General features: G+C 37.9%; 2 protein-coding genes across 3 annotated transcripts in view; one reads left to right on the forward strand and one right to left on the reverse strand.

Annotated features, from left to right (window-relative positions):
* Positions 1-1,876: 1,876 nt before the first annotated feature.
* Positions 1,877-48,810, reverse strand: LOC137258329 (PH domain leucine-rich repeat-containing protein phosphatase 2-like). Of its 2 annotated transcripts, XM_067795963.1 has the most exons (19): positions 43,391-43,491; positions 43,029-43,157; positions 41,278-41,391; positions 31,586-32,243; positions 20,843-20,977; positions 19,272-19,447; positions 18,533-18,708; positions 18,096-18,242; positions 17,303-17,754; positions 15,695-15,755; positions 14,635-14,730; positions 13,805-13,963; positions 11,827-12,024; positions 10,862-11,024; positions 9,615-9,745; positions 8,635-8,760; positions 7,350-7,544; positions 6,568-6,796; positions 1,877-5,550 (listed from the first exon to the last, which is right to left on the reverse strand). In XM_067795963.1, the coding sequence occupies exons 4-19, from the start codon at positions 32,220-32,222 to the stop codon at positions 3,994-3,996; spliced, it is 4,638 nt and encodes a 1,545-aa protein (XP_067652064.1). In that variant the 5' UTR covers positions 32,223-32,243; positions 41,278-41,391; positions 43,029-43,157; positions 43,391-43,491; the 3' UTR covers positions 1,877-3,993. The 2 variants fall into 2 exon arrangements, with proteins under 2 accessions (XP_067652064.1, XP_067652066.1); XM_067795965.1 differs by lacking the exons at positions 43,029-43,157; positions 43,391-43,491 and adding an exon at positions 48,461-48,810.
* Positions 48,811-70,852: 22,042 nt separating this feature from the next.
* Positions 70,853-72,089, forward strand: part of LOC137257485 (uncharacterized) — an 8,381-nt gene continuing 7,144 nt past the window's right edge. The window contains exon 1 of the mRNA XM_067794814.1: positions 70,853-70,951. Within this exon, the coding sequence (XP_067650915.1) occupies positions 70,853-70,951 (99 nt within the window). The remainder of the gene's footprint in view (positions 70,952-72,089) is intronic.

Raw genomic sequence — 72,089 nt, forward strand, 5'->3', positions numbered from 1 at the left:
TTATGTAAGCAATTATTTATAATCATGTCATATATTATCCTTATAAAGACAGTAATTGTGAGTTTAGTTTTGGCCTTTTACGTTCCCCAGACCAAGCAATTAAGAGGAAATACATAAGAAATAGGCCACTGACAGTCCGTGCAGTTAGTCTTTATGACAGTGAAATTAGTCTGGCACCAACGTTTATATGGTTAGGGAAAATGAATATGTTGATTTGAAACCAAGAAGAAACTCAACCATGTCTGTCATTCGCAACATCAATGAATCAGGAGACATCCCATTCCAGGTATAATAACTTAATGTATCTGATAGTGTTAGTACAAGTAGTGCTTTCATAAAATGTCACACTTTGATCAGAAGGGTAAATTGATCAAGCAAACAACACAAGCCAACACAAACAATTTGTCTTCCTCTTTCAAGCTCTCAGCTGTTTTATACAATATATTGGTTTGGCATTTTACAACACTGAAATGGATTTCTGTTCTGACAGAGTTTATTTTCAACCAACTTGTCTATGCTTTGAGAAAAATGTTCGAGAGAGTTTGGCCAGTAGTGATTTCTTTACGAAGTAAAGTTCTGTAATCAGAATTTGTGTTTGTTGGGTGTGAAAAAAACCAAAATCACACTAAGTAGTTACTTGTGATGACTGAATAGTCGGTATGACTCAGTCATCCATTATGACATGATTGCCATGCTCCAACAATAGTGCAGAGATATTAACTTTTTTACACAATTAGTCTGAAAGTCAAAGAATACGTTCTAATAAGATATACAATTGAAGGTTTTGGAATTCATGAATATTTTTCAGTTTTAATGTTACTACAGGAGTCTTTATCAAAGAATTCATCTCCAATTACACATGTGGCGATATGGGATACCCTAGTGGTACAAAGTGCTTGTTTATTAGGTCAAAGAGTCATGTTCATTTCTGAACATGAGTGTATTGTGTGAAGCCCATTTCTGGTGTCCCCTGTGGTGATATTGCTTGAACATTGCTAAAAATAACATAAAACTAAATTCACTCAATCATTCTGAGCATAAACACCAGTGACTATTGTCCTTGTTGAGTATAACAACAACAAACTGCTGTTGCCGTATAACTGCTCCCAGCTTATAGACAAAGTCTAAAATTGTCAACCAATATGTGGAATAAGATATTTGAGAAACATACAACACTCAGTATGGAGATTTCTGGAATTCCAATTCCATCTAATCATGTGTTTGAACCAATGAATTTTCCACCCCCATACCCCTGATCATTTTATAATTCAGTATTTCATTTTCTTTGTTTAGTATAAGCAGTTCAATTGGGACATCAGTCCTATATGCTGATCACTGAATCATTGATGTGTGCACTGACAAATACAAATGTCATCTTTATGGCAGCAGTGTTGCTGTCCATTTGATGGTTGTCCATATCACGGGCAAGAATTTATCCTCATTTAACATTGCTTTCTGAAAGAAAATACAATAACTTATTCATTTGTGTTTACAGTAAATGGTGTGTTTGCATCCACAAATGGTTTGGATAAGCATGGTGTCACTGTATGTCGGTATGTAATTGTTCAGTATTTGAAACTAACAGTAACAATGATATGTAAATAATATGTTGAGTTAAACATGCTCTAACTCATATGCATATCCATCTTATTAATATGTACATGCTCATGATATGAGCTTAACACAGTGTGGTACAATTAAGATATACACCACCAATTGAATATGCTGAAAATTATGTCAGTATATGATCTGTGACTTTTCCTGTATAGTGTATATGTACAACTGTTAATCATGACAATATAGCATTTAAGAGTGCATCTCTGTTACATCAGACAAAATCATACAAAGATACAAGCAAAGGATATCAGACAGCAAATGAAAGACAAAATCTTTATACTGTGGAACTGTCATGAGACACAGATCGTAAAATATGCTTGAATACTTCACAGAGCTAATGTGTTATAATTACAATCCTGTAGTCTTACTTGGGTCTGTAGGTTTATGCTCATGTTGTTGATCACTGGATTATCTGATCCAGACTTGATTATTTACAGATCACCCCCCAAGTGGATCCACCCCCCACACCTTCCACCAATGGTCACCATATAGCTGGAATATTGCTGAGTGTGGCATGAAACCAAATTCATTCACTCTTAACCTGGAATCAAAGGATGGATGACATTATATATATTGTAATGCAACCAGGCATTGTCACTGAATTGGTAAGGCTAACTGTGCATCACTGTTTGGCTTTTAGCACAAATTACCTAAATATTTTCATATATTGTTTTGTATTGCACCATCATCATTATTTGTTGTTTTTAAAATAGACATGCAATATCCTTCAATTTACACAATATGTTTGTGCTTGATAGAGATGGTAAATGAATCTTTTTAAACATTTTACCTTATTTTAGAATTGCAAACCAAATTTTACAATATCTTTCATAACAGTCATGATACAATAAAACTAACCTGGGCAGTGGTCATCTTGACCTCCCAATTTCACAGTGTTCTCGTAAGCCCAAGATGTAACTTTTCTTGTAGCATTCATACTTCCTGTACTGTAACATGGACTTACGATAGTCGTAGAGCTATGAGAACTCTGCCTATGTATGATAACCTAAACCCTATGCAACTGTACTCATGCTACACTCAGGTTATGCTGGAATGGAATCACATGACAGTCATATGACAATTCTCTATTACGCTCAATGATGTCTCACATAAGGACTCTATTCTTGATCTTATCCCCCTGTCAATATGAAACACTAAAGATACATTAATGATGAGTTAGACTTCTATGACCAGGTGCCACCACATGAATGGTGGCTTGCAACTGTTTCCAATATAATGCCATTATAGAATAGTCTCCCTCTTCTTTGTCACTTAGTATGTCCACTTAGCCTCACATCTTCAAATCCTGTACAAATGCCATAAAACTATGCAATAACTGCCTTATATCTACATAAATGATCGCTTACACGTCAGTGAATTATATCAGTTAGCAAAAGATTCATGTGGAATTCTGTACAACATATTTTAATCTTCTCAGGAATCTATGAATTGTTTAGACTCCAGTAATATATATGCAAATTAGTATATGACATTTCGTCTATCATATATATATAGACACACACAATATGCCATCTTTCCTGAACACAATATGTGCTTCTCATTGAGTTGCAATATCCAACAATGTGGTATAATGTTGTTGCATTAGTCATTGTGACATGAGCTTTATGGAAGGGAAGTACAATGTATGTGTTAATGCAACACTAGCATTGGATGCTGCAAGTATGTGATGATATATTGTCTGCCTTTGAATGCAAAACACATGCAGGAAAGTCAGCCATCTACCATCTTCCATGAGTGGCTAAAATATCTACAATAGACACCATCTGTTGGTCACATTGTTGTATATTCACAGTGCTTGATAACAATGAGATAGAGTTACAATATCAAATGCAGTGTTGTAAATATATGTTGCAATGCTGACTAACTTGGTCTGTAAGTATATGACTTGTTGCAATAATACAGTGTTCTGTAAGTATATGCCTTGTTGTAATAATACAGTGTTCTGTAAGTATATGATACGTTAAAATATTGACAACAGTGTTCTGTAAGTATATGATATGTTGCAATATTGCCGACAGTGTTCTGTAAGTATATGATGTGGCATAATATTTGATGTATATGATTGTTCTTATTAAATAGTTGTGGCACAAGTTATAATCACAAGGTAATATCCAAGCACTATTTGAATTTGACATACACAAATTGTATTTTGGTCATGTTGGTCTTTTGTAATCCTAACCCAAAATGAACCAGTTGGGATGGTGTTGAATAAATTTACACTTAACACACCCAATCACCAAAAGAATGTCATATGCACTTCAAGAATGTCTTGGAGTTGCAGGAGAGTGCATATAAAGTGATATTGTCATGATGCTGACCCAAGAGTTCGGTCAGTATGTCATATGTAGTAATGTCCTATAAGTATGTGATAATCACACTCTGTTGACTAGGAAACCTGGTGACACCTGCAGGAGTTGGTGAATGTTTCCTCTCCTCCTGTCCTTGATCTCTGCCACCACCATTCACATCTTCTACAGTGTCAGTGGTGTCATCAAGATCTGTCAGATCATCAATGACAGTGACTGCTTCCTGGTACCCGGGACCATGTGGGTGGTGTGGCTGCTGCTGCTGTTGCTGCTGTTGCTGCTGTTGCTGCTGTACATATACTTCTTCATAGTCCCCTACCACAGTGTTATCTGAGCTATCGAACTTTACAAGGTTCACCTTACTTGGGTCTTTTTCCATTGTACTTTGTTTCTTTTTCATGACTCTTGCATACAGATCCTCTATGCTGGCATGGAAGCTTTCAATGATCTCACATTCAATAGCATCAATGTCATCCTCATCCGCCTGAGGCTTTTCCACCTTAGGGTCAGCTTGAAGAGGAGCAACTGCCCTCTCAGGTCGTCGGTGTGCACGCACTGGTTGAAGTCTCTGTTCATCAGAAGTTGGCGTGTGTACCAGTACTTCAATACTCCTAGATGGAGCTCTAGGACCTCTGTATACTTCTCTAACCGAGGCATACATTGGGTCAGATTGAGTTGAATCCAGACTGCTTGAACTGATGCTCTGAGCTCTTGCCATCTGCATCTGATGAAACAGTATGGCATCTCTGTCAATATTTGCAGTTACAATTGGCTGGCGATAGAACTCATCCAGCGATGTGATAGTGTCTGTAGATTCTGTCCGAACCATTGGTTTCACTGCAGAAGTGTTGGCTGAAGGGATGGGATTCCTCATTGCCATCTGTTTCTGATTCATAGCAGCACTCTCAGATGCTGTCTCTCGCTTCTTGGTCAGGGTTGACCAGTTGCTTCTTGGTTCCTCTGATTCCTCTTGGATGTCATCTTCCTCTGTGACTTTGAACATCTCCTGCATTTCCTTATCCTTCACCTCTTCAGCCAACCGTTTCTGGAGTACCGTCTCCCATTTGGGATTTGCATCCTTTTTCCGGTACCTGTTATTTGGAGCAGGTGTCGGCTTCACGCTTAAACTTGGCCTTTCACCCCTATGTTTCTTGACTCTTCCTGCTTTGTCGATGACAATTCCACCTAACTCTGCCACTGCTGGTATGGCATGAAGTTGCGTTACATTTGTCTGCTCACGCAGCTTGTTCAGCAATTGCTTCTGACTCTCCATTTGAGTCCTCAGTATCTCAGTCATGCGGAACCTCTCGGCATCAGACAGCAGGAGCTTTATCACCAGGATCCCAATATTCTCTCGAGATCCATACCCTTGAGCAAGATCCTGTAGTCTCTTGGCTGCAATGACAGGGTCTGGGATGTCTATGACCTCACGGACAGCTTCCTCATGTGACATGTATCTCCAGAGACCCTGATTGGCAATGATGATCATCTGGTCCTCTGATGTCAGTGTCATTGATGTGATGTGGGGACTGGGAATCACCTGGGGGAACAGGTAGCTGCAGCCAATCAGACGAGTGTTGAAAGTCACACCACTAATACGACCATCCTGAAACAGCAAATAAATAACATTAACATCAATGCCCATCTATATATTTTTGTCTGATTAGGACATATTTCTTCCGTTTTGGTTTGATGGTAGTGGGTTAACCTTAGTAGTTCGAGCATTTGCCCAAAGATCCTGGTTTGATTCCCCACATGGGTACATTTAATGAAGTTCAATTTTTATGTCCCCATTCTTTATGTAGTATTGCTGGAACATTGCTAAAAGCTGTGTAAAACCAAACTCTCTCATTTACTTAATTTTGTTTGTTAGCACTATTGACATTGATGTGGGATTCACCTGACAAATGATTCATCACACACTTTGATATTGCTGGATCATGTCCCAAGCAAACAATGTCATTGTACCCTGATGGAATGAGATGGTGCTTGAGATCTCAACCACTGGTTTGTGTGATCCAGACTCAAATAAGCTCAGTGAGAATTTCTGAATGAAAGTACATAAATACTCACTGACACCTGGCTGCGTAAGATATAGAGAATATCATCCAAGTGTCAACTGATATTAATTATGTCAACAACATGAGTTGATAATTAAGTTCCAAATATCGATCCAAGACTTACTGAGGATATTTTTACCTTTATTAACAAGTGTTGATCTAATTGATATCAGTTTGACACGAGGGTGAGATTCTATTTATCAGCAAAAAACACTCTTCATTAGTTTTCAATGACAAATGTACATCTCTGAACACAGGACAAGCATTGGAGTTGCAATGCAGCGATGTCATAGCATTGTGACATCATCAGGTTCATGATGTCATAGCATTGTCAGGTCATTGTACAACATACACTGTCAAAATGATATCTCCTAGGAGATATAGGATCTCACACAAGCAATATCTCCTGTGGAACACAGTTTTGGATGATAAATAACATGATTTGGAAACATACAATTAATGAAAATGGACATGATAATACTTGAATATTAAACAACACACACTCAGGCATAAATAGCAAGTAACAAGTTATTTGTTTGTATTGATGTGAATGTTAGCGTTACCTCAGTGATGATCCCATCAGAGTTGATGACTCTTTGACACTCTTCCTTGTCATGGGACACAGTAAACTGACGAGTGAGAGAGATGGGACCATTTTGACGACACAGTACCACCTCTGTGTCCCCAACATTGGCGACACACAGGGAATATTGATCCTGATGGTCTGGATGCTTCTGGATGTGCACCAAAGCAGCTGCAGCACCTACTCTTTGACCCACGGACTTGATCTTCCTGGAAACAACCAAACAATTGATCTCAGTTACAGAGACAGACAATGAGTGAGTAAGTGAGCTTAGTTTTATGCTGTCTTCAGCAGTATTCTAGCTATATCTCAGCAGTCTGTAATATTTGAGTCAGGACCTGAGAATCCAGTGACCAACAACATGAGCATTGATCTGCACAATTTGAAAATGATGACATCTATCAACAAGTCTGTGAGTCTGATCACCCAATCCCATTAGATGCATTTTATTATAGGCATTGGTTACTGAAGATCAGTTCTAACCTGGACCTTCATGAGTAGAGCTTGACAATGAATACACATGGTCAAATATATATACCAGGTAGTTATGTCATTACCAGTAAACATGAAAATTAGGTTGAAATAATCACAATGTTTCATTTTTAAAAGAGAAAATTCACTTTTCCTTTAGAAATATTGGAAATCCTATATATTTAGATAAGGGTAGTGAGCTGACATTTGTACTAGAAACATGGGTCAAAATGTATGCATCTGCTCGTGGCTAGATAAATTCATAAATTTGAGACCATAAATGTGCCTTACTTGTGAGCTGAGAGCATGGTGTACTTCAGAAAACCCTCCTGGGTTGGCATTTTCTGTTTCTCTTCTGCAACAATCGTTGGTACTAACTCAATCATCAGTTTAGCCACTTCATCATTACGGCCACCATCAAATATCCCGAAGAGCGCATCCCCAGCATTGCTGAACTTGGATTTATTGAGCATTGCCACTGAAAGCCTGCAGAAACAAACACAAGTAGTGAGTGAGTGAGAGAGTTTAGTTTTACACTGCTTTTAGCAACATTTCAGCATTACTACTGTAGGGGATACCAGAAATGGGCTTCACACACTGTACCCATGTGGGTAATTGAATATGGATCTTTGAGTGAGTGAGTGAACGGTTTAATCAGTTAACTACCACACCCCACAGACATATTTAGAATAAGTAAAAAGTGATGTACATGAACACATACCAGAAGCTGTCCACAAATTTTTATAAAGATTACATGCAGAGTCTTTCTAGCTCAGTATGAAATAAGGGGAAGCTGAGTAGCACAGTTCATTAAGAATTAGTTTGTCATGCTTGTCAAGACTTTGATTCCCAACATGGGTTCCCTGTCTAAGTCCATTACTGGTGTCCACTGCTGTGATATGGCTGGAGTATTTAAAAGAGGGACATACTTTGCCCATTAAACTTCAATCAAGCCGCATTTATGTCCCATAAAGACCTGTCTATGGATCTTCATAACTGAGGAAGTATACATGATTACACGATGCCATATGTTGAGGAAGTATACAGTCAGAAGCCAGAGATGATCCCAGGAAGATGGTCCAACCTAGAATCCACTTAATAACAAGTATAAGAACCTGTCCAGCCTAGAATCCCTTGATACCAGGTGTAGGAACCTGTCCACCCTTGAATCCCTTGATACCAGGTGTAGGAACCTGTCCACCCTTGAATCCCTTGATACCAGGTGTAGGAACCTGTCCACCCAAGAATCCTTTGATAACAATTATAGGAACCTGTCCAATCTAGAATGCATTGATAACTGGTATAGGAATCTGTCCAACTTAGAATCCCTTGATAATAAGTATAGGAACCAACCTAGAATCCCTTGATAACAAGTATAGCAACCTGTCCAGCCTAGAATCCCCTTGAAGACAACTGTGTGGACAGGTATTCCATAGAATCCCCCCCTGGGCTTCCATGGATATTATTGGGTACTGCAGATCTATCATGTTTTGGATTCCCTGTAGAGTGGCAGTTATCTGCCTCTCTGGTTGTACTAGTACTCTACAATGCCTATATATATGGTCAGGAATCTTACTTGTTTCTCATGCCTGAAGTCTGAGAAAAACCACTCTGCCAACTGAGTTCTGCTTCCACTGAGGAGACATTGTTCAGAGACCGGTTCTGTCCTCTCATGTCAATCATACAGACTCTCTTGGCATTCCTACAAGCAATGAAATTCAATGTATTCAATGATGAGATTCCAAAGGATAAAGATATTTATTGCCCCAAAGCATTCTACAGGCACTTGTACTGAGTTACGCTTGATGTAAAACCAGAAGATATAGTATGTTTCCCTCTTTCCCACAAGCAGTTGTTGTCAATAACACATGATCTAATTATAGAAGAAATGAATATTTATTGTCTAATCTAAAATTTCATTCAACCAGGTTTATGTTAGTGTTGGGAATCAGGAACCAAATCCACTATCGATTATTGGAGGACTTTTTGTGAGTGATTATTGATTTGCATTTTTAATGTAATCACCAACTTTAAGGGGCTTTGATCAGGTTTTATCTAATTAATGTTGTTTTTTTTCATAACTAATGCTAGCATGAAATGAAATGCATGCAGGCAAGAAAATCCCTGGAATTATACTTAAACAATAAAAGACCATAGCTTTATGCATTTGAACATATGTTTGTTTGTGAATATTCATCAAATTTAATGGTTAGATGGTTAGTTTACTTCAGTCAGGTGTGTTATACTAAGACTATAACATTCCAATCAAATGAAAATATGTTTTTTACAATCGCTAATAATTTTTTATCCTTCTTTCAATCAATTCCTTTCAGTTATTGGAACACCAGCAGTTCAAATCAATAAATTGAGGCAAAGTGGACAATACTATGAAAGATTAGCAAACAGCTTGTACTGCATAAACAATGTTTAATCCATCATGAATATAGGAATAAAAAGTAAATGAATACTTCACTCAAATTTGTATTACACAAAAAGAATATAACATTGTGATGATACAACTGTGCTGTATTATGTGCTGACAGTTGTTGCACTTACTTGATTCCTTGCAGTTCATCAGTATTGACAAAGATATTTGGGTTACCGGAGATGTCAAGCAGATTGACCTTAGATGTCATCAGATTGCCCATACTGACATTCTCCAGACGATTAGTGCCAACCTCCAGTACCTGAAGTTCAATTTAAGAGGTTGTTAAAACATGAAGGGTCTATCTGTAATCAATAATACATGAGATAAGAATAGTTTTAAATTGAGACAATCCTTTTTCCTTATTCAGATTGAAAAATAGGTCTGTTATATACTATGCTGATAAAGAAATGTAAAAGTAGACAAGGAAATATCTGACAATAGTTTCTGATATTCATGCAAAATGAACATAATTTTTTCATGTCTGCATACATTAAGATTGATTTGTGTTTATACAATAAAGTATGGCCACAAAATACCAAACAAGTGTGACAAAAATGCTAACACATGGAAGCATGGCGGCCAAACCCATCAAAATATACTTCCCATTTAGACTTATTAGTGAAAATATAGCCACTTACTTCATGGAACTGTTCTAAAACAAATTTTGCAAAATAATTCATTCTGTTTAAAGGTATTGTTTCTACATGTATTGATGTACTGTTGAAAAGATCATAATGTTGAAAAGATTATTGTCATGAGTTTCAAAAAATGAAAATCCATGAAAACTGGCAAATTCTTAACAACACTTTACACCAAAACGCAACTGTTCACATGCATAATATCTGCACATGCTTTTTAGCAATTTGATGCATATATAAGACAAAATATCATGGATGTCAACTTCATCATCCTTTGTGCAATTCATCTGCATAAGGTTTGCAGTTGGTTCTGGAAAGTTAGTGGAGTAATAAATCTTTGATGTAACCATAAATATATACATAATACATAGTAAGAGTTTAAAATGAGCCTTGTTGATGGGAAATGCATGAACCGCTGGGCTATGATAAGAAAGGGTTTTCATTTGTCTGTCATCATGACGGCACAGCAAGTGAAAGAACAAACGTCATGACTGACAGAATCTCAACACCATCAACTAATTGCAGCCAGGCAACTTGGTTTTACCAGTAGTCAGAGTACAAGCACAGGTACAAGAATATTGAAGGAACCATTATGAGATGCAAGGATCAACATGTGACCAGTTGGGTGACCATGTGTCAAACAAAAAAACATAATTTGTTTGTTTATGCTCGTTGATGTTAAAACGAAACAACATTATAAATACCATGTACATGCAGTCATGGAGATAGCTAAGTACCTTAAGGCTGGAGGAGTTCCTGAAGTTTGGTAACTCCTGCAGGAGATTGGCATTGGCTCGTAGAACCTGGAGCTTGGTGTGTCTGCTGAGACATTCAGGCAGGAAGCGGAGGCTGTTGAAGGACACGTTCAGTTCTTGGAGCTGCTCTAGTTTCTGGAACTCACTGGAACAGACACTTGGTGTTACATTCTGCTCATTGACAGCTTATTGGAAGGCCAATTGGTTCATGTAAATAATTAATAATAATCAATAATGGTTGAAAAAGAATTTGCAATTTCAAATGTTCACTATTTTTGTGAAACAAAACACTTTGTTCATTGAATCAGTAGTTCCAATTAAATTTGTTTTCTTATAGTAAAAGTGCAGGGAATCAAAATTTCTATATCACCTTTCTTTGACAGTGAAATTTCAGGAAAACATTCGCCTACAGATTGCAGAAACAATGGCAAAAGTGATCCAGTTTAAGAATAGAAACAAATCCAAGTGAATGATCTGTAAATAATGACATTATTACTATTGGAGAAAGGATATCAAATTTAGGATGAGAAGATTCCACTGTAGATAATCAGTATCTAATGCATATGACAAGAAAACTAGTTGGGACCTTCTCTGTATTTCATTTCTGAAATAATGGATTAGACCATTAAATACATACAAAACTATAAGCCTGCATAAAAAGATATTAAAAGTTTGTTGGACATGTTTTCCAAAAGTGACAAGAGTGGTAGGACTTTATTTTTAATTTTGTAATAGAACATGATCAGCTTGCACATTCAGTCACATTCGTTCTTACAGATATTCATTCTCATAGTGGACAAATGGTTGATCTGGATGTGACCAAGTCACAATATTTTCTTTTAAATGGCAATAAAAAACTGTTACACTCACAAACAACAGTGTTTTGTGAGTTGATTTATACCTATGTAGAGAGCATATGCAACATCATGCTTTGAGAGTATGTTTACCTGTCTTTGATCTCCGTGATGCAGTTTTTGGCAAGGTGAAGAACACGAAGTCTAGGGAAGCAGCACACTTTAAATATGGCCTTGTTGACGAGTCTATTGGAGGTGAGGTACAGTTCCTGCAGCTTGTTATAGGTGTCATTACGGTTCGGTGCTGGCAGGTCAACCAGACAGTTCCCTGTGAGATTCAGGCACCGTAACCTGGAAACAAAAATGGTCATTTCTATATCTGTACCAGTAGGGTCAGATCAACAGCTAGTCTCTGAAATAAATATATTTTACAGAAATATAGTTCATAAATTAAAATAAAATGCAGTAAAAAGGAGTCCAGATACTTTCTTCATTTTCAGGGATAATCCAGACTTGCCACACATTGTAGACTTGCATGGGCTGCCGTGGGTACATTTATTTCAGGGTCTGTATGACCGATGACAATATCAATGTTTTGATGGGCTGTTCTTTGTGCCAACTCTTCACATGCATCAAGCTGAGGTAGGAAATATTAAGATGAGAGGGAGACAAGCCAAGGTTCTTGTTTTGTATTTTCACACTGTGTATCATGTTTGTGATTAAAATGATTGGTCAGTGTCTCCTTGCCAATGCAGGTGACATGGACTTCAATACAAGTGAGTGAGTGAGTTTGGTTTTACGCCCCTTTTAGCAATATTCCAGCGATATCATGGCGGGTGACACCAGAAAATGGGCCTCACACATTGTACCCATGTGGGAATTCGAACCCGGGTCTTTGGCGTGACGAGCAAACACTTTAACCACTAGGCTAACCCACCGCCCCACTTCAATACTAGAGTCATCTGATGGTTAAACGTTTATGTCATCCTCAGCATGGGTGCTATCTAGTGTTATTATTAGTAGCACTGTCATCCAGCTATGTCATGACTAATTATGTCAGAGTAATCATTTCAATAAAGCACTGTTTCATGCACTATCTGCTGCATCAAATATGTTTGACAGTGGAAGCTGTCAAAACCAGCATCTGTCCAATCCAGCAAGTTGTCAACACAGGGGTAAAATCTCAGTCCCTTCTGTGGCTCATACATTCATCTCCAGCTCCACAATTCAGCAAATAGTCTAAACTGGATTACAGTAGAACATGGATATAGCAAACACGGATATAGCGAACAAACTGATATAGCGAACAAATTTAAAAGTCCTGTCAATGGTCCCTTTATAATATCATTAAAATTATACGTGAATAACGAACTTGTGAGTAGCGAATTAACGGTTACAGCGAACTGATTTCCTGACCCCAAGCCCAATTAACGACGTGAGTAGCGAACTCACTCAGTGTCAGCTCAGTGTCAACTCAGCAACTTAGCGGTATACATCAACCTTGTGGGCGGGGCCAATGCAGCATTAGAGACACTGCGTCATCTGCTTGTGTGTGAAGGATCAGACAATTCTACTTTTGACTCTCTAGCAGATGTATGGCAGCAGTCAGCAAAATGAAATCGGCAGGACGTGGCGTGCAGAGCAAAATTGTGGACATGTTAAACGCAGTTAAGTGTTATATTGTTGAAATTGTTGTGATTGTTAAACATGTTCTAGATAATGTATTTGAACAATGAAATCAGAATTTTAATGTCAATGTACAAGAATAAAAATATGTAGCCCATGTATATACGTGTCTCTTCATCTCTATAAGCCAATATGGCGGTCAAACGTGAATAACAAACAACGGATATAGCGAACTAAATCCCTCGGTCCCTTGGAATTCGTTATATCCGTGTTCTACTGTATTTCTTTAGGCCTGATGAGTGCCAGTTTAGACAGCTTCCACTGTATTTAAATTATACCACTGATTTCACAGCGATGTTCCAATCCATCAGTTATCAGTTTCAAGGTCAATAATGTACAGAATAATCCCTAAATAGAGAGTAACTTAATCATCCTGCCTAAAGATTAGCATACATCATTGATTAAGGTGGTAACACTGTGGTCCTCTGGTGCATGCAATACTCACTTGTTGGCCCGGATGAAGAGTTCAGGAGGTAGCTGGGTCAGAAGGTTCCTTTCTAGGTGCAGCTCCTCGATGAGACAATGCTTGATGTCATTTGGCAGCTGCGTCAGTTGATTGTGGTTCAGACGCAGGATCTTCAGCTTCCTTGCATCTGTCAGCATCCTTAAAACACAGATTAAAAATTAACTCCCTGTAGCAAGGTGGAGCTGATGCACTTAGCTTCATTCCTGGGAGGACTGTGGGTGTCATACATTCCCAATAGCCATGCTTGTGGTAAGAGTTAATTAAAAAGAGGAGAATGGTTACAGTGAGTGACCTGGCTGATTGCATGTGATTGTGATCTGATGGTGTTGATTGTTGTTCATGCTGACCCCAGGTTTATCTTGCTAATGATCAATTATTTATCAGATGCACTCGGTGTGGTATATATGGAACATCACTGACTGTGATGTTAATCAACATTTATTCCCTTACTAGCCCATTCACTACAAGTCATGACATGTTAAAGCTCAAATATATGGATAAATATACCATAATTAAAAAAGTAGGGGATATTCCATTTTGCAAGCATACCACTAGCCAAAGCCAGTGCACATGAAACATAGAAACATTTCCAAAGGAATGGAATAAATTGTTACATTTTCCCTTAATTTCTCTTCATCATCTGTTTCCTCCGTGGCTTCATCATTTGCATTTTATCAATCTTGTAAATCCAGTATCCCCTACTTTTTTTAATCATATATAATTGATATCATGTTGTCATTTCTTGCATTTGAAAGGAAGTGACAAGGTTTACTAGACATATTGTTGATACATTATTGAACAACAGTTACCTGTCAGGTAGACGAGTGATCTTGTTGTGGCTGAGATCTAGTCGTACTAGGAAGAAACAGTCACCAAGCCATGAGGGAACCTCTTTCAGCAGGTTACTAAAACAAAACACTCAATGTGCAAGTTCTCCTGACCCTGTAATACACAAAACTGCTGACATTGCATGTCAAGGACAGAATATGGCTTCATGCCACTTTCAGCAAGTTCCAGCAATATCACGTTAGTGGACACCAGAAATGGGTTTCATATATTGTATCCATGCCGGGATTCGAACTCTGATCTTTGATGTGATGATGCTTTACCCACTAGGCTATACCTTAACCCTTTTAAATCAAGACAACTGAAGTGGTCTCATGATAAAACTGCAATGTCAACGTACTTGTGTATGTGTCTTCACAGGAAGTATCCTTCATCGTTTTGATCATAGTATTAATCTTTTTTGCAATATGTGCAGAATTTTGTCTGCATATTGTTTTGATAGTGTCCTGTTACTGTCCACATGAGTTTTATGGCAGGGTTTAGGACAAGTGATTGATTGATGAGCCCAGGTTATTGATCAGTGAATTGTGAACAATAACCACACTGAAATCATTTCAGGTCCAATAGAACTAAATGTTCTCAGTCTTTGATAACAGTTCCACAGGTCTGTTCTAGTCTTTGGAACATGTCTGCTGTATACTACTGGCAAACAAGGATAAGTTGGACTGGTGCACAAAACAGATTTATGTGAAGTAGGTGGTGCAGGGCAGTGAGCAAACCCATGTGGTTTGTGATGGAGAACATATTTTTTTCTAGTGGACATTCAGTGCATGATGATGAAACTGTTTCCTGGCTTAGCTTTGTCCACTAGATTTGATCAAGGGCAACCTCAGAATCCTTTGCTCACAATGGCAAGTGCCAGTGGATAGCACTCACACATGCTAATATGGATCAACTGTCAGGTTGTGTCAACCTATCCTTGTTTGCCATTACATAATACTGCTATGCAGGGGTATACTTACTGGGATATTACTAATATTGATGAGTATGGAATTAAACCAGAAACACTCAATCAATACTCACTGGGACACATCCATAGAAACAAGCCATTCAGGTTTAGGGTTGATGGAAATAGTCTCAATTTCTGAAAAGAAATTATAGTGACAAAATAAACGACAGTGAGACAGATTGCATTTTGTTAATCTGAGGTTCACTTTACTAAACACATTGTACTTCTAGCCTCTTTACTGAATGCCTCACTTCTACAAAACACAACAGTCTTTCACAGTGAATTAATGTGTGTCTGTCTGTGGTTTATTTTGGAAGCACATTTGAACTCATCCAAAACTGTGTCTCTCTCAGTCCTGTTTATGTTTCAGTTTTGTTCCATGCATATTTAGACAAAGAGTTGCTTGGGCTGTTTGGTATTCTTATCTGTCTGCACTGTCGAGTGGGTGAGTGAGTTAAGTTTTACGCCACACTCAGCAGTATTCCAGCTATATGGCAGCGGTCTGTAAATAATAAAGTCTGGACCAGACAATCCAGTGATCAACAACATGAGCACCGATCTGTGCAATTGGTAACTGATGGCATGTGCCAACCAAGTCGGGGAGCCTGACCATCCGATCCCAATAGTCGCCTCTTACAACGAGCATAGTTGCCTTTATGGCAAGCATGGGTTGCTGAAGGCCAATTCTACCCTGGACCTTAATGGGTCTGTACTGTGGAAGTGATATGATGATAATAGCTGTTGTGAAAAGAAGCTAATTACTTAACAACTAAAGTATCTAGATATGCAACAAACAATATGTTTTAGGATAAAATCTGGTGAAAGTTAATGTTTTTATTATTTTCCGGGAACAAAACCTCATCCATAACCTTCAGAATAAGAGACTGTTTGCGATTTAGTCTTCTAGATGGAATATTTCAAACAGAAAATACACCAAAGTCAGCGTATGAAATAAGACTGGTCTAACCATTTGAGATGGGCCAGATTTACAGCCAACCAGCTGTTGAGGTTTCCAGCCCTAGTGTGTAACTGCGCTTTTGGCTTATTTCATACATTGCTAAAATATGAGTGAACCCTGACAAGAGGATCTTGGTTTTTGTTCTTGTTTTAGTTCAGCAATATTCCAGTTATATGGCAGTGGTCTGTAGATAACTGAGTTTTGACCAGACTAGCCAGTGATCAACAGCATGAGCATCCATCTACATGACTGGGATACAATGACATTCAGCAACTAAGTCAGTGAATCTGACCAGCCGATCCCGTTAGTTGCCTCTTATGACAAACATGGCTTGCTGGTGACCTATTCTAATCCAGATCTTACTGGCGATGTAGTTCTTCAGTATAAGCTGTGGCATCCTAGCCACTTGACTGCCCATGCCCATTAATGGATTTAAACTCAGATGGGTTCAGAGTGAGTGAGTGAGTTGAGTTTTACACCGCACTCAGCAGTATTCCAGCTGTAAGGCAACATGAGCATCGATCTACGCAATTGGGAACCGATGAGATGTGTCAACCAAGTCAGTGAGCCTGACCACCCGATCCCGTTAGTCGCCTCTTACGACAACCATAGTTGCTACCCAGGACCTTCACGGGTCAGATGGGTTCAGAAACACACATGTCCCATTGTGCTGCAAAGTACATCAAAGTTTCCTAAGTGCAAGTTTATTGCATTACATACTTACTATTATGCGAAACAAAAATGTTCTTCAATGATGATCCATTTATCTGAAGGCTGCGAATCATGTTCCGTTCACAGTTTAAATACTCCAGAGCACGAATTGCACGAATGTCAAGGTCGACGATCTCATTGTCTCGAATGTCAAGGTGAGTCACATGATCTAGTGACTGAAACCGAGCCGTTTCTGTCGGGAGCAGTTGAAGTTTGTTCATTCTGAGATCAATCTTTTTGATGTGTGTCATATGGTCTAAGTAGTCTGTAGGTAAACGGGATATTTGGTTTCCTGCCATGATAAGGCTGTCCAGTTTGTATGATGCATGATGGGACTGGCACAATACACTGGGAATGAATGTAAAACGATTGAATGCCAGCACAATGACAACTAGTTTCTTCATTTGAGCTATTTCCTCTGGCAATGACGATAGTCTGTTATTGTGAAGATGTAAGGCTTGTAAGCTGAAATGATTGAAAAAAAACATATGAAGAACAGAACAGAAAGATACAACAAACAAAGTACTATTTAAAAAAAACATAGAGATAAAGACTAAATGGGACTACTTTCAGAAAAGAGTACACAATCCTAACAACTCATCTATGCTAAAACTGTCTATTTGTGCAAGGTTCAACATATGTGAAAACAGACCAAACATAAATCAAACCCTCATTAAAATCAATAAAACACATAGAGAAAGATAAAAAATGAAATCTGGAAGTAACTAAAATTAAACCAAATGAACTGGATTAAGCACAACTAACAATCGTATCTGTTACTACAAAAACATTTTGTTCCTGCTTACTTGGTGAGTTCTGATATTTGGGAGGGGACTTCCTCAAGTTTGTTGCTAGCAACATTCAGCTCAGTGAGAGTTCGCATTTGACACACAGCCTGGGGAAAGTTGACCAAACCATTGTCTGCTAGGTTGAGGCTTCGGAGGTGGGTGAACCTTAGACACAGGAACAGACTCATATTGAAACAGATTATCACAACTGTGGCAGGCAAATGATGAGCTTTCTAAAAAAAGGATGTTCATTGCCATATATTTACTATACTGACCTTAAGTTTGATTCAGTGACATGTTAAAAAATTATGTTTCAGTAATGATAAGCTCATCACAGAATACAGATGCACTTTTTATTTGGGGTTGGAACTGAAACTTTAAGTGTATTTGTATCATAAATCTTTATTTTATTCATCTGCTTGATGTACATATGTATATTTCCATATTAATCTCACCTTGGCAAATCATCCAGCCATCCAATTGTGTAGATGTCCTCTTCAATGGGGCGTTCTCGAAGGACATTGTGTCTCAAGATGAGGATTTCTAGATCATCATTGATGAAGACTGTCTCTGGAAGGAACTCCAGATGGCAGTTGGAAAGGTCTGCCTTAGTTGGAAGTTTGGAAGTTGCCTGTAATGTACAAACAAAATCAATATAATAAAATTTGAAAAGTTACTGTTACATTTAAGCTACTCCAGATAAAAATGTCTTACTTAAAATATACCAAGGAATTTCAGGAAGCACATTTTTTATCAAAAATTGTATCTGTCTTTAAGATTTTATCTTGAATGTCATTTTGCACATAAATATTGCAAATATTGTTAGATAATACCTTTAGGACTAGCCAACAGGTACTAAGGAAAATATTTCACCGTCATGCTAAAATATTCTCATTTAATGCCTGTAGAACAAGTCTCCTGGGACAAAGGACAATATTTCACCCTCATGCTTTCACCTAAGCTTGATCTGAGTACACTCCTTGAAGCCCATTAAAGTTGTTCAATGGAACTGAACAGCTGATGTACCAAATTGTTTTTGTTTGGTTTTGGACTCTTGTAGTCAAAATGCACACGTTGAACTGGGGTTACCTTGAACTAAAAATTTTAAGTCCTTTAGAGTTCCTATAACCAGAGTTTTCTTTTTGGTGTTTGAGGAATAAACAGTTTGAAAATTGATGTTTACAATATATTTACCTTTTTAGCCTTCTTGATCCACTTGTTGTATTCAATAGCATTCATGAAGGAGATATAGATTGACCTTTCACCCTGGATGGTTGATGTCAACTTAAGACAGTATTCCTGACCTTTGACCTGTACTTCTTCCACAGAGCCTTTTGCCAGCTGGACAACTGTAGGCTTGGCACTGCGATCTTAACAAGGAATAGAGGAAGTTCTATGAAAGTGGGATTTGTCATCACATCTGATGGTCAAATTTCTTTTGGAAACCAAAAAGATTTGGTTGGTTTGTTGTTTAACACACAAAGCAATATTCCAGCTACATATAGGAGCGGTCAGTAATAATCAAGTCTGGACCAGACAATCCAATGACCAACAGCATGAGCATCGATCTATGCTACTGGAATATGAGGACATGCGTCAACCAAGTCACAAGCCTGACCACCCAATCTCGGTAGTCGCCTCTTATGACAAACATAGGCTATTGAAGACCAATGCTAACCTGGATCCTGACAAGTCAGAAACCATGAACTCTAAATAATACACTGCAAATATATATATTTAAAATTTGGTATATAATTCTGGGTCCACTTGCACAAAGCAATCTTAGTGCTAAGACCGTCTTAAGCCTGTTTTGGAGAATGGGAGTTAAAATTATTGTAGTGCTTGGATCACTTTGTGCAAGTGTGCCCAGAACTGAATATCCCGAAGAAGCAAAACTGCCAAGGCAATTTTGTTAACATTTTATCTGTCTTTATTGTTTTAAATTTTTGACACATAACTTTGTGCAGTGTTCTCAACTCCCCAAACTTTCAGCCAGACAAATCAGGACAGGTAACCTTCCAACTGGTCTGGTAACTTTTGAGAGTTACAAGACTGGTTGGAAAGTTGCTAGTCCAGAATTTTCTGGATTAAGAAAAATAATAAGAAGGTAAATAAGTGCAGGGAAACTGTTTAATGTTTTCAAATCTGTTTCAGCTGATGCTTTAGTTGTTATACTCAAAGTCAGATTCGACCAAGACCGTTGGGCAACTTTTCAAAACTGACCTTCTGGTCACAAAACAGACTGTCCCAGATGGTCGGGCAGGCAGGAGTCTACAATGCTGCTTTGTGTAAAAATAACCTTTCCAAAAAATGGCCAAAGATGTACATACATGTAGATGGAACCACTGGAACCATCTGTATATGGTTTAAGGACAAATTGCTTCATTCATCAGTATTCCTTAGGAAGAAAACATTCCAAGACAGTCTGGTAGCATTTAATATGTCTTACCTCTTTCAAATTTAGAACATGTCATTTTGTGTACAGTCACTTTTACAAAATCTTTGCTAACGATGTATCTAAAGGTGGACTTAGCTTGTGGAAGCTATACATCTGCCTAAGATTTAGGTTTAAATTGCTTCATTCAGGCTGTTTGTCAGAACTGCTTGAAATCTATTGTACAGTAGGTTCTGGTTGGCTTATTGTTTTAGGTCATAGTCAGCAATATGCCAGGTATATGTCGGATGTCAGTAAACAATCCAGTCTGGACCAGACAATCCAATGATCAACAGCATGATGCACTGGAGGAAGTAGCAGTACAACTTACCTCTGTATATCAGTAATCTGGTTCCAGTAATTACACAGAGTCGTCTCACCCACTGGTGGAGTAGCTTCCCCTTACGGAGGTAGGCATACGATGACAGCTGACTCCGGGAATATGTACTGTCAGAGATAGGTTTGCCTGAAACACATCATTTAGTGTGTGAATAAATATTAACATGCAGATGATGTTTGTCTGATTGTAACCTGATGCCACCATCAGCAATATTTCAGTTATCATGACGGCCAATCAAACCAGTGATTGATGTTACGAGTGACATTCCACATTGCTGTGGCAAGATGCAGTCAAACAAATCACTCATTCGGACAGTCCAAACTTCAAACATGTATACACCTGGGTGTCTTTTCTAGCCTTGCATCACCACTGAGTGTAATGAGTGTGACTAAGTTTAGTTTTATGACGCATTCAGACAATCCAATGATCAACATTATGAGCATCGATCTACACAACTGGAATACAATGACACATGTCAACCAAATCAGAGGGTCAGACATCCTAATCCTGTTAGTTGTCTCATAAAACAAGCATGGATTTAAAAGTGAAGGTCAGTTCTAACCCGGATTTTCACAGGACTCACAGGGTGTAACAGATTAAAGGGAAACTCTGTTCAGTCCTGAGCCAGTTTTCCATCTTGGTGAATACACTATGATTCAAGACAGGTGCAATAACAACAGCTAGATTGATATATAAATGCAAGTTACACCTGGTGCTATGCACAGAGCAGGTATACTTAGTCTGACCACCTGGTGTCATCACTGTTCATCAGTGATTCATTCATACAATTTATATCTTTAATTTGCATATTATGTGCTATATTGGTTATATTTACCTTATAGTCAGAACATTGTTTGATAATAATACATACCAAAAAGACTCTTTGTGCATTTCAACAAATCTTTGTCACAATCTACTCATTTTATCAGGTATGTAAACGTTTGGTAGGACATATGCATCTTAATACATGTATAAATTCAAATCCTTCCTGTCACTTCAGGATATGACACCCATATGTATTTATATTAATTACTGATTATTGTCCTCTCCAACACAGCAACATCTTTATTTCAGGAAATGAGTGAGTGAGTTTAATTTTATGCCGCACTCAGCAATATTCCAGCTATATGGCAGTGGTCTGTGAATAATCGAGTATGTACAAGACAATCCAGTGGTCAACAATATGAGCATTGATCTGGGCAAATGGGAACTGATGATATGTGTCAACCAAGTCAGCGAGCCTGACCACCTGATCCCATTAGTCGCCTCTTACGACAAGCTGAGTCGCATTTTATGGCAAGTTTGAGGTAATGAACATTCCCATGAAAATAGTATCTTTAAAAATGATTCTAAAAAAGTCAAGAAAACATTACCAATGAGAAAACTTGACATATATCTTTTAGATAACCATGAAATATTGCTCATGAATTCAAAGTAAGTATATTCTGGCTATGTTTAAATGACTTCATAGGAATGCCAACTAATCTGGACTTAAATATTTGATTCCCATTTCATGTGTCAAGCACTATCATTATGAAGGTGACATGCTTGGTTTGCCAGTCTGCCAATGCTTACAGCATGGGTATGTTTATTGTCATATTCTGACCTTTTCCTGGATTGTCAGTTTTATTTATGCCACCAGTCATAATTTCTAACAGGTCGATTAGAAGATTACTTACAAGCTATAAAAAATGACAGATTACTATTTCACAAGTGATGAAAAATCCATCATGCCAATTTTTTTCTGAGAAATGTACATTAAATGTGGGTTTCCAGATCCATTAAAGACATATGATTTGATTCGGTCTGTCGTTGGAATGACTTAACATCTAGATAGTTCTACACCGCTTTTAGCAATGTTCCAGCAATACTAGTATCACTGTGGGCACGCCAGAAATGGGCTCCACACATTGTATCCATGTGGAGAATCGAACCTGAGACTTTAGCAACATCAAGTGAATACTTTAACCACTAGGCTACCCCATCGGCCCATCATAGACAGAAAAGGACAGGATTATTGCTTATTTGATATTACTTCCCACAAGAGCCAAACATATTTTATTCATATGGTCTCTGTTCGTATTCGTATTGAGTTTCAGTCAGAGTGAATAGTGTAATATGTAAATGGGTGAATAGGGTCTAAATAATGTATTCCTCTCACTAATGTGACTTCCCCCCCATAATAATCATTCAACCATCAAGATAACAAAACTGTTCTGACTGAATCATTTCTGTTACCTTCTTGTAAAAGGAATTAAACTGTAAAAGATGGAATCTCATCTCTATCATATCCTTGCAAATCGTCTACCTGACTGAACAAATTACCCTCTAATATCTCACACCCAATGTAAATGACAGAATACTGCAGAGCAACAGGTCTCAACCCTCAACCAGTGTACCACCATAGTCGACCCAGATGTTCCAGACAAAGAGCCTTCATGTACACTATGAGAACTGTCGCCCACATACAAACCACTTCACTGATCACAATATCCATGGTTAATCAGGAATTTCCTCTCCCTAATAACACTATTCACTACAGGCTTTCAACACTGAGTTGATCCTACAGCTCAGGCACTCAAGACAACTTCTTCCACTTCTTAATTGGGTAATTTTAGTTTTAATTTTAGTTTTAATTGGGTTAAGCTCTGGAATATTTGTTAATGGTATAAAAATAACATGAAAAGCAACCAAGGAGGATATACCGATATGTTAGCTTAACAAAAATGTTTTCTAAACATTAGTTAGGGGTGGCCATTGTGACAACAAGATTTGTATGCTGAGTGCCATATTGTAAGGTACAACAACAACAATGGTGTGACCGCCAGTGAAGCATGGAGGAAGACTTGTGTAAATTTCTGTTAAAATCCCTGAAGCACAGCATTGTTATAGCACTACTTTGTATGGGTCATATTGGGATATATCTTACCTAACACATAAACAACGCTTTCTGACTGGCTGAGCCCTCTTCTATTATTTTCAATGTACCCCACTTACAAGTAACATTTTCAATGTACCCGGCTGGAAATGCCAAACTCACTGGTGCTTCATGGTAGCATTTCATACATACCAACTTTTTGTGAACGCAAATTGATGGAAGGGAGATAACTCTAAATTGTTTTTTCTTGTTGCTTGCAACATCTAGAGATGGCTACAAACAGTTTTGTACATGTGCCTCAAACAATTCAAAATTAACATGAAGGTTGTTGGTAAGATAAATATGTTGTTCACAGGTCCATCAGGGTCATTATCTCAAGGAACACAAACGAACATCAACCCATGGGCCTCTAGCAACAACTAATACAATGGGTGTAATAAAGATTGTTTGTTTATTGCTTAATGCCGTGATCAGCAATAATCCAGCTATGCGTACTGTAAACAATCAAATTCTTGGCCAGACAGTCAGTAAATGCTATATCATATCATCGTGAATTAGTTTTATGCAACTTTTGACAATATTCCCACAAAGGGGACACCAGAAATGGGCTTCACATATTTTGCCCATGTGGGGAATCAAACCAGGGTCTTTGGCGTGACTAGGAAAAGAAAGCTTTCAAAATTTCCAACTTAGGTCAATGGACAATAATTAGTGGTCCTGTCTGTACTTCACTTGTCCAAAAGAACATTTGTAAATTTATTTAATTATCAACACAGATTCACTGGCCACCAGGACATCTACAAACTTATTTACTGGTACTGATGAGTTTTTGCTAGTCAGGGACTACAGGAGCAGCGTACATTTCTCACACTGTTGACAATGGAACTCTTTAACCACTATGCAAAACCACTACCTCAATCTACACAAATTGGGATATAATAACCTGCATTAACAAAGTCAGTGAGCCTGAACACGTAATCCTGTTTGTTGAATCTTACTACAAGCATGTGTTCCTGAAGACTAATTCTAACCCAGATTTTAAAGGATCAGTGAAAAAACAGTACCATACTTTGATAAAGATTCACATCACTGCATCTTTTCATCAGAAAGGACATTTGATTCGATGATAGATAAATCTGTCATATCAGCTTCTTTATTATGAGAACACAACATTTCGGAGTTCATGCTTATGACCTGATGAAGGAGTAAACATTAACTCCAAAACGTTGTCTTCTCATAATAAAGAAGTTGATATGAATAAAAATCTTCATTCTTGGATAAATCTGGTCATTACACAAATAAAAATATTTAATGATGAATATGAATCAGGAATTTGCTGAGCATTCTGAATGTGTCAAGTTTACACACAGTCATTGTGAGTGAGTGAGTTTAGTTTTTGACACCACTTTTAGCAATATTCCCGCAACTGTAGAAATGGCCTTCACACATTGTACTGATATGTGCAATCAGATCTGGGTTTTGGTGTGTCAAGTGAATGCTTTTAACCACTTAGCTATCCCACTGCCTGGGGTCATTATGCAACACCTGTCATACTGATTTGAATCAAATGCCATCTTATTACATAATAAAAGATGCAGATATCTGATTAGTCCTGGTTTCAGAGAGGCATTGCCTTTCCCCCCCAATTGTCCACTATTTTTCACCATTGAGATAACCTTGTTTGGAAAGTGCACCTGGATGGTTAACATATCCATTACACCTTACACCCATTACTCTCCGCAGTCTGATGTGCACTCAACTATAAATATGTCATCTTGTTTGTTTCACATCATGTGTGAAATAAAAACACTATACAACACCTGTTTATTAAATCTTTTCAGAATATTTTCCCCTAGATTCTAAAGGTGACATATTTGAGTAAAACATGGCGTACAGAAAAACATCTCTATTAGATGAAACAAGCTTGTTGGGTGGCATTATTTGTGCGAGGTAACCATCAGAGAAAAACACTCATTACAAACTAACAATGTCAAGGTGTATCTCAACCTACAGGTGAGCAGGTACATGTTTGATGCTCACGTACAAGAAGTTACCTGTATACTGCAGATATACTGACTGAGGTATAACAGGGACAGAAGATTTAGGCCATCCAAAAATGTGGTTCCCGTTACCCCACCAACACTTGAATTCTGATGCTAACCCTATATTTTAAAGCTTCCTGATACCATCGCTCCCCTCTGTCATCGATAGAGAGAGTCCAAACGATGGTCGCAAGCTTGAGTAAATAAACAATTGCATGCTGCAGTTGCACAATGCAAGCTTGTATGATTACACTATGTTGGAGATTAAGCGCCTGACTCTGAGGATGAGGGTTTGAATCTGAAACCAGAGTACTAGAATCTGTACTTTACTAAGAAAGTGTAATCCCAAATTAAAATATAAGTTTATGTTACCTCTAAAAATATGTCGTTTTTTGTTTAAAAAATCCGACCTACCTACCCTAGTTATAAAAAGGTGAAATCAGAACCGCAAGATTTGTTTGTCCTTAGCACTGAGGGGTCCATAGTATAGCATGATAATATGGAAGTGTTCAATAAACATTGACTTTTGGAAGCAATACCTTAACAAATTCTTCAGACTCCTTTTGAGTTCACTTTCATGAATAATTCAGTATTTGGGGGAAAAGTGTACAATGTACACACAAAAAGGTACATTGTATCCCTTTCGTGATTCAAGTATTCATTCCCTTTGCAAGTTGAATGTACAATATCCATTGCATGATAATGCAGTGTTATTTCTGCCTAAATACTATATCTAGGAAATTTATGTTTGTAAATCTGTCTGGTGTAATCCTGAATACATCAGCACTCCTCAGTGTGTGATCCAACTCACGTAGACTTGAAATATTACTTGATGCTCATTACATCAATGACAGGTATGCCTGGTCCAAACTGTTTCCTGATTTGGGTTGAGATATAATTACACAATGCCATATAGAAAGGGGTCAAATGTAACATATGTTTTGGGGGGATTACACTTTCTTAGGTAAGTACAAACTCTAGTACTTTTTTTAATTGAATCCCATCTGGGATTCAAACCCTAATCACCAGCACACAAACTCAGCTGCTTAACCTGTTCGGCCACCACAATACGTTGATCATCAGTACCTTTGGTGAAATTAATCCAAATAACATTCATTCGCACTCTTACGAGGGACTGGAATGTGGGTCAGAAAACTCACAGCTTTGTCCTCCAGATGGAAAAACCACTTAGAAAACTTTAATGTCAAGTTTACTTTTACAAAGCCAAAATGTTGTGTTACATCCAGAACTTTCACTTGGATAGCAAAATATAAAGATGAGCCTCAACCATTCTAATAGCCTAGAATGCCCTTTACAGTGAAGAGACATCAACAAACTGCTCCGGGGTACGAAGTAATGATTACAAACATGTCAGAGTTTAAGATGAGGCCAGCGAAGCGTGCAAGATGTCTGTGGTTATTAATATAGTGGTAAACGTAGCCACGGACAATAGCAGCATGAGCAGGACGGATGTAAGCTCATTGTGAACCTTTCCTTCGGGCCAAGGTGATCAGGGTACTCTGATTTGAGACGAGAAAATGAATTGTTGTTTGTCAATAAATAATGGTTGTGAATGTATCACCTTGGAAGAAAGAAATGATATGACAAGAAGTTTCTTATTGTAAGGAGTTCAGATTTAAGTTTATCTGAATAAAATTTAGCTAGTTCTGAATTGACAGTGGTTTTTTTACACACATGGATACTTTTTGAGTGCTAGTGGGTTGGTTAACACCACTTCTCATTATGTCAGTTGTATGGATGTGTCTTATGAGTGAAAGTGGAAGGAAGACTCTACTGGACTTATTTGCTAATGTACTAGTCAGTAGTGACATACAGTGATTACAATGTATGAAATAATATCTGTCCGACTGCCTGAGATGGATTCAATTTCTGACAGATAGTCTAAATTTACAGCTAGACTGTTCGATGGTGTGGTAAAAATTTAAATGTTCTGGCCCATACATATGAGTAAATTCATGATATCTTGGTGTCTTTCACGATATCTTGGTGTCTCAGGTCTAGTTAAATCCATCTTTGGCCCTGATGTCTGGCTGGGTTTTGGCTTATTTTATATGCTCCTTATTATGATGGTTTTTTTGTGTCAGATGCAATACCATTGCTTTCATCAACAGAAGATTTATGCTCATGCTGTTGATCACTGGATTGTCTGGTCAAGGTGTGATTATTCACAGACTGCTGCCATAGAGCTAGATTATTGTTGAGTCAGACGTAAAACTAATCTCACTCACTCATTGACGGAAACTTGTCAATGATGAGTATATCAAAATAGAGAGGTGCACTTAAATCTATGAATCACAGAACTGACATTCCACAGAAGATATAGAGAATCTCACCCAAGTGTCTATTAATATCAAATATATCAACACAAGTTGATAAAGTAACAAATATCCAAGGCTTGCTGAGGATATTTTTACCTTTATCACCGATTGTTGATATAATTGATATAACTGATATCAGCAGACACGAGGGTTAGATTCTATTTATCATCCAAAATGATTCTTCATTAGTTTTTAATGAAAGATGTACACCTCTGAACACAGGACTGGCATTAGATTTGCAGTGCACCTATGTCATAGCATTTTGACGTCATAAAGTTCATGATGTCATATCATTGTCAGGGCATTGTGCAAAATCTACTGTCTGATCTCACACAAGCGATATCTCCTGTGGAACACAGTTTTAGATGATGAATCACTTTGTGAGGTCATATGATATCCCCTAAGATATATTGTTGTGACAGTACATCTTGTACCATACTAGCTATGACGTCATGAACTTGCTGACGTCATGTGCTATAATCGGACATTGATGCACTTCAGTGTACATTATTCATTAAAAATTAATGAAGAATGATTTTAGATGATAAACAGAATTTCATCCTTGTGTCTAATGATATCAATTATATCAACACTTGTTGATAAAAGTGAAATAATTTGTAACTTTATCAACTAGGGTTGATATAATTGATATTATATCACTTGGGTGAGATTCTCTGTTTCTGACCAATATCAAGTTGTTGTTTAAGTATTTTTGTTTGTTTGTTTGTTTAACGCAGCACTCAGCAATATTCTAGCTGGTGGTGTGTAAATGATGTAGTTTGGACCAGGCAATTCAGTGATCAACCTCAAAAGCATCAGTCTTCACAACTGGGATACAATGACATGTGTCAACCAAATCAGTGAGCCCCAGACCATGCGATCCTGTAAGTCATCTCTTACGACAAGCATGGGCTGCTGAAAACTAATTAACTAAAGTAATCAGACATGTCAGGCCTGATTCTCAAAAGGCTGAACTCACACCACATGTTACACGTCTGAACAACTGACCACAGTGACATTATATCTGGCTCATGAGTCCATAAACCTCAAACTGTGTCAGAGGATATGAATAGTTAAATGGAAACACTCAAGGTACTGAGTTCAATTTGTAAGAATGGGTACTCCAATACCTGCTAGACAGAAGGATGAAACATACTGAACTGCAAAAGAAATGCATCATCTTATTCTAAGCTTATAAATAGAAGACATAAACATGAACACTTACTTCAATGAGATTTCATTTTTTCAAAACTTGTGTTTCTTATGCTGTTCAGTATAAGTATTGGCAAGGAAAATGAGAAATGCATTCAGGCATGGAGCATATTGTAGTCATGAAAGCATTCCTAACTGCTTGTCCTTACAACAACACATTCCCAAATGCTATACATCCTTGGGCAAACCAGTACAAAACCATATGACTATCATCATGTCTAATTCCTTAACAAAGATACACAGTCGTCATAGAGACATAATCACATACTGTTAAGTAGGCCTCATAACCTTATGACCATATTTCATTAAGCATCTACAACAAAGAGTGATCCAGGATTGTTTTTATGGAAAGCGTATTTGAACAATGGATCAACATTAAGGAAACCGTCCTTTAAATTAAGGACTTGAAAATGCTGGAGTGTGATGTCCTGTAGAGTCTGCATACTTTTTGTTTCAAATAACTTTATTTATTGATCTACCAAACTAAAATATGGAAGAAAATATTGATTTGTTTATACTACATCAATTATGATATTTCAAGGGAGATCAAGAAAGAAGGGACTGTACATTTGAATTGTCAATCAATGCGAAAAGTGTTTCCTTGAAAAAATGTTTCATAAAACTTATAATGCTTTCATCTAAACTATAATATTTGGGGAATTAACCTGTCTAATCAGTCAGGTTTGGATCAGTTGGTCATCCTTGCCAGTGGTGGCATGTGGTCCTGTGCATAGAGTTAAAATATAAACATGAAGTGTGCTTCTCATTATATATTAGGTCATCTCTTGTTTTCAAAGAATAACTGCATTTGAGGTTTTTGTTTAGGAGGGACTTTACTTTTTGTTAGTAAGACCACTTCCCAGGTTTTACTTTTCCTAACTTTATATGGACATCAACATTCAAACGGTACATGAGTGTTTGAAATCAACTGAAAAATAGTGTTCAAGATTAAGCTCAAAGTACACATGTTTTCCCAAGCAAGATTGGAACCGCAAGTCTCAGATTCCGGCTGTTGAGGGTGGTTAAATTATCTACGTATAGTTACTGTCATTAAATTGATTTTATGCGCACTTCTGTTATTATTATGTAGCTTCATTAAATGATCATCTACATTGTAATTATCCATCATTGACAGTATATATGTTAGAGAAAACACTTCTCCTTGGTTTTGGTAGTCAATGTAAAACCATCGGGTCAGGAAATCCCTCCCCATCTGGTCCTGCCCTACAACGAGGCACATGTGACACATGTGGTCTCACCTAAGGCAAGTGAGTTTGTTCAAAATTGCCTCTGTTCACATACATTGTTCATCTACATTGTAATTATCCATCATTGACGGTATATATGTTAGAGAAAACACTTCTCGGTTTTGGTAGACAATGTGAAACCATGGGGGTTGGGAAATCCCTCCCCATCTGGTCCTACCCCACAACAAGGCACATGAGACACATGTGGTCTCACCTAAGGCAAGTGAGTTTGTTCAAAATTGCCTCTGTTCACCTAGCAGAAAATGGGTACCCGATGAAATAGGTTGTGAAACTTTTAACCTTCTAGCACCTCAAGGGCAGCTTGGGTTATCCGGGGTAACAATGCTCTTTGAGCGTGCACAAGTGTGTGGAAACGGCATGATACAAATAGCTATTAATATTATCATTAAGTCTGTGTCAAGTTATTCAGATTAATAAATTCCCTTCCTTGTAATGTCATATTTTACAATATGTGTCAATCCAATAGTCCAGGATTGTCACCCTTGCCTCCCCTTTCCTCAACTTGACACATGTCAGTAATCACAGTGTGTAGAGTAACACTTACACCATGGCTTCACCATGAAGATCAGGGTTAGAATAAATATTCTGCGTGTCAGAAGAAGCGTCTAATGGGACAGAGTGGTCTGACTCTCTGACTTGGTTGACACGTCAATGTATCCCATTTGCATATATCGATGATCATGCTGTTGATCACTGGATTGTCTGGTCCACACTAAATCATTTACAGACTGCTGCCATACAGCTGGAATATTGGTGAGTGCAGCATGAAACAGCAAAACAACCAACAACACTTGTGAAAAACAAGAACCTCATGGTAAGCAAAACCATTATTGCCTGAGAATATCCAGTCTCACTTTTCTGACAAATAAAATTGCATTGTGAATAAACAGATATTTAACCATAAACATTGTTTGAATGGATTAACAGAAATCAAGGGGGACACCAGGTTTTCAAGTAAATGTAAGCATCACCCTGCCAATATCGTTACTGCTTACCTGCATAGAACTTGACCAAGTAACACAGATCATCATCTGGACCCTCCTCCTGCACTCGTTTAATGTCCGTCAGGCCCAGGCTGGAGAGGTACTCATTCTGAATTGCAAGAGGACAGTCAAACGGTTCCAGACGACGAATGATATCACCATTCTGCTGAATATGCAGAGAATTGCTCGGTATCCCAATCTGCATGCAGATTTTTTGAGTAGTAGTGGACACTGTACAGGGAAACAGTCGCGAATTCTCCTCCGAGTCTGAATTGAACACACGAATACAACCATGACTGGTATCCTTCTCTAGCCATGCCTGAATATCCACCTTTCGATGTTCCCTTCTGTCCTTACCCCCTCGAAGACGTTCCGTCGCCTCATGTTCCCGCTTGCTGACCTCCATGTAGAGATCGGCCAGGGAGTCGGAGAGGTCCCAGGTCTCATCATCATTGCTGCTGTTGGAGAGTGTCAGTCCCACACTCTGATGGGTTAGTCCGGGTTTGAGGAACTCCCCAACACTCCACCAGGCGTTACTGCCATGGTATTTGTTGCTGTAGGTGTCGTTGTGGAGGTAGGAGTGAGAACCAGCTGCGCTGTTTGTGCCATTGGTGTTGTCGCTCCAACCACTGTAACTTTTCATAGACATCTCTCATTGTATGATGACAACCTGGAATGAATATATTGCCATGAGTGAGTGAGTGAGTGAGTTCAGTTATGTCACCACTATCAATATTCCAGTAAATATCACATCAGGGGACACCAGAAATGGGCTTCTCACATTGTGTCCATGTGGAGAATCAAACCCAAGAGTTCGGCATAATGAGCAAACGCTTTAACCACTTCACTACCCCATCACCATATTAATGTTAGAGGATGGATTTAACTCTAAGTATCTCAGTCTTATCTGTTTGAAAAGTGATCACAAACATTTACAATCTTGTCAAAAGCAAAAAGCAGGTGGCAGCAATTACCAAAGATCATTTACTGAATTGATACTTAGGATTCATTGAGCAGATAAGCAGTTGATTCCTAAAGCATCTAAGGCTGTTTTATTTTTAAATTTCCACCTTAGAAACAAAACAGCTTAAGAGATGGGATTACCGATCTTGTTAGTTTATATATGGTTATTCAAGTTCACAGTTGAAGTGCCACATGTTTTGAACCCTAAGAATTGGATAAAGTGATCTCAGCATACTGACAGTTGTAAGTCCCTGTTAAAGTATGGTAATGGTGATATAGCATTCTCTGTTTCTCTGATGTGACAAACAACTGATGTTAGTGCATGAGTACTGAATATCACAGAATGGTGTACTGTTTTTGAGATGAAACTTTTCACGTACATCAAGATCCACCACCAAATATGATCTTACTAATAAAACAGGAAATATATCAATATTTGATTTGATTATATATGACTAGCTATCACTAAGTGCAGATTAACAGCTGATGACATGAACCAGATATCGGTCAGCTAGGTGTTTCCACACCACACGTTTATTGTGCCTAATGTCCATTGTAACAATTTACTTTGTAATTGCCTGTCAGGTCAGAACTGAGTGAAGGACTCGTGGGCCCAGATCCATATTTGTCACCACTTCTAAAACAAATAACTGCCATGGAATGAACAGAAGGAAGCTTTCTCTCAAAGATGGAGACAAACATCACCTTCTTCCTCAACAAGGACATGCTTATAAACAAAGTTTGATTGCAAAATCTCACCTGCTGTGTCAGGTGAAACAAAACAAAAATGTTAAAGTTACTCTCCATCTGTATTTTTTTAAAAATATAAACTTTCACACATTCTCTCCCAATTATGTAAAATAAAAAGTTCTGTTTGTTGTTAAAAACATTTTACCAGAAAAAACTTATTTCAGCTGATACTTGGGGTTCACTTATAACTTGAATACTTCCCAAGGTACCAAGGGAGGATATAACTGGAATACCTCTCAAGGTACCATGGCAGGATATAACTGGAATAAACTTATCATGGCAGAACATAACTGGAATACCTCCCAAGGTCCCATGGCAGGATATAACTGGAATAAAGGTATCATGGCAGGATATAACTGGATAACCACACAAAGTACCATGGTAGTATATAACTAGAATACCTCTTAGGGTAACAAGGCAGGATGTAACTGGAATTTCTCTTGAAGATACTATGGCAGGATGTAACTGGAATACCTCTCAAGGTACCATGGCAGGACCTAACTAGAATAAAGTTACCATGGCAGGATATAACTGGAATACCTCTCAAGGTACCATGGTAGTATATAACTGGAAAATCTCTCAACGGCAACAAGGCAGGATATAACTGGAGTTCTGCTCAAAGTGGTGTTATACTGGAAAATATACATTTTGTGAACATTTCATAGCCCGTGAAGTTCCTTGGGGTTCATGATTTATTCAGGAGTTCATACACCCCATTAAGTCTACCTGTTCACCCACCACATACAATCTACCCATTGTACCCCATCAATGTATTCCTGATGAAACCAACAGTCTATAGAGATATCCCTTTTGAAACAGACATAACATTATACTAGGCCAGACTAGGTCATGCTTTCACCATACAGTAAAGGACATCAGAGATGGTTTTTGCATAATGTGATGGCTCAGGTTTTCTATTTCAGGGAGTATTGACAAGTTGTTTGCCCCAAAGATAACTGACCGTGCCGGTCTTAACTGCAAATAAATCACCATTGTCGAATGTAATATGGGTCAGTTGGATGAACAGATATTCATACAGTGTTGATCTTTGTCACACTTGTAGTATTTCGGTTAGGTTGATTGCTGAACACATGATAATGTTACTACAAGTGGCATAAAACCACATGCAATCTCTCCAGAATTACATAACAGAAACAGAAACACATACATCACAACTGTAAACTGCAAACATGTTACAATGAAACAGGTTTCTCACTCTCTGAAGGCTACACTTTCTCTATAGTCCTTATATGTTGCACTGATTATACAGTTCGGGCTGGTACTATATTTCAAGATGGATAAAATGGTGATGATTCATTATACAATAGACACATATGGTGAATTTAATATTCTACAATCTTGATTTGGAGGCAAAAGGACCACATATGAAATGCATGAATCAACCGTACGTGTAATAAGGACATGGAAATAAAACTTGTGATGGTTATTATAAGTGATAGCAATAATGTTTAATTTATTGCAGGATGTCTGTGATACACCTGTGTTTGTAGAGTTTGATGTGCCCCGCCTAACTACCACACCTGACATGATCAAAGCCCGGCAGGTGTCACTGATGATCTCAAATACCATGGTAATCCAATCAATCATCTGGAAATGATTAAAATCTACTCAGCAGTCGAGGCTTTCACCTGCATAAAACTATGTCAATACCTTACCAAAATACTTAAGGTGAATATAAGTACTGCATCATCATAAAAATCATCCTGCATTCAAAATAGGTTAAAGCAACACAATGAATGAATAAATGAATAAATATGTGGATGGATGATGGATGGATGGATGACTGAGTGACTGACTGACACTCGCCAACCTTTAAACAGTATGCCTTAACACATCTGGCAAACAAGCAAAAACCAACACAACCTAGATGGTATCTCATTATTTAAACATCACTTTCTCACCCGGTAGGGTAGCCTAGACATTAAAGTGATCACTTGTCATACTGAAGACCAGGGTTCAAATCTCCATATGGGTACAGTGTAAATCCCATTATTGGTGTCCCCCAACATGATATTGCTGGCATATTGCTAAAAGAGGCATACAACTCACTCACTCACTCACTCACTCACTCACTCACTCACTCATGCTGGGAGCATAATTTGCCCCATTGTCTAAAGCACCATAATATGAGTACACTTGGCAGAGTTGAGATCCTCAAGCAAACCTGTCATCACAGGTTCATATCCCCAAATCTCCCTGATTGTTTCAAGGATTGCCTATATGAAGGTGGTGGTGCCTACAGCTTGGAGAGAAGGGCTTCTTGTTCATAACCTGGCTGAGCCCTCTATTACTTCAAGCTTTTCTGCCAGATCAACCTTAAGTACTATTTAAAGCTGCATTAGTCCAAGCTCACTCACCTGCTCTTTACAATACCCCCAGGCATTATGATACACTTCGTATTGAATACAACATACATAAATATTATTGTTTTCAAGGAAGGGTTAACATCAACGAGTGTGTGTTTGTCAGATTGATGTGGAATATCAAAACAAGGCATTATTTCAGAGTGAGTGAGTGAGTTTTATGCTCCTTTTAGCAATATGCCAGCAATATCATAGTGGGGAACATCAGAAATGGGCTTGACACATTGTCCCCGTTTGGAATTGAACCTGGCTCTTCAGTGTGACAAGCAAATGCTGCAGCCACTAGACTACCCCACCACTCCTTATTTCAAAGGAAGTGCATGTATTCAGTTTCTAATTGTGTGTGATCCTTTAATTTAGGACTGGTATATCAATGTAGAGACAAGAAAAGTAAAGAAAACAAAACAATTGTCATATTTGGGATTACATGTTCTCAGTAAAGTACAGATTCTACTGAACCTCTCTGACAGGTGGAAATTGGAACAGTGGTTCAAATCCTGGATGAAACTCAACCAGAAAGTACCACTGCTTTCTAAATGGCATTGTGTATTTACATGTCATATAGTCCTTTTCTCAATACACCTTTCTTGTTCACTGGCCAGACCAATGTTCTTGCTGTACAGTTGGACCAAGCTTAAATTTAACAAAAGGGCAGCTGTTACACCCCGGTATTGATATTTTGAATTCTATATCTGTTTGTTTCATTTAATTCATTTCATTTTCCTCTTGTCTCTTTACTGAGACAATAACCAAGGAAGTACACACATTAAATTATTTTATCATCATAACTATCAGTATGTAGAATGCACACATTTTAACATTTTGAGAATTTACAATCTACACTGAAATTGCAATCAGAAGTGTAGAAACAGAGAAGAAACTGTAAAAAAAGAAGGAATTTAGTATAACGTCTTGTCATTCACTTGCAATGTTTCATGACACCATTGCAGCAAGTAATAATTCTGTATGTGAAAGGGTTCACATTTGATCCTACATGTCTGTCTGTGCGTGCGTGTGCGTGTGCGTGTGCGTGTGCGTGTGTGTCTGCATGCGTGTGCGTGTGCGTGTGCGTGTGCGTGTTTGTTCCTTGGCAGACATATAGTTTGCCATGAGTATTCCATAAGTTTATAAAATAAGAGGGATTATTTGGATTATTTGGCAAACAGTGGTCCCAATTTGACTGAACCAATAGAAATTACTGCAAAATGCTTACAGCTAAGTACAAATACCCCAAGTGACATCCACAGAGCTATTTAACCTACTGTATTAACTCTGGCTGTGTGAAGTGTTAGGTAAATATGTCTATCAAGGTAGGCAATGAAACATTCAGATGTTGAAAAGAAGACACCAGATCAAATATTTGACAAGAAATATTCATATGTTTGAACGCATGAACAAATCCATGTTGACATTATACACTCACCTTACTATGTCCTTCATTGAAAGTATTTCATGAAATATGTGTAAAAATATAGGCCTCTTAAATATTTCTTAACAACCATATGATATGCCAAGCTAAAAAGTGTATGTGAATGTTAGCTGTTAACATGCAGTCTCTATAGATTTCCATATGCAATGAATTGTGAGACTGATTTATGAATACAGATGTTGTGCAAGGAGCTTTACTTTCATCCCATGCTTTTAATGTAAGTTGTGGATCAGTGCCTGAAGATAAAGTGTTTTCCACATTGTACTCATTTATGATCCAACAACTTGTGTCCCACAGAGATATGTTGGAGAAGATCAGCGTATAAAGATTGACATGTTGCCTTTGTGAGGTCTGAAATAGTCTGTTTGTGTCATTCTGTGATGAAAACTGTAGCAGACTACATTTATGATACAAAGAACAAGTGATCATTGTACACTTATGATGAATTATAACCTCATTGTGGCATATTATCATATCTTTGCATTAACATGTTTTTCCTTATGTTATTTTTATCATGCTGTCATTCTTCAGTCACAAAAAATTGACTTTTGTCTCAAACTAATCTTTTCCACATGCAACAATTTCTGAATAAAAAGAACATATTGTACATTAAGTCAGTGTGAAAGCCTGTCAAGGGTAGGGTGGAATAATCTAACTGTTTAATACTAACATTCAGATAATAGTTCAAAATAAGAGAATTCACCCATCTTGACAACTTGCTGCTCAATTTTTTTTTTTGGTCATGTGGACAAGCATCCGATTTCAGATCAGAAGGTCTGTTGTTCAAATCCGAGCACCTGGACTTGGAAATTTTATTGCCGGTATGCATTGTAATAACCATATGATTCCATTTCAAAATGTTGCTTTAACAGTCCCACATAGCTGACACTCTCTCTCATTCAAATTCCAATACCCATATTCCAATGGCTTTCCTTACCTTAACACATGTCAGCTCAGCTCACTGTTCCAACATTCCAACAATAATACACTGCTACCATTCCCCTTCTACCCAGTACACATATCAAAGATAAGAGATATCCTTGCCAACCTGTTTACAATTTTCTAGGAAGTATCAGTCACAAAAGAGTTGTTGGACCGTCCATCCCTAACCTTCCATTAGCCCAGAGGGACACTGAGGATGAAATTTACTCAGAACAGACCAATATTTACTTGAAACCCCAGCTGACATCTCTCCATACCTCTCAAACACGCCACACAAATATGTATAATCACAAAAATAAAGACGAGCACTTTCTACACGAACAGGCAATACGATGGGGGTCAACAAAAATGAAAACAAGAAGTTTGAGTCTTTGTGTTTTGGAAACATTCTCTAAATTCCAAATGGTTTTGCCCTTTGTTTACATGATGCAGGACAAGCATTAAATGTGATTGTTAAAGACGTAGTTTCATCTTGAAGTCACATATCTGATGAGGATGTTTCAGTTGCTTGACCTACTACCAGACAACCCGTTATCGTCTTTTTTCTGAATCATATTATTTAGGGATGTAATTAATGATGCATCAAACTTTCAACAGATTGCAGTTAATCGATGGTAGAAACTATTGCCTCATTGATATGTGTGACTGTAGTTAGTTTATTTTTTACTTCCGTCGATAAAAGCACAGCACATAATGTCTATGTTATTTACTATTTACTGCTTGGGTGTAAACTTGCAGATTCATTGAGGTTTTGTTTTGACTGTTTACTAGGTCTGGGTTTCAACTTTCTTGTCAAATATCAAAAGAGACTAAAATTATTTCGAATAGTACATTCATTTGGAAAATGACTTCAAGTGAGACAATTCATGGAGAAAAATAAATTACTACTGCAATAGTTGGTCGCAATAGACTATCGCTGCTGCATTAGCTGTTTCAGCCTCAGTAGTCACCTCTATTATTAAGCAAATCAGCCCATCAAGAAAACACTGCCTTATTTTGGCACAGTAAGTCAACTTTACTGGATCACTTAAAATCAGTAACGACATTAAGCTTTCCCTGCCACACTGTTTTGCAACTGAAACTTCATTAATTCGGTCATAATAAAGAATTATGTGTAAAAGATATTTAAAATCAATCATCATGATAGAAAACTTTTCCTGTCTAATTTTAAAATAATGATACCCACATTTTGTCCAGAAATATACTATAAGATTATAAGTAGATACAAAGGATGTTCGAGTGACCTAAATCTCAACTCTGCTTCAAACAAACACTAAGAAACATCACCTAAACCATTCTCTTCTTGTGAACCAAAGCATACTTAACATACCATAAATAATGAATACACATTGAGAGAACATGATAGAGAAAGTATACAGAGTTACAGTGTATAAATCAGTATGAATTAAATCCTGGATTCAAGCGGTCAATCTAGGCTTAAGATAAGGCTGTCATTTGTCATAGCGGATCTGACAGGATGATACTTGATGAAATCTCCTTTGAAGATAGCGAGATCTCTGGACCCCATTCCCACCAATGATCTTAGCTTTAATAAAGATGATCATAACTCTGAAACTAACATATATACTGAACAGCAAAAGAAACGCAACTGTTTTGGCAGGGGCAAGTTTTTGAGTGGAGGACAAGTTGTGTGGAGTTTTTGCTTATCAGTATATTTAGAAGAAACATAGTATTAAGGTCTTTAATGGAACTGGGGATGGGATAGGATGGGATGGAGTCGAATTAAAGATGGAATGGGGTACATATCTCCCCTCTTCTTGCTTGGTGTGTGTTCAGTTTACGCCACACTCAGCAATATTCCAGCTATATGGTGGTGGTCTGTAAATGATCAAATCTGGACAAGACAATCCAGTGATCAACAGCATGAGCATCAATCTACAAAATTAGGGCACAATGACATGTGTCAACCAAGTCAGCAAGTCTTACCACCACTTAAGACAAGCATGGATTGCTGAAGATCAGTTCTAACCCTGATCCTCAAAGGTCTTCTTGTTTGGTGATGTTTCAACTAAGAGCCAGAATTCTGGCAATCATGAAGATTCATGGTGGAAGTACAAAGAGAATTACAATTATTTTATGGAAGAGACATATACCCCAAGGGTATACAGTCTTTTGGAGCTGACAGTGTAATTACTAGCCAGTAGTTATTGAGCATACAAGATGACACCAAAGAACCATGATTTGTTAATAAGGAAATTTGTCAATATAAATGATTTTGCCATGAGAGGTACCATCCACAATAAATCAATTTCTAATATACAGTACTACCCACCTACCTCAGTGGGTGTGAATTATAAGGAACAGAGAACATGCAATCCCAAGCCCTGCCTGAATCATCTGATGAAGACGTGCATCAATGAAAGCAAGTCCTCCCACCCTCCTGACGGGTGGCCCACTGACTCAGTGTGTATGTATAGGATATAATAAGCACGTACACATTCGGGATTGACAACTCACGTTTGTCCTATGCATGTCTTGCTTCAATCTCATTGAAACTGCTCTATGATATTTAATAGATTTCCTAAGAATTCAAGGCTAGAATCTATAGTTGGTTTCGTACAATTTGTCTTTCCAGAAGGTCAAAAAGGGTAACTTTGCTTATAAACAATATAATTACAGAAAAAGATGTATGCAGTCACGTGTTGTTTGTGATTATTTTTATGAATTATTGCCATTTTCCTGCTCGTACTTCTATGTGTGTTTCTAAATTATTACGAAATAGGAAAATTTTAACATCAATGCCAGCGAATACTAAGTCTCAAGTGTCCATGGACACAGGTAACATTTGGAATAAAATATACAAATAGCAGTGAAACTTATAATGAAAAATTATCTGAAAATCTGTGATTATGTATTTGTGGGAAAAATACATTTCTACTTGACCAACATTCTTGTCCTTTTTCACCTCTGAAAATAATACTTTCTTAAACAAAAAACACTTTAACAAATGTGTCAGGTCATTAACTTTTCTATCACAATTCTATTTCAGGAAAAATGTAAACAATACTCTTGAAATATTTTAAACAATAATCTGAAGAAAACAATCCCTCATCTTTAAAGCCAGCAATGAGCTGTGTTGATTATAAGATTATCTCTGTGTGTAAACATACCTCACTTCAACAAGATGTCTTACATGCCAACTGTCGAAGAGGAGATCATTTTGAGCAAAAGGCAGATATGAAATCTTATTACGACAAAGACCTACAGTGACATACCTTGGTTTGTTATGCACTGTATTATTTCAGAGTCTCCGACAATTCACGCATGACAAGTTGAATAGCTGAGTCATAAGATCATCAAAGCTCCATCGCAGGGTCATTGGAGATGCACTGTGAAGAGAAAAGATCAAAACATCACCACCAGTAACTCACTTCACAAAAATTCAGACAATCTGGTTCAATTTCACGGTGACCTGACATAAGCTGTATCCTTGAAACACCATCCCTGCCTATCAAGGGTACAGTGTGTTAACGAAAGCATACCACCCGTAAGACTCCTTAGAAAAACGTACACAATCTGAATCAATTTCATGCTGAGATGGACATGGCATCCACAAAACTCTATCCATTTTTCGTTTGTCAAATATGAAACTAAATACAGCAAAACACACAGTTGGGTCATTCGGGTTCAGTTCAAAAGTAAACCCAAAAAAGTTCGTGAACTATTTGCTGTTACTAAATACAAGTGTTAAAGGTTTTACACAGAGGCAGTAATATCATCCCGATACAGGACCGTGATGATTGGTCTCCTGAATAGACGACTAGGGCATCTGGATGTCAAAGGGTCTGCCGTGCTGGGTAGAAAGCTTTTGTCGCATTCAATACAAATAGCCTCTAAAAAGAATCTGTCTCAAAAGAACTGGTTCAGTTTAGGTTCTGACAATTGTGAAAAGGGAAGCGGAGTATTTATCAACTTCACCTCAAATTATCACAGTTTGGCCACAAATGCCCCTGTTGTAAATCCAAGGCAAAGTGATGACACATTTTACCTCTTGAGGAAAATATAATTTGAAATGAGACACTGATTCACAGAGGATGCTTTGTCAGCAGAATGTTCAATGCCTCTTGTGAAAGCAATGTTGTCATGGCGATGTGTACAATGAGAGGAAACAGCATGTCCAGATGAAACTAAGAGTGACAAGTTGTATAGTGAAGAGGTTAAGTTAGATAAACGAATTGAATAATATCTACAGTACCTTCATATCATATAAGAAAGACTCTGATCAATATAATAAATATTTCAAGAATTTATGGAATTGTTTCAACTGACTGCTTTTCAGTTTGTGACTGTGTGTTATCATCACTGTATCAATACTGTTTCAATGGTATTTTAAGCAATGTACTATTCACTGTCACACCTATATGACATCTATGGACTTTTACCTCGACTTACAAACATGGGAGTCACTGGGACCCCAAATTATTAGTTTTATGAGTCCTTGCTGACAATATGAGGGTCCTGTGACGTAACAGTGTAGAGAACTTTATGGAGTTCAAACAAAAACGTACTAGAATTATTACTTTACAAAGAAAATGTAGTTCCAATTATGACATGTTGGGAAAACTAATTTTTATTGTTTATCTTATACTTGAAAACAGGTGGATCTGTAAAACATGAAATATAATTGGTCTGGCCTAAAGGTAGAAAATCAAATTGGATTTTGCTAAAACTCATTTTAAGTGGTCATACAATCCCTAATTAGGACCATGTTAGGAAACGGGAAAAACAAGAGCCACCAGTGAGAGAAACAATTTCCACAACAAATCAGTGCTAAACATAGTCTTAGCACAAAAGAAAACAAACCTTAGTTGGCTTATATCAGCTGTTATTGCCAAATGATGACAAGCTAAATTAAGCAGTCAGTTAGTAGACTTGTGTGAATCATGAAGAACACATCTTAACATCACAAATGGCCCACGCACTAAACACTACAGCATGTCCACACACACGCCCACCATGGGGTTACCTGTTGGATGAGGAGACGTAGAAGAGCACAATGACTGTAATTACAGGTTGCTGTTGATGATAGAGCTCTATTGTTGCTGAGGGTACTCTGTCTATCACATGGGGGCAGTGTAGGTCAAAGGAGGAGGTTCTGGAGACCATTGAGTATCAGAGTCTAAATATGAACAGTTACTAAATGCTCTTCAAAGATTTGATTTTCAGTTTTTCAAAACAAAGCAGGAATATCGTTTTAAGGGAAACGAGAGGTAGATTTTTGGTTTTGCAATTTATGTTGAGTAATGGTGTTATCTTGTTGAAAGAATACCATCAAACAAATTAATCATGGTGCAGTATGTATACTATTAAATTATTATTATAGCATACCTCATCAGTGGAATTCCGTAATTCTCTCTGGATCCATGAATAACTTACACTGATAACTTGACTTCTGCAGATTTTCTGCAGGTGTGTTCCAATTGATGGCACTGAAATAATATAACAATATACTGGGATCCACACATATACTGTTTCATGTGGTCAATGTTATACCTGTACTGGGTGCCACTTAACAATCTACGTGGAAAAAAATGGCAAAAATTAGGTCCAAAACTGTGACATGCCTATCAAACAACATGTAGTTTCTTCATGGTTACATTATCAGGCACTATCAAAGACAGGTGTGGGGTTCATCAATGTCATATGCATCAATGTCCATATTTAATTTTATGAAATACTTTGTCTTGTGCTTACTACTATCCTGAATTCAGTGATAAAAATTATAGTCCAGTTTGCTCACAGATACCTTCATAACATATTTAGATATCAACATATAGAGTGTACACCGTCCCTAGAACTGTGTCACTAATATCTCATCCATGTTTGTATACAGACAGGTGTGCCATCCATGTAGACAAGTTTCATCAAACACACAGGGTGACTGTCCAATGCTATATATAGCATAGGACATTATGAAAGCAGCTTTCACATGTTTCATATGAACCCAGAACTGTTGCCTGGCCTATTCATTGACACGTAGAACGAGTGATTTGCTCTACAATACACCTACATGGGTATTACAGAACTGGACAATGATTTCAGCAGTAAACAACTTGACTCCGTCCCGATCCACCGATACCTAAACAAAGTTGGCTAATATATGTGTACAGTTAGAAGATATGTTGAATACCCCAGCCCACTAACAATAATGGCTGTTTCACGCTGTGTTAAGATCTGGAAGCTTAAGACATTAATCATTTCATACCTCTAGCAGGTCTCAGATAATATCGAGGTGATGACTTCCGTGATAGAAGTGTTGATAATATCTCCGAAATCTGAAACCTGGGGTAATAAGCAAGGCTTTATACAGACTTGAGTAATTGATTACCAACCAAATTACTTACCTCCAAACCATAGATTACTATCATGTGTTACATATTTTAGTGCAGTACTTTCACCCGGTCAACACATATATGTTTCATTACCGTAATATGAATGAGATTATTTTCCCATCAAACTTATGAAGTTTTGACATGATGTCATAGAAACACAAATTGTAATGGAACACCAGAGAACAGCATTGCGTTTGATCTCAGGAGCAAAAATTTGCATTACTATTATGTGTGGGTGATCCTGGCACAGTCAGGCTGGGAAAGCTCATCATCAACTCAGGTTCTTGCCCCCTCTACACGTAACCCAGACAGCAAATGAGACTTCTGTCAAGAAGCGGTGCCTTGTCGAACCTACCAAGAACTTTCCAGAGGATATGAAGGTTCCCCGATAGGCTTCTGCATTACCCAGAGTGTCAGAACGGCTGTCCGATAGAGAATGCGCACACACTCCTGATCTGTGCCAAGAGATCAGGAGGTACCAAACCAAGGGCACCAAGAACAATGGGGAGTCTGACGGCCGTGTACTTGGGATGCAAGTGAGATATTTCAAAGGCAAGGTCGTCACCATTAAATTTTTCATTTTCTAAGGACGACTTCCATCATATATTACTCAAAAGACAGCTAGTTCTAGCCTGTTCTCCACCATTGCTCATGCTATTAGTCTCTGGCTGGCAGGTCCAAACTCTGTTATTGACAGGCTGTCACATCTTGGTTATTACTGACAATATTGACTGAAGTGAATTCCACAAAACAGGAGGGCAAAACCCCTCAACATTCTCATCTAATACTTGTATATAGTGGAAGGTACAGTCTTGGCTGGGACAGGTCCAAATGTTCTACCTGTGTACCCAACCTTCTGTTGTCCTACCCTACCAAGATACTCGTCATGTTAATTCCTGACATCAAATTTACAATGGCAATATATTCTTCACCCTGGAGTCTAAGATATCAAGTTTTTTAATATCTTAACCATGTATTATCTACAAAAGAGGTGACTGTATTTATGTCTAAATCTTCACAGACATTACGACCTTTAAATCATGAAAGCATCACATACTACATTATTTAATCTATTGGTCATAATGGGTGCATCTGGGTATCTGGGTATTGAAACTCATTACCCACCTGTCCCACCAGTTGAACAAAGGACGACGTTGTCCAGAATCATAAGCCTGATACTGGGAAGTATGAACATAGGTTTGAAGCTTAATACAACAGGGGGTTGATGTGCTACCATCCTGATATAAAATTTTCAAGACCAGATTGATGGTGCCAAAAAACATTATTGACCAAAGCCTGTTCATCTACCCTTGCCACCATCTTTGATAATATTTATGGCGTTTGGTCATACTATGACTGCCTTTTTGGATGCTATGACTGCCATTTTGTACGCTTGGTGACCTCAGTTTTCGAGCGCTGTTGTAGTTGATTTACATGCGGGTTTTGTTTAAATTTCAAACGCTTAGTTTTCTGTTACAGAGCATCTGTTTCAGTTTTAGAGGATATTGTTGCAGTTTTGGAAGTTTCTTTTCCTATTTTGGTGATTTTTGTTCTGTCTAGGTGTATATGAGTTTAGTTTGATGATTTGTTCACTGCTTGTATGGTAAACCTGATTATAAATAAGCATATCCTGCCATGACTATAAGTACAATACTGAAAAAAACATTCTTCACATAGAATTCATAGAAAAATTATGTACAAATTAGACCAAACAGTTAAGAGCAGTGATGAAATTTAAACAATATTATTCTAACATTAAGGTTACATGATTCATCCTTCCTTGGTGGATTCTGAAGAGGTTCAAGTCAGTATAGAAGTCAATATGCATCAAAGTTCATAAAACACTGTGGGTGGGAGCTCAGACTCCAACTTGTATGCAATATAACCTGTATGCATTGTTTACATCTTAGTGGGGATATTTACTTACATATATATGACATCTACACACACTGGTTCAACAGGTGAATGATATCCTGTGTCGTAAACAGGGGAAAACTTGGCCCTATCCCTTCATGAAAGTCTCTATCTGGTACATCATGTTTGCAGGTACGTGTCGCTCATAAAACAGAACTGGCTCTAATTTCATGGTAAAAAAACACATAAATCTTCATGATGGCAGGGAAATAAAACACCAAGCAAGAGTTGGTGTTTGTCCTTTCTGGCATAATGTAGGGAGGTTATATATAGTTTTTGTTGTCACCATGTTGAAAGATAAACAGGTCTGAGTACAGGATCCTTTCTTTCCCAGTAGTGTCTGAGCTCTATGCATGCTCCAGTTGTCTCTGGGAGATGTCCACCTTCCTGTGGGATTTCAGTACCCACTGTCTGTATCCCATGGGGATTACTGTAACCACTGTCTGTATCCCATGGTGGTTTCAGTACCAAGTGTCTGTATCCCATGAGGATTACAGTAACCACTGTCTGTATCCCATGGGGGTGTCTGTACCAAGTGTCTGTATCCCATGGGGATTTCAATATCCAATGTCTGTATCCTGTGGGGGTTGCAGTATCCAATGTCTGTATCCCATGGGGATTTCAGTACCCAGTGTCTGTATCCCATGCAGATTTCAAAACCGAGTGTCTGTATTTCAGGGGGATTTCAACACCCAGTTTCTGTACCCCCTGGGGATTTCAACACCCAGTTTCTGTATCCCCTGGGGATTTCAACACCCAGTTTCTGTATCCCATGGGGATTTCAACACCCAGTTTCTGTATCCCATGGGGATTTAGTATCCAATGTTTGCATCCCACAGGGTTTTCAGGACTCAGCGCCTGTATCCTGTTATGTTGAGTTCAGCGGAGGTCAGTTCAGCTCCATTTAGTCAATTTAATTTAAATAAATACTGTTTCCACACAACAAGATAACGAAAGTAGTTATTATACCCCAGTCATACATACCTATTGACAGCAGGACAATCACAATCAGCACATAGGCTGAACTTCACAAAATTAACTAAGTTTGAGGTAATCAAACAGGAAAGCAATGCATGGTTACTCCAATTTGGTAATAAGAGCGCATTGTAAGAGTGTACTGTCTGTCAGACACCTATCACTATCTGATAGTTGGACCCCTTTCCCACACTGAATGTGACTACTAAAGCTCCACCTGTCTGACACCTGACACCCCCACCCCACTCACCGCCACCGCCCAGGTGTCTGACACCTACCTCTACCCTAGGCTGTCAGACTCGACTAACTTCCACCCTAATGCCTAACCAACCACCTTGGGAAGTCAGGAAGACCAATTACTAAAACCTACACAGTCATGAGATCGTTCCAGACACCAGTGACCCAAACTTCATTCCTCCACAAACTGTGCTTGTGTTCATAATCCGCTGTCATACTAGTATCATTAGCTTGTACAAGGAGAAATTGTTCCTGATAATATCTAAAAGACATTGTTTCCAATCAAAACAAACATACAATAATTGCTATATAAAGGATGACATTCACAGATCTAGAATACACTCATGGATCAGTGTTGGTTTTATTATGTATAACAAGCCTTGTGGAGTCATGATGTGATACTTGTGTAGGGATAGGGCTTGCAAGGGTGTAAGGGTGTAGGGTTGAAGTGGTGTAAATGTGTAGTGGTATAAGGGTGTAGAGTTGAAGAGGTGTAAGGCTGTAGTGATGTTAGGGTGAAGAGCTGAAGGGGTGTAGGGATGTAAGGCTGTATGGGTGCAGTTATTTATGACTGTAATACAGTTGTACCAATTTGACTATTTTGTCTAGGAGAATGAACTCAATAAGATGGACAATGACGGAATACCTAAATTAGGTGAAAGGTACTGAACAAATGGGCAATTAGATTCTGTTGTAAATTCCACACCAGGATAATGATAAAATAATCCCCTAACTACATCACAAGTGATAACTATTCTGGTCACAATAAGATCACTATAATGAACTTAACCTTCAAGTAAGCACACAATGATAAACTCTACACCATTAAAATGAATGGTATGAGCTAGCATGACAGGTATGTATGTTTGGAGTTTAACAGAGGTAACAACATATATGTGTCTCTCTATTACAGTCCTCATCCAACATTCCAATCACTCACCTGCGACATCAGTAATATAATCATCCACAGCAGTAATCCCCTGTCCGTGTCCCTTCTTGATCTAAATGCTTCCTAACAACTCCCGTCAGCTCTACAGTGTGCAGCCAGCACAGACAATCTGGGCTACATACACACTCCGACAGAAATAGGAGCACACCTTTCCTCAACACAAAAACTTCAGCTAGGACTGACAACTTGGCACAGAAACCACTGGCCTAGACCATCTAAGCAGAGACTGTTGTCAGTGTTTGAAGACAAACTCCCAGCTATTTCGACAGATCCACAATGCCACATAGAAGAGTGCACCAACCTGGCCGTCTCCACTGCAGCTTACCTGTCTAAACGAGGTGAGTGAGCTCTCTGGTGGATCCAGGTGAAGGTGTACTGACGCCTCTGTGTGGCTCAGCATGAGACGATCGTCAAGCCTGGGTGAGCTTGAGACATCCGCTGTCTCTACCATGAGAAACTGTACACAGTGGAGACGAGGGCTGGAGTTTCTATTTACAATAGAAATATGATGAGAGGTATATTTTTTCATCTAAATACATTCACGATTTAGTGTGTTGCGCATTAGCAATTTATGACTGGAATGTGAGATTTACATGGCTGATTTGACTTTATGTGGAGGAATTTGTTCAGTTAAGTATGACAAAAAGCTTTGGCAAGGGTTTGGGTGTCAGAGTTTTTTATGAATACTATAAATAAAGTAATGCTTTGTGAGAATAAAATATTTTCTTTCTGATATCATATTTCACTATCATAGATATGTGCCATTTTTTCCATAACAGATCACATCAGCAAGGAATGTATTCATAACATGGGTTTCTGTGTTTGTTTTGTTTTGTTTTGTTTTTTGGTTTTTTTTAGCATCGCAGTGTCTCAGCAATATTCCAGTCAGTCTGTAATACTAAGAGTCTGGACCAGACAATCCAGTGATTAGCAACATTTGATCTGCACAGTTGTTATTCAATGATCTGCATCAACATAGTCAGTAAACCCAACAACCTGATAAGAACATCAAACATGGATCTTCACTCATGGATTGCTGTGAAATGATAACTCTTGAATATTTGTCAACCATTATCAAAATGCATAATTTTAGCAAGTGATTGTGCAATATTCTACAGTAATATGTAAATTAGAAAGATACTGAACATCCCTCAAAAACTCAAACTGAGAATTCCTCACAACTATTTATTTCTGATGTATACAAGCATTGAAGTCCAAAGATTATGATGGAGTGTTGTGAAATGCAGCAGAAATCCCATCATATACATTCAGAACCAGGAAACCTTGTCACTGATAGCTTGAGTACATCCAGCTGCAGGTTATCAAAACATGGTGACACACTATCAACCATGTCACCAACATGATCAGTTCTGACACAGGCAGCTGTGCATCAAACGTGAACCCCCAAACCCTTCTTTACCTCAGAAAGTGACATGTACTTACATACATGCGACGCCTACAAATACACATACATGTGACGCCTTGAAATACTGTATTATATCTAGTGTCCCAAGCAGGGGAACATTTTAAGAGGTATTTAGTTGTGAGGTAGTTTGTCATCATTAAATGATCGCTTGAAGGAAACGGAAAGCTGACATAGAAGAGGACTTGGGGGGATTTTATTAACTTTGTAGAATTATTGTTCTCAGAATAATGGTAAGGTCATTAATGCTAGGGATATATAATAGTAAGTTGAATATGATCAGTTCTATAAACAAAACTAAAAAGATTCACACAATGAATCAGCTTACCAATGAAAACAATCTATGTTAGGTTTTTGAAGGGATTTAAAAGTGAGTGAGTTAAGTTTTACGCCACTTTTAGCAATATTCTGGCAATATCACGGCGGGGGGACACCAGAAAATGGGCTTCACACATTGTACCCATGTGGGGAATCGAACCCGGGTCTTCGGCGTGACGAGCGAACGCCTTAACCACTACACTACCCACCACCCGTGATTTAACAGAGATAAAGAGGAACACAAATGTTTCATTGTTTGTCAAACATTGTTTTGAAGTTAATTAATTCTTATTCTTATGTTAAGTGTTCAACAAATAAGAAGCTGATATTTAAAAAATACATCTTTGAATAATCTATGTATTTTTTGCAACACTACTGACAAAATGAGCTGAAGAAGTCTCTTGCATCAAAAAGACCATTGAGTCAGTGATGAAAAATAGAATATATTGTTGTAGGGTTGACAATAGACAGAAAATTTGTTCACATGCCTCTGTTACAGGGATCTAGTGGTGAAACAGATCAGCCCCTTGCTACGTGTCTGCCAGCCACACCCTGCACTTGAACAAGGGTGGGCAGGGAATAGCAGAGACCTGCCAGTAAACCTGTAAGACCTGAAAGTAAACAGGGTGACACTTAGGAATCAAATATCTGCATGACATCATATGTTGACAGATTATTTCATGTACCAAACCCATTCACAGCCAGTAGTGACTTTGATAGGGTAAAACCCATTCAAAATTCATGGGTAGTTGGGTAGGGATTTTGGGTAGAAACATGTCTCTGCTTTGGTTGATGTATTTACTGGCTATACCAAATAGTTAAAAGTTTTGTCCCAACAGCTTTCCTTTCAAGATATCTTGTATTGCCAGTGTACAATGTATAATTGTTTGTCTGTCTGTCTCTTGATCCATTCGTTCGTTCATTTGTTCGCTTGTTCATTTGTTAGTTTATTTATTTATTTATTTATTTATTTATTTATTTATTTATTTATTTATTTATTTATTTATTTATTTATTTATTTATTTATTTATTTATTTATTTATTTATTTATTTACTTATTTATTTATTTATTTATTTATTTAACTGTGCCAGATGTATTGATTTACTTTCAGTTAATGCTTTTACTATTTATTTTTCATAAAAGATTGGTTTATTTATTTACTGTCAGTGAAAAATTATTAATTTCATTCTTTGTTTGATGGGGTGTAGTGGTGGTGCGAGCACATTTTATTCATAGTATGCTACTAATATTCATATTTAAAGAAAATTGAATTTTCACTGTGCAAAACAATGTTCATTGTGCAGTGGCAGCTGAGAACAAACGGTTTCTAAGAACACCAAGTAGTCAGCTGCTGGTCAGGAGCAAGTGACAACAAACATGCGGTGGTCTGTCTCTGCTACACTCATTGTTATTGACTACTTCAGACACAGACACAACAAGATGGTGGACTCCTGATTGTGTCTTTATGGCTTCAAGTCGCCATTTAGTGGACACCTAAAGAGGTGTGGGTTCTGTCTGTCACTAAGGGCTGGTCACCCCTGACCACTAGCATTGTCCACTCCACTGCCCATGTTTTGTTAGTTTACTCTATAAGAAACAACGTAAACACATTGTAATCATGCCTGTCAGCTGGAACACTACATACCATGTGGCGGACTGAACTGAACCAGTTACTGTACACTGACAGCACTCTCATCCACAACCTGTGAAGATCTGGGTTAGTATTGATCTTCAGTAACCTGTACTTGTAAGAAGCGACTAACAGGATCAAGTCATTGGGGTAGAAGACATGGCTGACAAATATGATTGCAACTCAGTTGCTCAGATTGATGCTCATAATCACTGGATTGTCTAGTATCATCTTGATTATTCGCAATCGCAATAATTTAATTAATAATAATTAATAATTAAAAAAAAATATTTAAACAAGATTAAAAATAATTTGCAATAATTTACTGGATTAATGATCAGTACTGTATTATACAGTTATATTATTATGCATCTATCATGCTGTGTAAATATAGGCAACAGGTGCATGTTTTATCCCTTAATATTACGGATTAGTCACGGCAACAAGTATGCTTTTCATCATTTGTAATGATTAAGCCCGATTTTCCTTGATATTTTTACATCCAGACACTTTGTCCTTTACGGAATGGAAACAGAGTGTCAAATACAGAGTCTGAAAGAACACTGTCTGCAAATGTCCACACCAAGAGATCTAACCATGAAACAAAATTTCAAAACTGCTTCTTTTATATCCATTATACATCACCTTAAGTAAGCAAGATCTTTGTCCCAAGTGAAACAGGAGAGTTGGGTTTAAGCAGATCAGGACTGGATAATGTGCCTCTAGTTTCCATCGATGAATAGTGTAATACCACACGATAGATATTCTTGTTCGAGTAAACTGTAGCTAGTCAAATAATGTGTTTACGTCAATGGATGTTATACAGTAATATTTACCAGTAGAGGGCATGTGATATATATGTGAAATGTTATATACAGAATTGCCAGAAGTCATTCAATGATCATGAGAAATTTCTACTACTTACAGCACTGACAAGACTTGAGTACATACTTAAGTACACATGGAGGTTGTATTAGCACATCTTCTCACAACAAGTAGTCAAGTGGACTGCACTGCACTCCATGGCACCAGCTCAAACTCCACCCCTTTGAGGTCAGTCTTCGTCTTCATTTGGCTTTGTCTTCCTTTCAGTTTTGTCTGCTCCGGAGGTCAGCTAAAAAAAGAACCAGCTAGGAGTATGGACAACACACACAGCCCTTTCCACTTTACTACCACATTTCAAAATGACAATTTTTATAAACTATTTAAACAGGTGCATCTTATTGAAATAGATATATGTACAAAAGATACTTCACATGTAAGGAATATCTTGGCCTCACACAGATAACTGAAAACAGACATGCAAACACTCACATAGTGATGTAATATTTTCCTGACACAAATTAGCATAAAAATGAAAAATAATAAAAGATCCTGTTTCACAGAAATTGTACTGTATTTTTCATTTTTTTTAGCTCATAATAATTTAATGTTTTTTTTCCATCTTAAAAGTTTAAACATGTTAAAAGATTGTGTTTCACAGAAATTATGTTGCCTTTTTATGTTGATAGTTTGCTCAAAGCATTTGAGAAAATTGTTTCATGTTAGACCTGCCCCTTGAATGAAGCTTTATATTTTCTCTCCGACACTTAGCACTGTGAGCAGTATAATTGTGTAAGATATAGAATTTAACAGGTTGGACTTATCTGCCATGGTGATGTCAGTATCAGTATAGTTTTAAGCTGCTTTAGAAATGTTCCAGCAATATCACAGAGAAATCAGAAATGGGCTTCACACATTGTAGGGAATTGAACCCAGGTCTTTGGTGTGACGAAAGGACACTTTAACAACTAGGTTACCCAAGTACTCTGTACAGCTCAAAATTTCATATTCTGTTTGGTATGAACCTGTTTCGCTTGACTGATGAAGCAGGAAATCGACTGTTAATTCTATTAGACTGCAGGATTATAATATTTTCATAATGATATATGTATCTAGTTCTGTAGAGTGAGTGAGTATGGCATTAAGCCTCTTAGATTTGTATTTTTTTGTAGATTAGATGGATTTTGGTTAAAGCTTGTCTTGAATCAACAGATAAGGTCTTGACAAATATATTTTCAAGTAACCCATGAAGATCTGCATTAGAACTGGTCTTCAGCAACCCATGCTTGTTGTTAAAGGCGAAAAACAGTATTGGGTGGTCTGGCTTGCTGACTTGGGTGACATGTCCTGACACCCCAAATCTGTAGGTTGATGCTCATGCTGTTGATCACTGGATTGTCTAGTCCAGACTCGATTGTTTGCAGACCGCTGCTGGAATATAGATGGAATATAGCTGAGTGCTGCCTTAACAACAAACCAACAAATAAACCTGCAGAGAAGTCTGAGCCTATCAATACGAAACTGTGCCAGCCGTGACTGATGTCTGATTTTAACAAATATACTAAATTTGCAAACTCCAAATTTTCCAAGAGGCAATGAGACATATATTTCATGTGATCATAATCTTGTATAAGCATTCTGTTCCAGCCTCTTTTAAACTTGTGAAACAACTTATGACAGATCAGAGAGACAGCACTGGTCTCTTTCTAGGAGTGAACACAAGTGTCTCATTGTTGTTGGCTGGTTATTCTAGTAGTAGTCTCATTCGCTTTCATTGCAACATGACGATATAGGAAACTCGTTCCCATGCCCTTTCCTTTTAAGATATGTCAGTCAGTAAATGATATGAATTCAAGACTAGCCAAGCGTGCGCAAGTTTTGTATATCCCTGACCCGTCTCTTGCATTACATAGTGTCATTCTAAACTATAAGCCTCTGTCTCACAGCTAGATCCTGTTGCACTATCTTGTCAGCACAAGAACATCATTTACCCTCACTTCCTTACACGAGACCTTTTTAATCTGGACCTTTCTAATAAGAACCTCATTAATGTGGACCTCTCCAATAAGGGCCTGATTTATGGGAAATGTTTCTAATACATATGATTACACTATGCCATTTAGAAAGTGGTCAAATGTAAAATATGTTACATTTGGGATTACACATTCTTAGTAAAGTACAAATACAAGTACTTTTTTGAGTTGAGTCCCATCTGGGATTCGAACCCACACCCTCAGAGCCAGGCACCTCATCGCCAGCACACAAAGTCAGCTGCCTAACCTGCCCAGCCAGTCAGACAACTGGTAGCCTAGACTGCTTTTGTACTTTACTAAGATATTGTAATCCCAAATACAACATATGTTACTCTCTAATAAGGACATCAGTAATGTAGACCATTCCAATTAGAGCTTAATCTGTGGAAACCTTTCTAATAAGGACCTCAGTACTGTGGACCTCATTACTGTCAGGCTTGCTGACTTGCTTGTTGTGTTGCAATTTGATACTCTTGATTGTCTGGTCCAGACTCAAATATATATAAACCTGTGCCATGATATCACTGAGTGCAGCAATGTGTTAAACAACAAACCAACTGGACCTCAGTATTTTGTGGACCTGTATAATATGAACCTAACCAATATTGACATCTAATAACATAATACTGATAAGAAAGTTGCTAATGTGCACCTACTTCCTTTTCACTGTGGGCCTGCATATTGGGATTTTATTTAATACAAATATCTTTCCAGACCTCTATAATGTGAAATTCCTTTGAGTGGACAGCACAGATGCAAAGTCCTTACTCCAAATCATTTCACAGGTCAACCTCTCACATGAGATTACATTAAAGGAGACATGTGCCTATTTCAATGTAATAACATAAAGTCACATGTACAAAACCTCTAGAAAGTGATCAAATATATCAATATGTATGAAACAATGAGATGAAACTAGATGAGAGTAAAATATGACAACACAACAACATATGACAACAATGCGATAGTGAGACCAGACAACAGAAACAACCGACAAGGCAATGCGACAATAATACAAGCTGACAATGTGACCAGAGAACAGCACAACAATGTAACAATGTGACCACATGTCAGTGTGAGAGTGTGACGTGATAGACACATAACCACAAGATAACCCAACAATGTAACTATGTGAGAACATGATCACATGTGAATGTGACAATGTGACCACAAGATAACCCAACAATGTAACCGTGAAACAATGTGACCACATGTGAATGTGACAATGTGACCTGTGAGACACATAACCACAAGATAACCCAACAATGTAACCATGTAACAATGTGACCACATGTGAATGTGACAATGTGACCTTTGAGACACACAACCACAAGATAACGCAAGAATGTAACAATGTGACCTGTGAGACACATAACCACAAGATAACCCATCAATGTAACCGTGTAACAATGTGACCACATGTCAGTGTGATAATGTGACCTGTGAGACACATAACCACAAGATAACCCAACATCACAGTATATATGTATTGGTTAAACTGTCTTCAAATGTTTTATTTCATTCTAAGGCTGACAATGCGACACAGCTTACTGTACAACTGCATCTACAGAGCAATACTAGAGTGTGTGAGTGAGTTAAGAATTTAAGTCCCAAAACAACGCCATTCATTTAATCTGTAGGTATCGGTTTAGTTCTGACCAGCCAAGAATCATCAAAGGCTAAAAAGCAAAATATCTTTGTATTAGAATTCAAAACCGCTTTATTTTCTTTTTCTGTGCTGCTTTGAGTAAAGTTAATGGATACATATATGTCTATAATATCCTCCTACAACAAAGGAGTATAATTGATTTCTCAAGCAAGATAACAGCTCAATATTTCCCACACATATAATATCTATGACACAAATAGTATGAACAACAACTGAGCAGTAAAATACAAGTATAATTTGATCTAGCTCGGACACAACTACCTCCACCCTAGTGGGTATAATTATGTCGTCATTTCTCACCTGAACGACCCATGCTTGACTGGAGGACAATACAGTTGTATAAGACAGGTGATTGGATGCAGACTATTTTGGTACTTGAACGGTCAGGCTTCAATGACTCCTTCGTGTCCGACTTTTCTTCCCACATTGAGGAAGAACTGACTTGAACTGATTAGTGACAATTAAACACATGACATACATGCTAGAGTGGATGAAGTGAAAAAATTAGACTTCAGCTCATTTGCATTTTTTCAAAGATTATAAAATTGTTTTTCAATATTGAGGGATGTATTTAGGATTGCAGTCTAAATTGATCTATTTGTTAATTTTCCTTAAGGGACCATTCATAATATAATTTATAGTTGAGGTGAGGTATGGGAGAGAGAGAGAAAGAGAGAGAGAGAGAGAAGGAATGTGAGGGGGAGTAATTTGACCCCAATGCATGTCAAGCAAGTACAAAGTCAAAGGCAGACCTTAAAGTGCATGTGTACAAAATCCTCCCCAACCTCCCCAGAACAAAATGGGTTACTTCCACCTAAAATCAACACACAATAAATTATGAACAGTCCCTTAGTCTCAAATTTTCTTGAAGATTAAGAAATTGTCATTCAAATTTATCAGTTTATAATTTGGACAGTATATCACCCTCTAACCTGCTTTAAAGAGATATTTGATAAACAAGTAAGATTTTATAGGCATCAAACTATGAGTGCAGCCTTAAACACAGGGACCAAATGTGGGTTTTTGACATAATAATGGTTAAAGGTGCTGTTGTATAAACCTTAGCAGTAAGACTGACTTAAGTCTATGTTGAGTTATGGGATCGCCTTACTCACCTTAACGCTAAGATCGCATAGTACACTATGAACTACCACTAAGTGCGTCTGTTGTAAGCACGACAGCGTTTCAGTGTTGTTTTGCCCTTTCACCCACAGTTTACCAGCCACACCCAACCGGATGTGAATAATCTGAACCAGACAATCAAGTGATTTTATTACCAGCAATGGTTCATGCCAAAGACGAACGTTGACCAAGTCACTGACCATTATCGCCCCAAGACGGACACCATTTGCTATGCTTTACATCACGATTCCAGACCAGCAGGAATCAAAGCACTCTTGGCTTTTTACATAACCCTTAAGTCGGACATCACGTTGTGTCCTGTGATTTAATTTGGTCATTATTACTCAGTATTTTGCTTCCGAGCTTTGATGAGTCTGGTCGCACCTTTATAAGGACAAGATTTTACGCGTCTAGCACCGATGGTTAGAATCACCAGTATCGTGAACCAAGACGACGAGAACACTCTATCATTGTAAGAATACGGTTCTCAACAGGTTTTTCTTTTCTAGACAAATGTTAGGTCGGTCGAAACTGTTTTTAGGATACAGTATCTAGAACAGAAACACCGCCAAGACGTAAGCTCTCGAGAGGGGCGAAGTTTCTTAAGGTTGAAGCCTATTTTGTCTGAGAAGCAAAATATAATACTGGGATTCTGTTGATGTTAACGCCGTAAAGGTTTGGTAAAACTGATTATAGTAACAGCTGCATATTATTTTCATTTGTCTCTATGTTCAGTGAGTGTCTTTTTGAGTGAGTGAATTTTAATTTTACGTCGCTTTTAGCAATATTCCAGCAATATCACCAGCTCGTTTCATCCGCGTGGGGACTCGAACCCGGGTCTTCGGTGTGATGGGCGAAGGCTTTAAATAATTACCAGGCTATATTACCTCTCCCGATAGTCTATAGAAGCACTGTTGCTTGGTACATTTCATCGATTCAGTGTTTTATGATTTAAAAAGAAATTTTAAAAATTAAAAAAATGACACATCACTGTTCGGATGTTCAAAATGACAGACACCAAAGTGACATCTTGCATACTATATACTATATATCGTTGTGTATTTACCACAGAGCTACAGTGATTCAGTTGGGCTTCAGTAACATTCTAGCAATATCACGGCGAGGGACACCAGAAATGGTCTTCATGCATTTTACAATGTGAGGAATCGAACCCGAACCTTCCGCTTCGAGAGCGAACGCTTTAACCACCAGGCCACACTCCGGTCTATCAGAACTACAGACTTATTACAAAAGGGTGCATGCATCTGAGGTTGAGAACCCCTAGGAAAGAAACAAACCTTTTCTTTTTACATGCATATTTTATGAGTGGCTGGGCACGCCTACCCCTTGTCATCACCCAGTGTCATTGCCGAGTTTCCCTGAACACCTATACAGTTGTTATCATAACCTTTTCTCCCTATTGAGTCTGTGTCATCGCATAACAATGACTGATTCTCTCTGATGTTCTCGTTTCATATTTCTCGTGTGGGGTAATCTTCGTCACACCGAAGACCGGGGTTCGTTTCTTCTCATGGGTAACATGTGTGAAACCCATTTCTGGTGTCTCTCTCCACGATATTGCTTGAATATTTCTAAAAGCGGCGTAAAACCATACACACTCACTCATGTGTCCTCATTGATAACGGAGTGAGTGAGTTAATATTTTGTGTCACATCTATCATATTGCAGCCACATCCTGACGAGATATTGATCAAGGACATTCCAATACATATGGCAAATAGATTTCTCTCGTCCGGTTTTTAAAGATACAGCACAGAATATTGTGGATTTTAACATTTTGTGTTCAAGAAATACAAACTCACATCAGGTGAGTAAAGAGCAAAGACGTACGAAACGAGGTCTTCCTTAGAACCATTAAGAGGAAGGCATCCACAAATTCATTCCTTAAAGTGCATCACAAATGTCAATCAAAGATATTTTCATGTTCACTTTGTATATACTAAACAAACTTACATTAGTGCCAGAAAGTTGAAAACACATTTCAGATGGTATCAGTTTGACGGTATTGTATGGCAGGTGCCCGAGGGAAGAGGCCATTGTGCCATAATTTAGAAGTCAATGAGAGATGATATGGTTCGGATCTGCAGTGTAATGACCCACTGACCCACCTAACCATTTATCCAACTTCCATACCCCAGACAGTACCAGGTCCCGCCTCGTTTATACCAACATTCCTTGCATTCAGTCAGATAAATGAAATTTTGCGTTTTTACTTCATTGTGATATTCTTTTTATGGTAACCTGGGTTCATTTGCCTGTGGCTGTTTGGTTTTGATGATATCCATTAACAATCTAAATGTTTTTTATTGACTACGGATCTATGGCAGTGATGAGGCATCACATCTATAATTGGGTCACTGTACGCCCGTTATTATTTCTGGAAACATTATGTATTCGGAGGTGACTTTTTTGTTTAAAATATATAAGAGTTAGTTCTCGGAACTTTGACTTTAATATCCGGGTACTCTGCCTCGGTAAAACTATGAGATTAAGGGGAATGGCACTTTAAAGTGCGTACCGTGTTCGGACACTTTATACTAATTACGGGGAGATGGGTCTTGTAGTGAAAGCGCTCAGCCGTCACGTTGAAGATCCGGATTCGATTCCTACATGGGTAGAATATGTGAAGTTTCTGATGTCCCCAATATGGAATATTGCTAAACGTTGCGTAAAACTATATTCACTCACTCATACTGATTACGACTTACAATGATTACTTTATCACGATACGAAAGTAATAACGGGTCTGTAGATCACCAGCAAAACAGGATAAGATAAGTACACTATCGGCTGACACGCCTGCATGATATACCTATAGTATTGCTGACGACAGATCTACTGGATATACCTATAGTATTGCTGACGACAGACCTAGTGGATATACCTATGGTATTGCTGACGACAGATCTACTGGATATACCTATAGTATTGCTGATGACAGACCTACTGGATATACCTATAGTATTGCTGACGACAGACCTACTGGATAAACCTATAGCATTGCTGACGACAGACCTAGTGGATATACCTATGGTATTGCTGACGACAGACCTAGTGGATATACCTATAGTATTGCTGACGACAGACCTACTGGATATACCTATAGTATTGCTGACGACAGACCTAGTGGATATACCTATGGTATTGCTGACGACAGACCTACTGGATAAACCTATAGCATTGCTGACGACAGACCTATTGGATATACCTATGGTATTGCTGACGACAGATCTACTGGATATACCTATAGTATTGCTGACGGCAGACCTACTGGATAACCTATTGTATTGCTGACGACAGACCTACTGGATAAACCTGTAGTAATGTTGACGACAGGCCTGTGCTTGCTGATGCTGTGAATTCAAAGAGTCTGTCAGTAATGAAACGATGTTTGTTTTTAATGGTGGACAGTGTGAATATTTTAATTCGTAATGGACACTTTGTCTGGTGCATAAAGTGATTGTAGGGCCGCTTCTTCGAATTGCGACAGGATCAGGCGTTAGCGAGAGAATATGAGAAATCAGCAATGACTAAACACTGACGTTGACATTTCAAATAACAAAAGTCAATGCAAAGTATAAATCCTGAAGAATATTCACCCACCACTGCCCTCCAAACGAAATATGTTTTGCATTGACTTAAAGACATCCTGAGTATTGTATTAGTTGTACACGAGGACTTGTAACCTATGTCTGTCATCACGGTTTATTCTTTATTGCACAGTTCGTCTCATTTACAGTCAAGGGCTAAAATCTATTTTGTCACTAACACTGCACCACACTTTCCAGCTGTTTGTGTAAACAGTCCACCTTACTTATGGTCGGAAAGGTACATCATGGGCTTTGGAGCATGCGGTCCCTGCAAATGTTAGCAAGGAGACTATATATAGAGTGGAATATTGATGAGTGCGGCGTAAAACTAAACTCACTCACTGTCTGTCGAACTTGTATTTGTGTGTGACTCAATACTGTCACAGATACTGTTTTGACCGCTTATTATTAATGGTTAAATTCTTTGCGTATAAGTATCGGTGTCTGGGGTTGAAACCACACACTGGTGGTTTTAAGACAGTGTGTAAACAGAGGTATTCTAGTGAGAAAATTAGTTTCTCAGGCATACTATCATCCATTGTTTCAGTAGTCTAACCTAAGAACAAGTGAGAAGCAGACACACAGTAAAAGCTAACAGTGTATTTCGAACTCGCTACAGAATGGGTGTGAATGAGAGTGTGAATTTCCTTTTCCAAGGAATTGTGAGACTGTCCACCAGTAACAATTCATACCTTACAAATGAGAGTCACACTTGAGGTGATCCCCAGTCATGACACAAGGGCTTTCACATAATAAAAACAATCAAACTAAAACAAAAGACAAAAATATCGGCAGCGTGGAAACTACATAAACCTACGCAATAGATAATCATCACACGTCATGAGACTACACGTGTTGAAGGGCTTATCTCCTCCACCCACCTGTGCTCTAATCACAAACAATCTGCTACCTTATTTCACGGTGACGTTACAACATAGCCTGTGATGAGTACATTCCTAGAACTGAATTTTGAATTTTTCTTTCACTGAAAGTTGAACCCTCAACATCAGAGCAGAGAAGTTATGTCATTATGTGGCTGTTGTTTCTCGAGCTGGGTAGGCCAGAGTTACCTACCTTTGATTATGCCACTTTATTAATTCTGGTCTATCTCCTGCCCACGCAGTCTCTGTTTATTTGAAAAATAAGCTATTAATACTGATAATAATTGCGCAAAAAAGAGTATGTTAAAATATGAAAGAGTGAGTGGATGAAAGGTTTTAGACACTTTGACAATATGTCAGCCATATCGTGACTTAAAAGGGTCATACTGACATATTTTATAAAGTTGTATCTTAACATCCGTCTTCCAAGGACAGCAGAAAAACTATAACATCACGCTATTTAGGACATTACAATGTACATAGAAAACAGGCTATAGATCCACAAGGTAGAACACCATGCTAGGGACAAATACGAAAAAAATATTAGAAGTGAAAATGTAAGCTGGAAGGTAAAACTGATCGTGTGTGTTTTCATTCATAACTTCACCTGAATGAAATATTTAGCCGTATATGGGTAATTGTTCCAGTGCTGACGTATGTACAGTGACGTACCAAAACTATTGCCCCAACCGTCGTTTATGTACACCTTCTGGAAATATGTACTGTAAACCAAAGTCTCTTTACAAATCCGCCTAATACTTGCGGGTGAAATTTGGTATGATCACCGACTCATGTGATCAGTTCAGACGAGGATGGATCATCCAGTTAAGTTTTACTTTGGTGTTGGACTTTCTAATTCTGATATACTGGACAGTCTTTTTATGTATCATGGCATTTCTATAAGCAGACGTACACTGGACAGAGTTCAGAGGATGTGTAACATTTACAGAAGAAAGCATCAAAACGATTTGCTTGATCTTGCATTATACATTGAAAAGCAAATGGATTCATTCAGTCGACTGCTAGGATACAAAATGATGCATTTAAAATGTGTACAACAGAGATCTGTGATCAGTCAAAACCCTGTCCGTCACTTGATGCATATAGTTTCTCCAAATGGCGTGGAGGCTAGGGGACGTAGATGTTTTCAAGGTCCAGAGTACACGAACCAAGGTCATAATTACGTATGGCACGGCGATAGTTAGGATATTTTACACCTTATGGTGTATGTGCAAATGGCGCAATAGATGGATTCTCCAGGTTTATTGTATGGCTTGAAGCAACAGTGACCCGGGAGTTATTGCATCATACTTTTTGAATGAAGTACGAAATCGAAGAGGATGTCAATCTTACACGAGGGCAGATAGAGGAAAGGAGAACGGCCATGTCAAGCAAATGTTCACATTTATGACACGACAGCAAAGTAGGAACAGTTTTCTTGTTGGTTCGAGCAATCAAAATCAACGTATTAAGCGAATATGGGGCATCATTAGACAGATGAACGCCCAATACTGGATGAATTTGTTTTCCAGTTTGAAAGATATAGGTATTTTTTAACCGGAGACTTTCTTGATGAGAGTCTCATACAGTTTGGCTTCTTAGAGTACATTTAATCTAGAGTTTGTTTGGAGTTTAACCTATCAACCTGAATTTCAGCAATAAGTTTGAATTTTTACTTGTATCAGCAGTCATCTTTACAATCTTCTGGTGGTGTCACGCTTTTGTTCCGCAGGGAAACAGTTGCTCACAATTACCAACAGATGCACCGACAAGTAATGTCCCTTGGTGTTGAATGTTATCCACTTAATGTCCTCGCTGGCAGGAATTCCAAAAGCAAACATGTCAAAAGCATGATGTTCAAAAGTGAGGTAAAAATCAGTGCCTAATAATACTGAACAGGAAGACACAGTCATCAATATCATCCCCATTACCGCCAATTTCAGGCGAAGTCAAACTTGCTGCCATGGAAACGCCAAAACTGTTTTATTCAGAATTCCAGAACTATCAAAAGGCACCAGAACACCACTAGACCAATCTACGTGTCAAGTTTGGTGAAGAAATATTGAACGGTTTTAGAGTTCTGCTCCGGAAAAAATAAATGTGCACGGACGGGGTGCATTTTAATACATCGTCCTAAAATAAACTCTTCAAATCTGGCAACCCAAATAGGTGTAACCAATATAGAGTTTTATTTCATGTAATTTACTGATACCTACTCCTGTGTCCCACTTCTTCTGCGTCAGATCACGGATGTAAATTCTACTACTAGGTTTGTAATCAGAGTATGGAATAAGAAGTGGTGTCACAGATTTGTTGAGTGCTGCCTTGGCAGCAAGATCGGCCCTTGGGTTACCAGAAATGCCTACGAGGCTGGGTGTCTGTCAAAAGACGATGTCGTATTGGCCAGTGGGAAGATCATTATACAATTCAATGATTTCAATTAAAAGTGGATGTTTGCAAGACATATTTTTATAGCCTGAAGGCAAGAAAACGAATCTCAACAGATTATATACTAAGAGCCGTTAATATGGCGTTCGATTCAGCCGTGAAAATAGAGCTGTTATCTGGTAATCTAGAACATATTTTTCTGGATCCAATGACAGCGGCACAAGCCACTGCGCCACCGTCCTTGGAACCATCTGTAAATAAGGATATATAATTGCTATACTTATGTTCTAATTGATGGTATTCTTGTTTACATTGTAATTCATTCGTTTCTGATTTTTTAAAATGTAGTTAATGTTGGGGCCTAACCAATTGCCAAGGAGGAGAAGAAAGAAGAGTTAAAGGAGCTATATTATCCAACTCAGTGCCGGCATCAGAAATAAATGGTTTTATTCTTAAACCAGAAAAAGGTTTACCAATACGTCGTCTCAAACCGTAATCCTCTGGCTTTTCTTTCTTGTTTTTTTTCTCTTCAATTGAACCCACCGATCTCATCAGCGGACAATGACTGACGCAGGAGATGATGAGCATCAAGTAATGAAGGCATCCTCAGGGATTCAGGGTTCATCGACGATGTTTGAGAACAAGCATTGGTGATTCGATGGAACAACAATGAAAGTACCAGTGATCACAATGGTACGTTTTTGGGTTTGGTTGTTCTTTAAAAAAATTAATAATCTAGTTTTCCCTCTATAATTCGATATTTAGATCTAAAATAAGACATCGTATTAATTGCGCAAAGCTCAATGATTGGTGATATAGTAATGTCAAAACTGGCGACATATACGACACATATAACTTTCAGTAAATTTGCCCAAAATGAGCAAATGATATCACAAATGAAATTGCAAACAGAATTCAATTGTAAATTGCATTTGTCTTTGGGATATATTTGGATAGTAATGGTTTCGACATCAAAGTGAAGGTTGAAGAGGAGGAAAACCAATATATCTGTTTTGTACCACGTATACAGGTTAGATTAAAAGAAACGTTTGCGCATCGAGACACACAAATCACATCTGCACCACGATTTGACCTTGAACACCATCTTTTGGTCCATTTCCGCTTCAGGAGACCTCCCGATATTCTCGCTGTTTTTCCATAGCAACCGTTGCCAATGACCCGACAAAGGACACACTGTCGTTACAAAATGGCTTCCGTGCTGTAGAAGATAGCATTCCTTCGTACTGATATTACTTCAAGATGCATTTCCAGAATTTTAAACCGGAACTAAATCAATTTCTTAAGAAATATGACATTACCGGACACCGGAAGGAAACTGCATGAAGGAACAGAATTTGGAAGAGGGCCCAGATAGGTCACCGGACGATACTCACAGAGATGTTACTGCCCGTCTTCAGGAATTAGGATACGAGTTCACAGACCCGTTCATGCTTGTCTTTACTTCGATGGCCATGTTTTGGAAAAGCTACACGAGCATATCGAGTGAAGGCTGAATAACTGTGTGAACCCATCACACTTTCTAGAATAATAAATCTGTGCAAATATACAATGGGAACGTACAATCAAGGATGATGATTTCACCACCCAGTGTTTCTTCTGCAGATTAACAGATATAAGATAACGTGGTTCAACCCTGTATAGTGTAATTAATTTGGAGGCTTTTAGATATTTGTATTAGTCCTGTGTTAAGTATTATGAATAATACATAACATATCAATTATTAATATTATATGGGACGTGAAGATGTGAGGGAGGAATTGTTACCCAAACGCTACATTGTTTAAAAATAACTGCACATATCAACTGTTCTTCAGTGACCAATAAACCGTGAGTAGTATCTAGAGCACTAGGTTATGAGAAAGAAATACGAAAACATAACATCACCATTAAACTGGTGAGCCAGTTGATATCTGTATTAGTCTCAGGGCTTGAGGGTCGATTTGACTTGAGTTTTCTTTTCTTTTGTTTTGCAAACAAACCCTCACATTCGTGAACAGAAGAGACTGACATTATGCGAGTTTTCGATGCGCTCTTCATATTGTTTTACCAGAATTTCTGTCACTTTGTTTGCAATATAATTTCAAAACTTGTTATAGCCATGTTGTTGTTTTCCGTATATGGAAACTGTGTGACTTCTCTGGAAACACCTTTTCACTTACTTCCGGGTATTACGTCATTGATCTTTGCCTTCCTGGAGTGAAATTTCAGTGACGTCGACTGTCACGCACTTCTCAAACAGAAACACTGATGACATTCTTGAAATGTGTGGTGTTCCACGTCATCAATTTATGTGCACGTTCTATATGTGAAAATACAAATGACTGAAATTAAAGGACTTAGCAGAAGCGCTATAAAAATCGGACCGTAATATTTATTTATCTATTTTGTAAATTAGGTATTACCGTTTCATGGAGATATACATATGTAATCAGCACATTGCTTGAGAAATAATATAATGTGCCGTTGCCTTAAACTGGAACTGAGTGAAAGTGGAAATTTCAAAGCACCATTGCAGATGATTAAAGACTTATAAATTTGAAAATGTTCAAATCTCATTCATTTTAAATTCAATTTTTAATTTTATTTCATGATTACTGAGCAACATAGATTCTGTTTACCTGTACATCATTTATGGATTTGAACAAACGTTTTATCAAACATTTGGGGAAAACACATAGCATAGTATAATACTTTTATTACATGAAATGTATTTATATAGAACATATTATTAAGACTGCTACTGATTTTGGGCTCAATATGAGCAGAATGTCAAAACTGCATTGTGTTACGCGTGTGTATTTTCTGTATATTTTTGATATTATTTAAATAATAATTATTTTTGGGTCACAAAATTTAGTGTTTTGAATAATAATTATGATGGGTCACATTTCGTTTTAATGAATGGTCAATACTTTTAGGATTCTGGTTTTCTGGAATTTATCTGCTCCTAGTTTTCTATGTTTTCCGGGAGACTTATTCGAGGGCATTCTACAGTGTTGACGATATTCGTAAGAGCCCGAACTTTCGGGAAATGACTGAGTATATATATAAAAAGGCTGGTTGCCATGTTCAGGGCGACATTCATTCATATTAACTATCATCAAAACCCGTCATGACCTACATTATCGCTGTATTTACATTCTGCATAGTTGATGCTCTCTCGCACAAAGACTTTGGTGAGTTTACTACAAAATATATTTTGTGACCCATTGCCTTAGATTTTGTCTCACTTATATTGTATTTGAAATCTGTATTGTGAAATTGACTTGTGACTTTGTATACCTTGCTCTCGTTGCATAATAATACAATTGGAACGTTTATGACTTGTCTTTGTTCTGTTTTGCTGGTTCACAAGGGATTTCCTAGTAAGAATCTTACAATGTTACATTGTGTATCCTTAACCGTAACAATTGCTTCTCAAGATTGTGTCATCGTTGTCTACCCGAAACCTTAATGGAAAATATGCCATCACAAGGGATAGATATTTCAGTGTTAAAACAATGATGGATCTTTTTAATAATGTAAACTATCATTTAATACTTTGTTTCTTAAAGGAATTGGTAGATGTGTTTTGAACAATATGTTTTGTTTACAGATAACTTATTTTATATATGGTACTAGTATAAATTAGCAAATTAGCGAGTGTTAGTGCCTGTATGCTCGAAGGGGGTTAAAGTATCGTAAAATTATTGTCCCCCTATGTAAGACCCAAAACTTTCAAAGTCACATTTAAACCTACCATTTTTCTAAAACGTAGTATATTTGTTATTTTAAATTTCGGCTACATTTTCCTACACTCGCCAGTGGCTGAAAAGATGGTGTAAATCCAGCTAGGGTCCATGCAGGTAGCAAAACTAATGTAAGTCCCCGTGGTCCCTTGAATGGTGATCTACCTTTAGCTGTTGGCGATCTATAGCCCATTTTTATATTGTATCGTAGTCTGTAGTTTTAGATTTAATTACTAGTTTAAAATATCTGTCTGTGATATCCAAGTTGTTTTACTATCCTTCGTTGACATGTTTATATAACATTTATATATTCCATTCCTATGTCATATGATATCGTCATGATATGGCTGAACTATTACTGTCCTTCGTTGACATGTTTTTATAACATTTATATATTCCATCCCTATGTTATATGATATCGTCATGATATGGCTGACGTCAAATATTAACTCACCCACTCACTGTTTGGGTGTGTGCAAAAGCGACTCACGCCTCTACCACAAGCCCACAATGAAGGGATTTTTTGAGGGACGGAAAGGTATTTGCAACCTATAAATTCTAATAATACACTCGCTCTAGATCGTGCAAAAAGTCCGGCCTTACGACATTTAAATTAAATTAATAAACATACATAAAATTAGTTATGCCAGTATTTATCTACTTAAGTATCATACCATAAACACCTACATGCATTTACATTTTGAATGAAAAGTACTTGAATATATATTACTTTCTTTACAAACGTATATGATGCAGAAGAACGAATTAAGAATTAACACAGGCTTATATTTTCTCATATTTTTAAACGATATAGCAACATCCAGGGTCACTCACTTTACAGTTCTTTGCGATGTCATCGTCTTCGCCTCTTATCTTAGGAGCCCGAGAAGACCCAGGACGGCTGTGGTCAGTACTGCATGTTATACCCGTGAGTGAGTGAGTTAAATTTTACAGTCACATCGGCCATATCGAGACTAAAACAAGATATACAGTTCATCCATAAATTATCATCCGTTAATTTTTAAAAACCAGTAAACAAAGCATAGTAAAACAAACTAGAATATCACAGCATCATGAAATATAACTGGCATCTCTCTAAAATTGGATTTTAAATCAGGACAAAACAGTATAAAAGTGGGCTACAGATCACCATTCAGTGACTTACAGTGCCTTTGCTACCTGTATGTGCTCAAGTTGGATTTACATCATCGCTTCAGATGTCTCAGATTGAAAACAATTCTAGCCATAAGTTAAAATAAGATTTGCCTTACGATTAAGTAATGTGATGGGTTACCTTGAAAGTTTTTGAACTTTTGCATTCTGTTGGGATGACGCACCTGTACGATAACAGTAGAACATATATAACGGACACTTTTACCGCAACCAAGTGTAGGCATAATTCAACACATGGTTACATGATGTGCTAAGAGACATTATCTCACCTAATACAAACATATCGGATTTTCAGAAAGCTTGATCTTTCCAGTCATCAGTGTTCAGATTACACTTAGCGTATAGTGTCCGTTGAACAACTGACGAAGTCGTTTATAGGTATTGTCATCAGAGACCAACCATTCAATTTATAAGTAGACATTTCTGTGCAATTCTTAAGCGTTTTCTCGCACCTGGGAGACCTTTGGTTTGATGCGTTGACGACAAAAGTATCATGATATGTTTTGCATGCTATGGTGTTGTTGTCTTGTTTTGAAGACTGTTTTAGTTGAAAAATACCCCATGTGATCACATGAGATTTAGGTGTTCTGGGGGTGACACAATAGTCCTTTCACCCGCTCGGTATATAATAATAATGTGTATCTATAAAGCGCTGTATCCATCCACAATACTTCCGGTATTTCTGCATAGCGAATCCATCGTCTGCTATAGAAGTATCATCTCGCGGCCCGCCACTGCCACAGAAGACAAGAAGTCGGAAATCTTTGCAAACTGTCGAATCTTCCGATAGTGAAGCATGGACGACAAACAACAGCTATCCCCATGAAAGCGAACAGCAATTTCGTTGACTCGTACATTCACATTGTTGAAGGTAAACAGTATCAGGCAATTGTTGACTTTTCATGTTCATTACTTTTCATTACTCGTAACAATATTAATATGCCTGTTTGAAGAGCAAGCACCTTTATATTTTTCATCATTTCTTCGAAACCAATGTGGAATATTACATATTAAAATACAAGGATATACATTTAAATGCCTAATTATGATAAACAATATTTAAATGGATAAAAGTGCATTTCAAACTGGTATGTCAAGTTCAATTCATGTGACATCATGTTGATGACAGATCGCCTTTTGTTTTACATATATATTGTCAAACATCGTGAATAAACATTTAATGAAATATCATTTATGAGCCATGGCGAGAGAGATATGAGGGGTGAGAGCTTATTAAACTGAACATGTATTTTCTCTCGACATGCGGTAGTTATGTTCAATTGTTCTATATAATTATCATCTACACAATATCTACCCTAAAATACCAAAATCGAACAATCGGTCGTGATTTATTCATCAAGATTTTAACGTGATTATCCAGTGAATCAAGAAGCTATGTTGTAACTTTCACTTGACACATAAATTTTATCAGATTAAGTAACTAACTCTTTTATTGACTGCAGTGCAGGCAGCATGCGATGGAAGCTTCGTTAGAGCCAAGGGTTTCAAGTCAATGAAGAAGAATGATTTTCCTCAAACACTGAATATTAAGATTTAGCTAGCATGAAAATTGTGATTGCCCTCTGTCGTCGGTATCAGGGGAAGCACTGGAGGGAATATTGGTCCCAGAAGAGCTATCAGCTTGGTCAGCAGGCTGAAACTGTCAGAAACATGGGAAAATCGTCAACGTCAACAGAATCACTCACTGATTTAGATGGATCAGGCTTTCTCTGCTCCTTAGTCCCACGCACGTCCTCCTAGGTTTAGGAACAGGAACAGCCGATGTGTCGTCTTGTGGTGAACACACTTTACTTACTGAAAACAACCAATTCGTATGAACTTTGGCGTTGTCCTGGTGGGTGATAATTTCTACAACCGCAGATGTTGGTGAGGTAATGATGTTAAAGCATGCCATCTGGCAGGACGTCAAGCACGTATCCGTGTACAGCCAGACGTCGGCGAACGGCCCTTCACTATACCCTGTTGACACCAGGAACTATCATGGCTGTCAGTGTTGCCGGCTGGAATCTTTCGCGTTCGAATCCAACTATCGTCGCGTGGCGTGGTTAAAGGTGGTCGGACACTTCATACACGGTCTGCAACGACGGCGTTTTGTTAATAAAATCCACAAGCGGCACATGGTCTTCCTGCGCACGCAACTGCTGGGCAACGTTCCGTTGGGCTGTTCCGGTTTCAAGCATTCCAATGGCTCGACATCTTTCATTTTCAGTTCGCCTTGGCATAGTGAAATATAACCAGATTCTTTCTCTGTTTTTCGGAGGCGTTTGAGTCGAAGTAATGATTTGTAATGATTTGAGAGACAATGATTCTATGTTTAGAGCCACCTTTTTTTCAACGGGCACGTTTCACACCTTTGAGTATATATGCAAAATTAATTTCACTAAATGTTTATAAGCAGGGAATAGAACCCGGTTGATCATCATATTAAAAGGAAAAGGCCTGGAATTTGAGCAATTTCGGCCTCTAAAATGCCTTAAATTTTCAAAATATCATATCGTATAATTACTGACAGTCACTGTCAGCTTAGCGTATGACTGAAACTCTCCACGACACTTGTGTATGAAGATTTCACATTAAAGCGATGTCTGTTGGCTGTGTGGAGCTCATTACACTAGTCAGTTAAGGAAGTCTAATAGCTTCGCTATTACTCGGCATCTTGTATCTTGAAAATTCAACTTAGTATGTTGAAAATTTAGCTTGCTATCTTGAAAATTCAACATAGTATTTTGAAAATTCAACATCTATCTGGAACATTCAACTTAGTATCTTGAAAATTTAA

Source organism: Haliotis asinina, chromosome 12 (genome assembly GCF_037392515.1).
Source record: "Haliotis asinina isolate JCU_RB_2024 chromosome 12, JCU_Hal_asi_v2, whole genome shotgun sequence".
Lineage (NCBI taxonomy): Eukaryota > Metazoa > Mollusca > Gastropoda > Lepetellida > Haliotidae > Haliotis > Haliotis asinina.

Bases quoted from the DNA above. Each gene is read 5' to 3' on its own strand.
- LOC137258329 (XM_067795965.1), bottom strand. From the start codon at position 32,222: ATGTCTATGAAAAGTTACAGTGGTTGGAGCGACAACACCAATGGCACA. The intron at 7,545-8,634 runs GTAAGATTCCTG...TTGTTTCTGCAG, and splicing joins ACTTCAGGCATGAGAAACAA to GCTTTCAGTGGCAATGCTCA. The intron at 5,551-6,567 runs GTAACGCTAACA...TTGCTGTTTCAG, and splicing joins CTGATGGGATCATCACTGAG to GATGGTCGTATTAGTGGTGT.